The 72,089-nt window shown below is 37.8% G+C and overlaps 1 protein-coding gene across 1 annotated transcript; it reads right to left on the reverse strand.

Moving 5' to 3' along the window:
• Positions 1–475: 475 nt before the first annotated feature.
• On the reverse strand, positions 476–39,987 carry LOC149770127 (uncharacterized). The gene is made up of 8 exons (XM_089949353.1): positions 39,877–39,987; positions 38,103–38,214; positions 34,594–34,818; positions 16,568–16,659; positions 8,148–10,042; positions 7,384–7,482; positions 5,882–5,936; positions 476–673 (listed from the first exon to the last, which is right to left on the reverse strand). Exons 3-8 carry the CDS (start codon positions 34,754–34,756, stop codon positions 476–478), a joined length of 2,502 nt encoding a protein of 833 aa, XP_089805479.1. The 5' UTR covers positions 34,757–34,818; positions 38,103–38,214; positions 39,877–39,987.
• Between the last annotated feature and the right edge of the window lie 32,102 nt (positions 39,988–72,089).

The raw sequence follows: 72,089 nt of genomic DNA on the forward strand, positions 1-72,089 counted from the left end.
CGCATTTAAAAAGAGCTTCCAATACTCTGGTACAGTTATGTGGAACAAGCTTCCACTACATACAAAATCTTCTGAAAATATTAGAGCATTTAAGAAGAGATATCATGAGCATGTATGTGTTTCTAATAGATAATGGAATTTAGTATTTTATAACTAAACATGCTAAAATAAACAGTAATTATTGGTATCTTCATGTAATGTGCATTGTTATATTCTCCTTAAGAGGGCCTCAAGGGAGAATAGTCCTTGACTAATGAGTCACCCTCTATAAATAAAGCATTATTATTATCATTATTATTATTATATAAATGGAGGACCAAATAAACTTGAACCTTTCAAGAAAGACACAAATTTGAGTCATGCAGAAAAAAAAAAGCACTATTTAAAGTACTATACAAAATCTAATATTGATGACATAAATAACAATTAACAAAATTGCACAATCATTAAGAATACTGAATGCTATGCAATCTGCTTACTCCTTAAGTTCTTTAGTATAACTGGCCTTCTCATTTATCTCATTTTCTGTGCCTTTGAATATATTTTGCAGCCTATCCACTTTTATTTGAGCTTTCTGCCTCTCTGCCTGATATGTCTCCATAGGCAACATCAGCTCTCTGGTCTGACCTGCGGAATTTGTGTCCGCTGTATCTTCTGAAGGGACATTCTCAATCTGGAATAAGCAAAATCTAATTATACCTACATGCCCCTAGATTGCACGGACAACACTGCAGCATTATGTTTATTAGTTCCAGTGTAAATTGCACATTACTTGCCTGTTACTAATTAACAGAAAGAAGCGAAACCAACACGTTTTGTAAAATGTTAATTATCTAGTATGTTATACAATGATAATCTAAGAGAAACTTAATGCATTATGAGTTAAATAAAAACTAATCATAAATCCCAAAGCACAGCATTCTGAATGAATTCCTGGTTCTGAATGTGATGATATGATCCTTAAAAACGCTGATTTACCAACAGTCTTTTTATATCACAATGGCATTATCCAAAACTCCATTGAATGAATTCAAAACAGTCCCAGAATAATATTTTAGTCCAAATTCAGTCAGAACTTTGTAACATCAATGACTATTCCAAAACAAATGATTCCTCTCAGATTAAATCCAAACGCAACATCAAATATATCTGCAGACTGATTTTTTTTTAAAAAAACAACATAGGAAAAAGGAATAAATTAATTGCTCTCTTCTTCCATCTTATACACATCCCCATCACTCTACTATGCAATACTTCCTACATGACTTATGTCACAATATAACCCACCTGACTTATGTAATGCAAGACATCCCACCTGACTTGATCATCCAATGGGAAATTACCACAAACTGGTTCATTACATAGAACACAAACTCAAACAAACAACTTATTTATAGCTCACAGCAATCTACAGTCATGGCCCAAAAGTTAGACACAACATAGATACACATAACAAATGTAATAACTAGCCTTGACCTAAATAAAATTGCTGGACTGAATCAAATTAGCCATAAACTATATAAAATTATAACTGAATAAATATTCATTAATACTAATCAATAAATCATTTGAAATCATTATGTTCCCCACATAATGAAAGCTAACTCATGTCATGCCAATTTATAAGGAGACAAAATGTTATCATCCAATCATAAACCAATTTCTGTAATCAGCTGTGTCCCAGGTTTTCCAAAGAATTATAATCAGACATGTATATAACGTTTGTCATGAAAACACTTTGAGATAAAAGAAATATCAATCTGCATTTCTTCCAAGTTGTTCAACAGCTCATGAGCTAAATGAACTTTTTTTATAAAATGTTTTTCTCTTGATTCAAATGAAATCATGTTTAACATTCCTTGTCAGCAAAGAGTTTGATAAGAGTATGAATCATGATATTATTATGAATATTCAGAATGCACATAAACATCTATATTGAACATGACAAACTCTTTTTCCAGGATAGCTTTGGCCAACCAAAATTTTTATTTAAAGCTCAGAATATGTTTCTTAAGTCTGGAAAAATTGCAATAATAAAGATTCTGGCAGATTAGAGAAAAATTACATTGGAAGTTACACCCATTTAATATTGCTTCAGAGAGTTTTTCTATGCAAAACTGCTGGTAAACTCATGCACAAGGAAAGAAGATGAGACCATGCATATTGTCTTTGATTATGAATATTCAAGTACCTAACTAAAGTGACCTTCTTTCACAAAGGAGATATCAGGCACCTCATTATCGTCTACATAACTCCCAAAGCACCCCACCTATCTCAATCAAATGTCAGTTTTTGTGTGGGTTTCTTTTTCAGACATATTTTATCCCATATATGAATCGTCTTTGGGCATCTTTCCCAGAAGATACCTGAAAGTTCTCAATATTTATATCTTTTAAAAACATTTATCTAATTCAACTAATGATTTTATCACCATATTATGACATTATCAAAAGTCACCTTAATATTCTACATACTGAACTTAGTTGACTCCCCACTTTGTATACATGCTGCTATGACAATGAAGCTGCTGACTGCTACTTCTTATGTTTCTCTTCATTTAATATCTTATGATTTTACACTCTAACTCAGTACACCTCTCCCTCAATAACTCGTGCACAACGGGGTCCAGAAACATTGACTGCACTATAAGCGAGGGTATGAGTTATCGAGGGACCTCCATAACAATGTGAAATGATGCCATCCTCGCTGGACATAGAGAAAACCACAAAGGGGATGGGGGTGGAGAGAACTGGTTTGTTTAATGGCTGAATACTCGATTTAAAGCCACATTCGAAATACTTGTCAATAAAGCATTTTTTCTATCAAAGTTATTTGTTTTATGTAAAAATGACCTTTATTTCCAAGATGCCCAACCACTGCTGAGAGATCATTAATAATATTCATGATATTAATAACTATTAATAAAATGAAACAAATTACATTTATAGGAGTCTTTCGCCTTGACCTGCAAACTGAGTTGTCGATTAACGTCTAAACACAACTTGCAATGCCTGTCTGTTTAGCCTTTGGTACAGGTTTTGAATTCCTTTCAGCTCAATAGATCTGTACAATTATCATTCTGCTATGAATCTACATCAGTAAGATTAAATCAAGTGCAGTTAAGGCATACTGTGTATAACTGAATAATGAACCAGGTTCCAGTGCAATAAAGAGATTCAAATTATGGCACTGTTACTAATGAAACTTTCAAACAAATAATTATTTTTGTGACTCCTCTCCAGTAATTTAATACTTCTATGAGCAGAGGGGTTTGATCGTACAAAAAGTTAAAGATGTAATGTTAGATTTAGCAAGATGAATAAAATAAGCAATAAACAGTTGCCAGCTATCAGTTTTCACATCAGCAACAACTGTACAGGAGGAAATTGCAACAACCGGTCTACGAGGCCTGTCCCTTAAGATAATGGTTAGCCAACTGTATTCTGTATGTAAGGGTAGTGGGTGTTGATGTGTTTTTTTAAAATATCACATTTAACCAAAACCAATGAGGTGTAAAATACAGGTCATAGTGACCCAGTTATAAGCTAATAGCATAGGAATCATCAGCTTGCATATGCTTACAATGTTTCATGTTTCCTTGTACAACAGCATCATATATGACATAAAAATCAACAAGATCATGCACTTAACACAATCAATAAGTTAGATCATGCCTTTAAAAAGTGAAATGTAGATCACAATGACCTTCTTCTGTTGCAAGGGTGTGGTACTAACAGAGATGCACACAGTAATCCAGTATGATGAATGCCATGAAGAGCGATTGAGACTGAACCCAATTCATTAAGTCTTCTTCTGTGATAAGGGAGTAGTACTCGTAAAGATGCACTCCATCTCCAAACTTAATGAATCAGAATTTACAGGAATGCATAGTCATCTAGTTCAATTACTGCACCATGAACTGAGCTTTTTAATGTAAAAACAGCATTCATGTATTTTATATTTCTGTTATCTGCAGTTTGTGAATACCTTAGGCGAGTTGAAACCATTACCTTTCAGGCTTGGACTTAAATGATAATTCCATTGGATTCTGAGAGGCAATCAAACAGTTCTGTCAGTTCAGTAAAGAAAGTCTGAAACTAGCATTACCTGTAGGTGGCAAGAGGAAACAATGAGCAAGAGTTATTGCCCTTTGTCTACATATACTATCCACAGAAATGATGAATTTTTGTCTTTGGAAGGGCTAGATTCAGGATCTTGCAGGGCTGATATTCCTAATGTTAATGTGATTGGTGAAAGTATTTGAAACAGAAATTCAAGGCCTTTTCAATGCAAAATTTCAAATTCAAAGATTTTTAAGATGATATTTATATCATGAGTGCTAATAGACAATAAACCACACATTGATGGAGACAGACTAAAGACTATACATTAACTCAAATGGCCTTTTGGTAAGATGAGTCAATAAATGACTTTGTATTAAAACTAGCAAAACAAACATGGCACCCCAATCACTAACATTACATATCAACAACACAAAGAAATAAACCTGAGTAAAACTATCACTAAAATTAAAAATGGTCTTTTTTTAATTACAACTCTTTGGACCACATTACAATGATATATGTAATCTGCTGAGTCTCACTCCTATATTTGTTAGTGTATGTTTATATGCAAACTTAGAAGACTGCATTTGATGATCCATATTGTTCTGAGAATAATTGACCCATTTATACAGGAAATGGACATGACAATTATATCATTTTTTAGATCTAAAATGCACTGTGGATGAATAGTGTAAAGATGTCATGATAACCAACAGGCCAACAAATATCAACACAAATCATATTTGCTGAAACTCAGTAGACCATTTTTTTACAAAATATTTGTAAACACAAGTCCCACATAGTTAATATGTTTGAAAAAGGGAAAAATAATGTCTAGTCACCGACACCTAAACAGGTTTTTTGTTTTTACATATCCAAGTATCTAAATACCAATTGTGGTTTGGGTAAGCTCAATAGTATTTTAGCTCTCTTGTTTGCAAGAAATTGTGATGAATAGAAAGATCTATTCCACTCTGCAAAAGGAAGCAGTACTAAAGCTGTCATATATAAAACAGAAGTTTTAATTTTTTTTAAACATCAAGAGCAACATTAAGAATTTAAATGATACCCCCAAAATGTTGACTCTTCTCCCATGATAAACATCCACAACAATGGGCAATACTAATAAATACACATGTCAATTCTTCAAGTCACATATTTCATCACTTTATCTTCAAGTTAAAGAATTTTGAAAAATGTATTACAATAAAACCTATAGTTAAGATATATATCAAAATAGATAACCACTAGTCACCCGACCTTCTGCACAATCTAGTCGGTGTGGTGGAGGAGCTATACACAGCAGATTATGGTACCTGCTAAAAATAGTGATGGCAAAATCAAACTCCTTTATTACTTGACATGTGTAGTTCATTACATGCTAAGCGTATCTACAAAGGAAACATTGCACATAATAGGACAAACTCTGAATACAAGAAGCATAAGCCTCTAAAATGAGTTAGACATCCTTGAACCTCCTTGTGCATAATGGTCTGCCCAAAAGCATCTTAATGTATGAATAAAGTACACATGTAAACATTTTCATCAGCCTGAGAATGACCCACGGTCAACTAAGAGATGACTGTAACAGTAAGTTAAATAGAAACCATTTAATAATTTATCATGAATACTAATTTCAAGCTGTGATAATTATAAAATATTTCTCTGACTTGTAACTTCATAGCTTTTGTGATACACAGTGCAATTAATAGTGCAACAACCAATTTCAACATGGGTAATAGGGTATCTCCAATGGCCTGCTGCATGCTGATAATCTGCTCTCACAGCATCTTTACAAAGAGTGTCGTGGTTCTTACCTCTAAATGTTTCTCTTCCGCATCATATTGTCTAATTTCATGCCCAAGTAGAAAACTGTACAAAGTTAAATTTACCTCAAAATGACAAAATTGGAAATAAAAGTATACAGTCAAGACAATGCTCAAAAAGTGACAAGTTTTCATGTTCACTGTAAACTGAAAAGCTTTTTAGGTTCCAAGTCAGTACAATAAAAGCAAATACATCATAATGAAGTATCAATATAAGAGAAAAGATGCTATGAGATATAGTCAATTACCATCAGGGCATTGGGTCTTCTTATATTGCTGCCTACAGAACTAAGTACCTAATCAAGGACAAGTACAGGATTTTGTAACATTTTTATATAATTGTACACGTGTCCTAATCCTTGCAATTCTTCTGTAAAAGTAGTGATAAGACAGTGATGTGATGACAAAGGCCCAAGCAGGCCTGAGATGGATCACTTGGCTGTATTTTATCTAATATCCAAATATTATGTAATCAGATATTATGTTATTATCTAAACTTTAATTTATCATTTTCTCTATTAATTTATCTTTATTATAACTAGAAGATGTTTATAATTAGCTGAATTATCAACTTTTTGTAAGTATCAGAAAGTATGCAAATTGCTCGTGACAGAGGAATCGATGTTGATAAAGCAGTGTCACTCTCCCAACCTGCATGGACCTCTTTAGAGCATGCTTGCTGGGGCCATAACAGTAAACCATGCTAATTTAATTGAAACCACATCCATTCCACAGTGGTGATTATCTGAGCCAACTCTGGAAGAAAGCATGGTGTGCACAGCTATTTTCTGTGAGCCACAGTGGTAACTCCAGCAAGACACAATGAGAGATGGTAAATGCTTTCTTCTTGATCCTCTCCACTCTCTCTCTCTGCAATGCCACTGAGATATGTGGGGTTTTGAAAACTCACACCAGCTTTATTTTACTTGAATTGGTATATAAATGCATGGCAATATGCTTTAAAAGAAAGCAACATGAAGCTTAGTATTCTACATGACTCTGCATCTTGATTTACTTGCTAAAACATTATTTTACAAAATTAAACAAACAAACAACATGAAGTGAAAAAAATTAATTCACATCAACTTAAATCACTGCTACATCCTTAACTGACGTTTTGTTATTTTCTCCCCACCCAAACACAAATACATCACTTTTGTACTGATTGAAAGTGTGGTTATTCTTGTATATAATGTGCATATAATGTGTTTGGCAATTTTTAATAGCATTTCATTCAAAACTAACCAACCATTAATACATACAAGTCCTGATCCAAGTATTTATTGCTATTGCAATACTGCTGTTCAGTACACAACATGATCAACAGTTTGGTCTTGCGTTTTGTTTAATTTTCTCCATCTTACTCACAGACACACATCTATTCACTGAAATTTCAATAATTTCTGCTGTAGCATGGTTCAGTGTATAGCAAGCTCAGTAGTTATGGATCCCAACAACCACATTATAATTAACAAGCAGAACTGTATGTGCACTTTTCTAAGGGACATGAAGAGAGTGTTGTTCTTACCTTGAGTTGTACTATGTGCTTTGTTGCTCTACATGCTTCAAACTCCTTGTCTTGCTTCTCCTTTCTGTTGAGATGAAAATTTAAATTATTTAACTTTCCTTCATGGCAATGGAAAAAAAGAAACAGCTATCTCATATCCTTTGTATTACAGGTATCTTTACTAAAGAATCTAATTTAAACACTGCAGAATTCCTTTTGTTTTCATTGGTGTTTTATGGCACAGCAGTATAAATTATTTAAAGTTTCTTGACCATGGTAACTGATCTGATCCAATGGCAGATATAAACCTGCACTCTTGTGACCAGTTACAAGTCTGTTATGCTAACATCTGATGGAACTTAACTTCATTCATCACCTCTTATGAAATAATGGAAATGCTGGAGGCTGTATCAGGGATGCAGAATTATGTTTGTAACTTTAGAACATAAATAAAACTGCCAGACACTATAAACCTTGGGATAGCATTAGCTTCAAATTAGGAATTATTTCTATTTTAAAAATGTGTTATACATGTACCTGAAAATGTATGACAAGTAGTAGTGGAAATAATTTCAAGATATACAAATAAATGGGCAAACCAATTTGTTGGATTCAAGAATATATAAAAAACTGCACATGCAAAGCAAGACAGCTATTTTAAAGTACCATTCAAAAACTAATATGGACGTTAGAAATAACACTTTACAAAACTGCACCTTAAGAATACTGAGTGTTGTGCAATCTGCTTACCTCCAAAGTTCCCTGATATAAATGTGCTTCTCATTTTTCTCATTTTCTGTGTCTTTTGCTCTCTCCAGCATCCTGACAACTTCTATCTGAACTTTCTGCCTCTCTGCCTGGTGCTCCTCTTTTTGCAACATCAACTCTCTGATCTGATCTGGAGTTTTTGTGTCTGCAATCTGGCTTGTAATTTCTGTGTCTACGATCTGACCTGCAGGTTTTGTATCTGCTATCTGACCTTCAGTTTTTGTGCCTTTGATCTGGCTTGCACTTTTACTGTCTGCAATCTGACCTGCAGGTTTTGTGCCTGTAATCTGACCTGCAGTTTTTGTGCCTGCGATCTGGCTTGCACTTCTTGTGTTTGCGATCTGACCTGTAGTTTTGGTGTCTGCAATCTGACCTGCAGGCTTTGTGTCTCTGATCTGACCTCCAGTTTTTGTGCCTGCAATCTGGCTTGCACTTTTTGTGTTTGCGATCTGACCTGCAGGTTTTGTATCTGCTATCTGACCTTCAGTTTTTGTGCCTTTGATCTGGCTTGCACTTTTACTGTCTACAATCTGACCTGCAGGTTTTGTGTCTGTGATCTGAACTGCAGTTTTTGTGCCTGCTATCTGGCTTGCACTTCTTGTGTTTGCGATCTGACCTGTAGTTTTGGTGTCTGCAATCTGACCTGCAGGCTTTGTGTCTCTGATCTGACCTCCAGTTTTTGTGCCTGCGATCTGGCTTGCACTTTCTGTGTCTACGATCTGACCTGCAGATTTTGTGTCTGGAATCTGACCTTCAGTTTTTGTGCCTTTGATCTGGCTTGCACTTTTGCTGTCTGCAATCTGACCTGCAGGTTTTGTGTCTGTAATCTGACCTGCAGTTTCTGTGCCTGCAATCTGGCTTGCACTTTCTGTGTTTGTGATCTGACTTGTAGTTTTGGTGTCTGCAATCTGACCTGCAGGCTTTGTGTCTCTGATCTGACCTCTAGTTTTTGTGCCTGAGATCTGGCTTGCACTTTTTGTGTTTGCGATCTGACCTGCTGGTTTTTTGTCTGCTATCTGACCTTCAGTTTTTGTGCCTTTGATCTGGCTTGCACTTTTACTGTCTGTGATCTGACCTGCAGGTTTTGTGTCTGTGATCTGACCTGCAGTTTTTGTGCCTGCGATCTGGCTTGCACTTCTTGTGTTTGCGATCTGACTTGTAGTTTTGGTGTCTGCAATCTGACCTGCAGGCTTTGTGCCTCTGATCTGACCTCCAGTTTTTGTGCCTGCGATCTGGCTTGCACTTTTTGTGTTTGCGATCTGACCTGCAGGTTTTGTATCTGCTATCTGACCTTCAGTTTTTGTGCCTTTGATCTGGCTTGCACTTTTACTATCTACAATCTGACCTGCAGGTTTTGTGTCTGTAATCTGACATGCAGTTTTAGTGCCTGCAATCTGGCTTGCACTTTCTGTGTTTGCGATCTGACCTGTAGTTTTGGTGTCTGCAATCTGACCTGCAGGCTTTGTGTCTCTGATCTGACCTCTAGTTTTTGTGCCTGCAATCTGGCTTGCACTTTTTGTGTTTGCGATCTGACCTGCTGGTTTTTTGTCTGCTATCTGACCTTCAGTTTTTGTGCCTTTGATCTGGCTTGCACTTTTACTGTCTGTGATCTGACCTGCAGGTTTTGTGTCTGTGATCTGACCTGCAGTTTTTGTGCCTGCGATCTGGCTTGCACTTTCTGTGTTTGCGATCTGACCTGTAGTTTTGGTGTCTGCAATCTGACCTGCAGGCTTTGTGTCTCTGATCTGACCTTCAGTTTTTGTGCCTGCGATCTGGCTTGCACTTTTTACGTCTGTGATCTGAACTGTAGTTTTGGTGACTGCAATCTGACCTGCACTTTTTGTGTCAGTTTTACCTTCAGACAGGACTTTCTTAATCTGGAATGAGCAAAATCTAATTATTTCTACATGCACCTTGATTGTATAGTCAACATTGAAGCATTACTTCCCTAAAAGTTCTAATGGAATTCACTTGCTTATTACTACATGGTACAATGAAAGTTAATTAAAGGAGCACTACTGCACATTTTCAAAATTTTACTTTGCTTTATAGAAATTAAGCTTGTGTTCCATAAAAAAGACTAAAATTGTGTTTAAAGATGGTCATCTAAAAATACAGGTTGTTGACACATAATATGGTCATGTGACAAATCAAAATGATGATCTAACATACAAACAGTGTAAGTGGATGTTTATGCTATCATATTAATGTGATAATAAAATACTATCTAATGATATCCCACATGAATTGAAAGAGTTTTGATACAAAGTAATGTATCCTCCTTTGAGTAAACCAGTTTTATACACAGTTTTAGAGCTGTGGATAAAGCCAGTAATTTCTTGTGCAATGGGATCTTAGGGGTCATCTCAAAGTGTTACAAACTGAATATTTATGTTAACGCATCTCTCTCTCATGGAATAAAATAATATTTATCTATATCATAAACACACACTACACCCATTAGTTCACCCATAGTGAAAGTTTAGTGTTAATAAGTGAAGCTGTATAGGAGTTTCAGCATGACATAGATGTACAAAGTAAATCCCACATACCACTCTCTTATTAACATGAAAGTACAAGGAAATATTTTGAACAGGTTGCAACTCTTGACTACTTTTCAAGATATAAAGTGAATTTTATTGGGGTTAATGAAAAATACTTTTACAGAAAAAAAGTATGGCATACCAGGCTAACATTAAAATAAAAGTAAAAATTTCACCCCTCTGAATTAAATAACATAGGGTAATAGAAAACATTTCTGGTTTGAAAGAAAATCAAAGGTGCCCCACTCCCCCTCTGCCAAAATAAACGATTGGTCCCTTAGGAGATAGATTACAATTCTCCACAGACACAGGCTTTTGCAGAAAATGAAAAACATTTTTGTAAAGTTCTCTCACATTATCAGAAAGGACATATGAAAATTAATAATGTATGATAATGTACATGTCGTGTCTCACTATCCTCATATTCTTGGCCTATTTCACAAATGTGTTTATGTGAAAGAGTTCTTTGGAACCAAAATATGTCATTTTGAACTGTTGGATACTCATTTTCAAAAAGAAATCTTCTGAAAAGTATCATATCTGCATGTATGTTCTCTTTAATACATTATTAACCCAATGCCACTTTAGCTGTATGCACAGAACATTGATGAATATTATACTACAATGATGGCTAAGATGCACATACTCAAGCACCCAAAAATTTCACATGTGTAACACATGGGTGGATGGTAATAGCATGCAAAATAACCCTCTTAAAATCTACAATTTTAATTTTTGAAGTTTAAACAAAACCGCCTAAGAAGAGTTCCATGAATTACATTGTACACTCATCTCATGCCCTTTTCCGTACCAACTACTTGACCATAGTGTTATGTATATTTGATTTGATTATATCTGATTTAATATATATTTATTCTGATTTAATTGTTTGTCAGTTTGTTTTTAAAATTATTTTTCATTATATGATATTGTAATGTAAATTTATTCACTAGAGATGATACTTTTTTCATAAAATAGTTTGACCATGACTGTTCATTTTATAAACACCAGGTGTTGATCTAAATCCTGACCTTGATTCAAAATTTGTAGCAACCACATAAACAAGTATTATTTTAATTTTAAAATAATTGGCTGTTCTCGAGGTTATGATGGGACTATGTGTTTAAGATGTAAACAATTTTGTAATTTTGTATTTCTTAGAGTTAAATGATTGGTTTTTGTCAGGGACAAACTGGGTGGACGTGATCTTTAACAAGTACCTAATTTCTATAAGCTTCTAGAACATGATTATGTGACCCCTTGTTTACGTTTTCGGAGATGATATAACATCTGGTTTGGAGAGTTATTCTCAGCTGCAGTTGGGCATTCTCTTGCACTGGAAGTTGTATGTTTTCCTGTTTGGAGTTATTTCAAATTACTTGGATTCAAAAGGATTAATTTTGTTATCTTTCTGGTAAATACGTGTGCTGATGTGAAATTGTTAAACGAGGACAGTTTTTTATAAATATTTATTCAAATATCCGAAACCGGAGTGATAATTATTGTTTCTACAAGGAACTGTAGACTTCACCTCTACAGACTGTAGCATACGTTATCATCTTCCATAATGGATTCTTCATCGGGATTTGAACTTGAAATCATTAGAACATTTTGTTATTAGGACTTCAAAAATTTTATTCGTGAATTATTCTTGGATTATTTTTGGATTTGATTCTTAAAACCTTAAGTTCATATTTTTTAACTTTTACAGAATTTTCCAGGGAAATAAATTATTATTGTATTTTCATAGCTTGTTGTTTTCATTCTTTCTTGTGTTACTGTTTATTCGAGCCTAAACACATGAGATAAGAATAGATCTATAAACCTGTCAGTTGCATAATAAGGAGTGGAGCTACTTAAAAATTTCATCAAAATATATTAAGTGGTAAAAAAGAGGTTAAAGTTTAATTTAGTTGCTTACAAATCATCCTCCAGAAAATGTACAAAATAAAAACAATTACATTTCCCCCTTGCCTTGCTGTGAACTTATCCTAGTGCAGGAGTGCCTTTGTAATGGCATGCGAAGCAATCTCGAGTCAAGATATATGCAGAATTTCATCAAATCTCTCCAACCATCAAAACGTTATCGGTTGAACAAGCAAATATTAACAGAAGGAGGAACTGATATAGTGTTAGCAATCAAAAGTCATGTAATAAATTAATAAGACACTTCTGTTCTTGCTTACGCTTTGAGAAATGACTTTTAAAAAATTCTGTATATATATATATATATATATATATATATATATATATATATATATATACTTCGTAATATTTTCAACAACTTCAGAGCTACTGCCTGGATACAAAAACTGAAAACCTTAACATTCAAATATAACCAACAAAGTGGTATATGAAACACTGGATATGCACATGTTCAATTTCAACTCACTAAATATGGATCTTTAGTTCAAGACTTGGCAAGAAATATATTAATACTGGCATGTGATTGTAACTTTATGGGTATTTAAGACAATGGTTATGACTCCATGGTCTTAAACTATGTAACAGAAAGAAGCAAAACCATGTTTATTAAAATTAACAACTAAATTTATTTCTGAGAGACTAAGTAAAAAACAAAGAGGAACTTGCAGTATGGTGAATTAAATCCAAAATAATCCAGGTCCAAAAATATGGAGTTTTCTGAATAAATTCCAATACTGAAAGTGCTGATGTAATTGAAGATAGCTTGCAGTCCAAAACTGATTTCCATACCAGAAAATCATAATCTGCTTCAGATTAGCATACACTGGTTACATTTAAAGTAATGTATTTACGTATATATGATCATCACATCACCACTAAAATTGATACCAGGGCACAAACATTCTTTTGCAATACTTCCAGCTTCCACTTTCAAAGGAAAATTTACAAAACAGCATTTTACTTTGATTATTAATGCATTGTTTTGAAACAAACATGTGAGGGGGAATGTCTTGAAATGAATGCCATGCAAAATGAAACTTGCTTTCTGGGCCTGTTTAGGCAAAAGAACAGATTCTAAAGCAACTATTTCACATGAAACAGTCCCTGGTGGGCACAGTAAATATTTAGATTCTCCAACATCTGGGATGTTGAAACAGTGACAGGTGAACAGACAGCTCCTTCATTTAGAAAGCAATGGGTATGTACTCCTTCCTTAGTTATAACAAAGTTCTGACTAGCTGTTTTGATAGTTAACAGTACATGTTTATATTGATTGACATGTTATACTTTGAAATATTGAAATGCAACAAACAACCATTTACTAAGATATGCTTGGAGCCAGAAGCTCCATTACTAAATGCTGAAATACTCTTTGGCTATTTTATTTCTGATGAGCCAAATTATGTTTTTGTATGGCATTCTGTTTCGTGTCTTTCATTGCAAATGAAATATAGCTTATAACAGTGTTCAGTACTCTAGTTTATCGACTTGTGTCTGCTTCATAAATTTTCTGCAATGATTCCTATCCTTTGGAACAGAACTTTAATATGATGCGAAACTAACAGTGGTATTTGATCAATATGATCATAGGGCACCTATATTCCAGTAACGCTTGTAATGTAAGTAAGAAATAAATTTATTATAATACAGCTTAAAAATATTTAGGCATGGATAGATGAATCAACAGACAATTTTATGGACTTGTTAGTAAGACAACCTCTACCTTTTGCCAAGGACACATCAAAAGTAAAATCACTACTACTATTTAAAGTATCTTTTCTACAAAACAAGAACACAGCTGTACAACTAATTTTGGTTTTCACCATATACAAACTCATAAAATACATATTTTACCATCTGCTATAAAAGCATATTTGAGCACAAATTACATGTGATAAGGGATAAGAAGCTAGAAACCATAAGACTATGTGTTGCAATTCCCCAGTGTTAGTCAAGAAGATCCCAATTTTTTTAATGGAAAATACTGAATCTCTGCATCAATAGATCCAACCAACAGATTTCAAGAACTGTGAATATATAACCTTTCTGAACAACTTATGTCGACTTGAAAGGCACAAAGCAAACATGAATAGTGTTATGTATATTTAATATGCATTGCTTGTTAGTTTTTTGAGCTTTTTATTTCATTATATGCAGTTAATAATGTGACATTGTATGTTTAACGTGACTGTGTCCCAAATCAAGTTAATTTTCTACCTGACCGGAATTATCGATTTTGGGTTTTAGTGAACATGTTTATCTCAATTTGTGTCTTGGATTATGAAAATTCCCCATGAATTGCTATCTATATTATAAATTTAGAAATAGACTTCTAACTATAACTAAGATATTGTCTTCTAAACACTATGAACCTTATAGATGCTAATTTTCCATTAGGTAACATTGTTTTTAGAAAATGCAAAGAAGAGGACTATAAAATCTTGTCTCTGGAAAAATATTTATTCATGCTGTAAGACATTACCAGAATCAGTAGTATTATTGTTGTGACCAGATATTCATTTGGGCTGAAATTGTATTTATTCAAATTATTTAATTCAAGTGATTCTTCTCTGGAAATGCAAACATATCATTCTTGGATAGAGACTTGAATTTATACTGAAAATTCAAATAAGGATATATTCTTGGACTGTAGTAGTGTGATCCAACAAAAGAATGTTGGTACATCACCACGACATGGGCCACCAAAGGCACATCAATGCTTTTACCTTTGGATTTAATTTGGATTTCCACTTAAGTTTATTCAGTATTTAATCCATTAAATTTACAAGTCCTTGTGTCTGTAATTCAAGGATTATTTGGTATTTAATACGCAGTACCCTAAGTTCCTTTGTTACATTTATATTTTTTTATTCTAGGAAAATAAATTATTCATTGAATTTTACAAACCTGTCGCTTCTCACTCTTTTCTCTTACTTATTTTAAAACTATGGAGTCATAATAATAGTGTCTGACTTCAAAGTCAAACTGTTACTCCTCAGCTGGTGCATGATGTTAACAACTGATGAACAAAGTAACCTGTTTCAAGAAAATCACTTCATTAGTGACAATAATGACCAATGATATACAAACTGCAGAAAGAACTATTACACACATGACATTATGCAACATGTACTTTATCACATGTGTATGCTTTAAATAGCATGTCATTCATTTGCAGCCTCTGTTAGTCATTATTATTAATCTTATAATTTAATTTCATTCTAAACAATTTTGTGTATTTGAAATACCTGATATTTAGTCAAGATGGTAAACTTAAATATGATGTCTTCTTGATACAAACTGATTTCAAATCTTATACAGAGAATGAATGAAAAAGCAATAACTATCTTACGTGAAAATCATATGCATTTATGATAAAATAGGGCTTTCATTTTTTTTTACTTGTTCACTACATTCAATAATTTGTTTCAAATTGAATCTCAGAAATATATAAATGAAAAAGTACCACTTGATATAGAACAGTATGTACATTTATACATGTCTGTTTGCTTCCAAGTAAATGTAGTTGACACTGGGATGTACTTGATTATATTTCCCTTCATCCCTATAAACATATAATGCTAAATATGATATGTAGCGCACCTTCCCATTAGACAAGTATATTACGTCTCAATTATTGATCTCAAGTGGCTTCGGGTGTGTAGATTAGCAATGAAAGTGTTATAGATGAATAGAAAGACCTAATATTGTAGACAACTGGTGCATTCAAGCAACAAATAAGAGTGCTGGGTGTGGTTCAGAAGCTGTAACTCTTGCAAGCAGAATAAGTAAATCCCAATTTATATCGCCAGGAGTGTAAGATTGCACAGCAAAGATAATTCTAAAATTATATCTGTATCTAATCTAGTTGAATTTCTTTGACTTTGGGTAGCCTAATCAGTTTGAATCATGGGTATGAAGGGCATGACTCACAGAATGCTGGTGGTTGAAACTTGAAGTCTGGTTTGTTCTTTCGCTGTCTTCTGTATCATCAATGCTTGATCTTTGTGCAAAATATGGCTGACCTGCAACAAATTCATAATTTACTTATGGTGTAAATTGTATATTATACAGTGTTTGCACTATGATTTGAAACAGAAAGTAAACATTATTGGAATAGGTGACAAACAAAAACCATTTTCAAAAATGTAATAAAGAATCTATGGCAAAAGAAGCCTGCAGACCAGTCATTATGGACTGTGGATTGCTCTGGCAGCCAGCTTTTGTTACAAACACTAATGCTGATACAATTAATTTTTCCACAAAATATATGTGCTTTGATGCATGTAAGGACTGATTTGAAACAAAGTGGACTTGTCTAAATAAAGAACACTCCTCCTAAAGGCTGATCTTTAAATAATAATGATCAAGAGATTTAAATAAGACATAATGACAAATAAGATTTAAATAATAACAAAGTCAAATTTCAATGAACTTAAAGACTGATCAACTGATTGATAAATGTAGTTAAATATCTGATATTTCTTCAAATTGGCACATCAACACATATAAGCTTTTAATTTTACCATCTAATCAGCCTGGATCCTCATTAATATATATCACTCTTCCCCATACTCAAACCTGTCTGATATCTTGATAGTTTTCACTGCAAGTCTTGTCAAAGTCTGCTGAGAAATATGGTCTACAAAGCTCAACCGATCAGATACAAGGTCTCCTCAATATTATTCATGGATGCCACTATAAAACAAACACATCCAAGACCTTGATGATATCAACATATATACAAAATCGGACAAGAAATATGACGACTAGATTGTTTATTATCTCAGACAATCTGATGCATGATCACCACATCAATATATGTCAATTTTGCTCAGAATCTACATCTCAAGAGATAGTGATGATAAAAATTTCTGAACTAGATCTGAACAACATCTGATCAGAAATGTTGTTTCTAGAGTGTCTACAATCTCAGCCATTCCAGTTCACCTCATCAGTATGCATGATGTCACACATAAATGAACGCAACCAAAATGTTTACGATATAAGCTTACAAGTCAAATGTGATCAAAATCTCATCTGAAATATAACCTAGTGAATGTTCACAAGCTCAGCCAATCTGATGCAAAATCAACAAATTAATGTACATGGATCTTGTTCAGTAGTGAACTTGTCTACAATCTTGATCATTGTTACATAACTGTGTGTATTAAAAATACCTTTGAATTATGTATCAACAAAAATGTAGATCGGTGTTTCGGCGATGTAGTGCTACCCACAGAGTATGGCTTTAGTCTTGGTGATTTCAAAATAGTCATTTCAATTCACACACTGCAGTTCACAAAAACAAAGCAGAATGGGTGTGTATGTGTGTGGGCGAGGAGCATTGTAACATACTTGGTTCAAATATGAGTGATCCTGTGGCTTTGGGTTATTTCAGAACAATGGAATGCACTACAGAACCCTCACTCACTAGAGTTGATGACGTCCTTAAAGCAGTGACCATATATATATTTCTCACCCATGCGACAGAGAAAGCTACTTGTTTTGCTAACCCTACTTTTCTTGTCTCAGTCAAGTCATCTCAGTCCAGTCGCCTCAGTCAAGGTGTCCACGTGCTCAGGACTACTTTTAAAAAAAGAAACCCTTCTTGTCTTCTGATGTGCCTTACGTAGTTGTACTAAAATCAAACAACAACAACAACAGCAACAAATATATAACAAAAACATAGTAACTTAAGTTCAATAGATCTTTGAGAACACACCATACAAAACATTTCGAGAGATACAAAGACAAATGCATATGATGTCAAACTTTTTGGTATGATGCTTGTTCGTTCCACACAGCATGGTCAATTTTATCCTATATGCAGGCCTAGCTCAGTACATTTTCAAATCAGCATCATTAAATGTAGTTAAAGCTACCTAACTAGTTTTAATATTTCATGTGAAACAAATTATATACTGTTAGCTACATTTAATGACGCTGACCTGAATATGACTGTGCTACAGATAGGATAAAATTCTCAATGCTGTGTGAAATGAACAATATAACAGAAAACACTGATCCATGCATATAGACTATAGACCTATACACGTCATAGCCTCACAACTCTCTTAACAACTACGGAAAACTTAGTAACAGCCAGAAAACTGTTATATAAAACATGCTTTTTCTTTTTTTGTTAAGCATCTCCACTGTGGCCCGGTTGAATCAAAAACATGCCTACAATATTTAATGACAAATAATACACTTACCAGCCAGAATGAATTATTTATCCATCAGCACATTAATCCATAAGCAAATTTCACTGTAGCACTTGCCATATTTCCAGGACAGAAAAATAAATATTAAAATAATCCATGAACTTGAAAGTTTAGCACATGGTTATCCACTAGAGTCCGTTTCTGGAGGGTCTATTATACAAGGGGGTAAATTTACAATCAATATCAAGGACAGCACAAGTATGTCACACACAGTTTCACCTCTTCCAAAGAAAAGAATAGTTATATAAGATAGTGACACAGATCTCTAATTACCCATGAATAATCTAAAGAAAGATGTTACTCTTCGTTACAGCTTGTACTAAGTATAACTACAGTAGAGCTGAGTAGCCAATATCGTTTTATTATTTACAATATAACTTTCAAAATTGGAACTGATGAAAATAAAACAGTTTCTTGTAATAAATAATTATTATTTATTGTCAATTTCATATAACATCCACATATTAAATGTGATAATACCTCATTATTATGCAACGTTTTATGTTGTTATTTTTCTTTGCTCACTCGTTTAAACTGTGTACTTCGGATGCAACGGTCACACCATAGCCCTCATTAACATATTTATATTCATGCACCGCATGTACACATTGGATGTGAACACTAGCGCAGAATTCTTTTTACTTTAAATAATCTACGTTGGGGTTTGGGCCGAGACAAGGAAATCCCAGTTGCGGGTTTATAATATATGTCTCCCCACTTGGGCAAGCCTTGTGGGGAGACAAATAACATAAACCCTTGACTGGGATTTCCTTGTCTCAGCCCAAACCCCAGCATAGATTATATATGTCTGCATTGAAACAATATACAACTCTTTTTGAAAGGTGATTATTAGACTTTTCCTTACTCAGAGCATAAATATTTCTAAGTAAGGCAAATTTTAATAATCAAAAATATTGTAGAGCAAAGAAGCGATCCTTTTCAGTTGTATCCATTTTAAAGGGTTAAAACTAAACCAACATTACCAGATTACAGAAATGTCATTAATTTATCAAACTGTTAAGCTGATATCTTGGAATGAAAGACAGGAAGAAAATAAATGGACGAGAAGAGTTCTTCATCATATGTGGCAATTCTTTGTTTAGTCTTTAAATTTGTGGTTTGGGGAAATAAAGAAATCCACACAAATTGGTACGTCATGCAAGCTAGTAATACTACAATATTTTGTTTGTTGGACATGATTAATCAAACAGCCAGTTCATGTTCTTTTCATTTCTGACCTCAGTTTATTAATTTGTTAGAGAAAGGATGTTTTTAGCATCCTAAAAATGGTTGCAATGCAACAGTAGTATGTAATGTATTAATGCTACTAAAATATACAAATACCATTTAATGCCGTCTTTCTCTGTGAATTGTATTTGTTGTGTTAGTGTGAACAGGCCTGTGATATACCATATACATTGCCAATGCAAGCCCCAGTCAACATATTGATCACGAACACGATGCATCATTTCACATTGTTAATTTGTCTCACCACAATTCTTTCACAACAAAAAAATACACTTAACTGGTCCTAGGCATTATGAATTATTCTAAATAAAATGTATGGAAGTCAAATGATACCAAAGCTACAGCAGCATGAATGTAACTTGAACTGAATTTAATCACTTATATCAATGTAATGTTGGTGGTAGTTACTTCTGTATGCATCAAAACACAAATTGGGGATAAAACAAAATAAACTTATGAAGGACAAAAAGCCCTTTACACCTAAATGAACTTATGTAAATGTATTATGATCCAATGCAACAAAAAGCCACAATGTAAAATGTATTTTTATATTTCTGTCTCAATGTACAGTTTATTTATTTTAATACATCCTTATTTACTGTTACGTGGCCAATCTGGTATTTGATACAAATGTTCAGTTTGTGTTTTCGTACTGCACACCTATAATTTCAATATCATATATTTAGCCAGGAACTAGTTTACAACTTGAAATATTCCATAATAGACTACTTATAAACTATTTGGAATTATTTATTGATATAATCTGTATACTATTGTGTGCCATTTCAAAAATGTCTACACAGCTTTTAATTTTAAAAAAACAGTCATGTGTGTACAAACTGGAACTGGTGAAAATGGCCAAATTCTCTGCTTGACAGAATGCAGACTAATTGGAGTTAGTTCCGGTTGACAACAATATTTTGTACAGAATGATTCACGATGAGTTCTCAGAAGAAGCTAGCATGCAAAAAAACACCAAACTTGACAGACAGCCCAACTTTTGCTGCTGAAATCTTACTTTAAAAATAAAAATAACAGAAACACAAAGTAAGAAAGACTCAGGAAGTAATGTCAAATTTCAAGGTTACAAATGCCATCTTGTTTGGAGAAAATGGAAATTATCAACATTACTTCTTTTAATAAGATAATAATATATGCAAAGAACATAAACTTCTAAACCATACGCTTACTTATCTCCTTCCAAAATGCATCATTGTAGACACAGAGAGGAGACATTCCACAATGTAAATCATCTAAAATACCATAAAGTCAAAAAACAAAATTGAATTCATACTTTCAAAATATGGTATATAGAATTTATCATTTTCTAAGCATGTGGTGGAACTTTCAATCTGTCCATTTATATTACTGAGGGTTCAAATTTGTTGAATAGATCTGAAAAAAACTTGTGTAGACACTTACAGCACAAAGGTGGAGCAACGTTAGAGAGCAATACAAATTTCCTTACGTCTAGACCACATGTAAGAAACAGACTGAATCTTCCTTTTGGTAAAACAAGTGCTTAAATTGTCACTTTGAAGTTAAATGCATCAGTAATTTATTGTAAAGAAAACCTAAAAAGCACAAGAGTTTGAAAGTACACTGAATTAATGAGCTTTCATTATAACTGAATGTATTAAACTGCTATTTTATTTAAGTTTGTCTTGAAATTAAGTTTGGCTTCATTATGTTGGATGCAATAAAAAGGACATGTTTACTATAAATTATGTTTCTCTGAAAATATTTAATGAAAGTTATTAATGCTAGGAATTAATTCTGCTGTTAATCCTGTTACCTCCAAAATCTCACAGACTTAAAATATCTCTGTCTTATACTTTGTGCAGACAATCGGAATCAAATCTTACAGACTGCCATTACGGATCACTGCCATCTCACCTCTGTCTGCGTGGGTTCGAGTTTCGGGTTCGGCCAATGTGGTTCGTGAAAAAGCTTGCCAGTAGCTTTTTGTGGGTCGGTGGTTCTTTCCAGGGTTTTCCCGGGGTTCTTCCTCCACCATTAATACTGGCTGCCATGTATAGCCTATCGTGTGCAGAAAAAGGGCATTAAACCCAACACCACCAACAACAGATTACCTCCCTTTATGGACTAGGTGTTACTCCTTATACTGCATATAGCCCGATTAAAGTTTTAGCACTCTCAGATATAGGATGTCTGCATTGTAGGGAAGGGTGTGATAAATTTAGAATAATGTGATTGGGTAAGTTTTCTATAATAATATAAGTTAATAAGATAAGTTACTATAAAAATTTCCTTCCTAAGTCAGATACATTGCCCATTCACAATAACATTAGGAGAACAGGTAAGTGGAGGAAAATATGTTTCCAACCTCTACCTCTGTCGGTCATAAGAAACTCTCCTAATCATAGTTAATACAACTGAATATACAAATATATACATGTGTGACTCAATACTCTATGGGTTCCTGCACTTGACAAATAATTACTAACAAACGTTTTCTCAGGTGAATCTAGAAAACTTTGATCATTCTCAACAATGTGGTTGTGCCAGAGGTGGAATGGCATGGTGCAAATAGAAAGTGGACAATGTGGACTGGGCTTGACAGAGAACTTTTTCTTTATGTATTTAACTGAGATATTGCAATGAAAAGCAAGTGGAGATATGTCATGTTTTCCTGGCTTTAGTGACAGGAAAGCCTCTGATGTCCGGCCAGATAGTCGTTGCCTTTTTCAGACAGATTCAAGAGCATACGCCAGGTCCTGTAACATTGCCTCTCTTGAAAGATCACTCAATGAGAGGAGTCTTAAAGTTATTTTCTGCTTTCTGGCCAGTAGACTGAAGCCAGTTCTTAGCAATAAAACTTGTCTGTGTCATTAAAACAAATGAACCATTCGAACAATTGTAGGTAGTCAATAATAACAAAGCTAGCAGGAAGCACATCTTGTATGACAGCTGCTTCACAAGGACAGTGGAGAAAAGGCATGAACTTTGAAGACTTGCACCATGACAAAGAGCATAAAGATTCCACCTGAGGAACAGGGTCATCTAGACAGGTCAGGAAAAATTCAAGTGAGTCAACAAGTCAAACAGAAACTTACTGTGGCCAATGTAAAGCTGTCAATGATGTATAAATGTGTTGAAAAATCATGAAGAAATATCTGTTGTTACTGGTGCTAGCATTTTGCTTTCAAATAAAAAATTAAAGATATTAGCAAGCTGGAGAATGGAGGCTGCCAGTGGCTTGATGTCATTTGCACAATGCCTGTCACAAAAACACACCATTTCCACTCTTAAGCTTTCAGCGTGGGGATTTCTAGTTGTTGATTTCCTCGTGCAACTAAAGATTTAAAGTGTTTTTCTGTGCAAGACATGCCAGATAAAAGCCACTTGAGAAGTTGATTTTCCGGGGATGGTTGAAAGATTGCCAACCACAGCTGCTTAAGAAGTTTGGGGTCACAAGAATTTGTCTTGACACATCTGTTGCTAAGTCTAGCAAATCACTGACCTATGGCTTGTCCAATCCGAGAGGAGCAATATGTACTGTCATGCAATCTGTAATCCTGATTTTCTGCATTAACATCAGAATCAAAACTGATAAAGTGTTCTCTTTTGGTGCCCATCTGCACCCACAACCTCACAAACTTGCATCTGAGCAGACTGTAAAAACTGTTTCTGGGGCTTATACACAGAATTCCATATGCTAGCCAATCTAAATTCTGCCAATGAAATACAAGTTTTCTCTGAGATCCGTATCTGCTTATCCATTGGGAAAGAAATCTGTTTCTACACATTTGACACAAAAACAAACAAGATTTATAAAGACGAGGAACTCCAATACAATTCTGGGAGAGGACTAGAGCTTGTTTGTCCATATTTACTATCCACCCTAAACTTCAAATGTGCCAAATATGTGCATCATGTGAAGCAAAATGGACATTACCGAAGGCTATGTGACCTGTATCAAAAAGAGGAAAAGGTGGTGACAAGCTGACTTCCAAAACAAATCCTTATTATTACTTTGATGGATGATCTTATCTGATACATGATCAGCAATTTATACATTCTTCAAACATTTGTGTACAACTCAGCAGGACAGATGAACATTTATAGTCACAACAACTGAAGCCTTGACTTTACATGCTGTGCTTGTAAGTGTCGCAGAATAAAAACCGAGTGGGTCTTTGGACTAAACGAACAAGACAAACACAATGTGAGAAAGATAGAAATTTATGAATGAATTAATAAAGATAAATATATAAGGTAAAAATACAATGAATCTCTCACGCTCTGAACATACGATTTACTGAAATCACTCTACACAACATTCATACATCAAAAATAAACCAAAAATATTAAATCAAAACGAAGTACAGATCCAAGAAACCTCATGGACTGCACATACACTTCAAACAGTATTTTACACAATAAGAGATTCACATAATCTCGAATATGAATTATATTAAGATTCAAAATAATCTTATGAACATAACGAAGATTCAAAATAATCTTATGTATATAAAAAAATGCAAAGGAACAACAATTGATCCACACGTATGCTTCTAGACCCCTTGTACAGTCGCACGATTCCTTGGGTTGGTCCTTACTCTTATCGACCGCTCGCACTCTTTATGAATCCACCACGAGTACAGTCATACGTTACACGTACAGACAGCATACAGCACTTTTTCTAATTTGCTACGTCTACGTCCGTGGCACAGACATACGTACATACATGCATACGTATCGACAGCACATAGCATTAAATGTTCTGGAAACTCCAGATAGCTCAAAGCAACTTCAGACGGCTTCGGACAGCTTCAGAAAACTCTAGTCATATTCACAGTCACATTGACAATCACAATTCATAGACACAATCACAGCGACAGTCACATTCAGCTACAATAACAGTCAGAATCAGCTACAAACACAGTCAGCTACAAACACAGTCAGAATCAGCTTCAAACACGGTCAGCTTCAAACATAGTCAGCTACAATAAAACCAAATTGGTCATAATAATAGTTTCTGTATAATCTCTAGATATATGATAATACTTTAAGCTCTAACTGACTTGTAATTCAATCCTTTAAATCTGCACTGTAATAAATGCATTATTACACAATAAGACATTACAAACCGAATAAGCTTTGCATATCAAATGAAAATGTAAATTTAACACTTACCCCTATGGCTGGAGAACAATGGAGAGTGTATACTCCTTGACGTGATTCAAAAATGACCAATGTGGTTTTAGAAATTAGTCTTACTTAAATCCATAGAAGAGTGAGTACAAGTCAGGGTAGAATACCCGTGCATATCATGTTAGTCATGTTACCTCGTCACAAGTAATCTCTGTGGCTAGATGCATGTTAATACAGTTACTTACCTGGAAAAACACATTCACCCTAGATAATGTTGTACGCATGTACAATGAGAAATAGTCGAATTGTTTTAAGACAAAACCAAGTTATTTCTTAGCCTAATTCTGTGACAATACCTCCCCCCTAAGAGAAAATAAATGTACACATTTTTTTTAAACCCTCACAGAATGAAAGAATTATAACTACTAACAATATGTTAAACTATTTACACCGGTAATACTGCAATCTGGATTTTCTATACTGGGTAAAAATTTATCCAAATTTCCAATCATGCCCTACTCAAGTAGTCTGCCCCTTTATTTTCAACTCCTCTTATTGCCTCTACACGGAAGCGATAGGGTTGTAGTGTCAGCGTCCAAGGCATCAATCGAGCGTTAGCGACCTTGGCCTTGTTTAAATACAATAGGTGTTGGTGATCAGTCTCGAGAACGAAATCCCTCCCAAAGAGATATGCATGATACTTCCCAATTCCCTACACTACGGCCAAACACTGTTTCTCAATAACTGAATAGATTTTTTCCCTGGGTAGCAATTGTCTACTCGAGTAAGCTACGGGTAACTTATTATCTTGCTCTTGCAGTAAAACTGCTCCCAACCCAGTTTCAGAAGCATCTGTTCTTAAAATAAAGGGTTTGCTAACATCTGGCATTTTTAATATAGGTGCACTGATTAGTTTCTCTTTCAGCGCGCAAAAAGCTCTATCCTGTGGCAGTCCCCACTCTACTTTGTTGGGTTGCCCCTTCTTTGTCAGATCAGACAGTGGGCTAGCAATAGCTTCAAAGTTTGGTATAAACTTTTTATAAAACCCTACTAGACCTAGAAACGAACGAACTTGCGTTTTGTTGTCCGGTTTAGGTGCGTTCCTAATCTCTTCCACTTGTTTGGGGTGAGGTTTCAACTGACCCAAACCACTGACCCTATGACCCAAACAATATAAATCTGTATAGCCAATACTGCATTTAGTGGGTCACACTGTGAGGTTCACTCTGCGGAGTCTATCGAAGAGTTCCCCCAAGATGGACACGTGCTCACTCCAAGTATTCGTGTACAAAAATATGTCATCTACAAAGCTATCAACGCTTGCTAAACCTCTTAGCAACTTCCGTATCAAACGACAACAGGTGGCACTGGCACCTACTAACCCGAATGGCATTACCTTGAATTGATATAATCCTTTCTGGGTCGCAAATGCTGTCAATGTAAGGGACTCTTGAAAATGGGAACCTGCCAATATCCCTTGGACAGATCTAATTTGGAAATCCATCGGCTGCCTGACAACTTCGCAAATAGACAATCCATATCTGGCATTGGTTCCGCATCGAACAACGTGATTTTATTTAACTGTCGAAAGTCAATACAGAATCGGTTTGTCCCATCTTTTTTTTCTGACTAGCACTACAGGAGAAGAATATGGCAAGTTGGAGGGTTCAATCACCCCCAGATCTAACAATTTACTCACCTCTTGTCCACAGCTTCTCGTGCATTGTATGGTACCGGATAACCTTTGATTCTAATGGGGTCAGATGTATTCAGTTTAATTTTGAGGTCTACTAAGGTTGTACAACCTGGTCTGTCGGTGAATACATCCGAGTATTTAACCAAAAGTGCATTAATTTGTTGACAATGGTCTTTGGTCAACTCTGCACTCACATCGACTTGATCTACCCCTTCTCTTGCAACACCCAAGGGATACTCAAGGAAAACCTTGTGTTCTAATTCTCCCAAGTTGTCGTCGATGACTGCCGTACAAATGACATTCAAGACCCCTTTTTCTACATTGTCGCTCTGTCTCTTGATGTACACTTTAAGCATGTTAGCATGGAATGTCTTTAAATTACCGTCTATGTCAATTTTATAGTCCATGTCATTCTTCACCTCTTTAACTTCGTAGGGACCTTTCCACTGGACTAGTAACTTATTTGTGCTAGTAGGAAGAAGCAATAAAACTTGATCTCCTACAAGAAATTTCCTATTTCGCGCTCTGCGGTTATAATACTTGGTATATCTGCGTCCCGATTTCATTAATTCGTCTCGTACCATCTGGCATGTACTTTCCAGTTTCTCTCGCAGATCTAACACGTACTGGTATGTAGTTTTTATTTCCTCGCTCGCGACGTCACCTGTCCATAGTTCGCATAGTATCCGCATCGGGCCTCGAACTGTTCTTCCGTACAGCAATTTGAAGGGTGAAAACCCTAAACTTTCTTGTGGTACTTCACGGTACGCGAACAGAACTGCATTCAAATAGCGGTCCCAGTCTTGCGGACATTCCGCGCACATCTTTTGTAGCATACTTTTTAGGGTACCATTAAATTTCTCTACCAGTCCATTGCACATCGGATGGTATGGGGTAGTGTTTAGCTGTTTGATTGATAACAGCCTACTTATTTCACCCATGAGGTCGGAGGTGAATTGAGCACCACAATCCGTAAGGATTTCTTCTGGCACCCCTACCCTACTGAAGATGTCAACCAATGCTTCAGCCACCCATTCCGTTTCAATAGTTGGTAATGCTACAGCTTCAGGAGATCTGGTTGCGTAATCCACAAGAGTAAGAATATACAGGTTCTTCCTTTCGGTAACTGGTTGTATTGGGCCTACAATATCCACTGCCACTCTTTCAAACGGTGTATCTATTAATGGCATCTGTCCCAAGGGCACCCTTGTAACCCTTCCCTTACATACGGTTTTCTGGCATACATCACAAGACCTACAGAACCGTGTGACATCGCCATTAACACCAGGCCAGTAGAATTCAGCGACTACTCTACTGGTGGTCTTCGCCTTACCTAGGTGTCCTGCCATGCTAGACTCATGGGCCACCCTAAGTACTTGAGATCTGTATCTCTGGGGTACGACCACTTGCCAATACCTCTTACCCTCCGGAGTGATAAACTCCCTATGAATTAGCCCATTCCTACGAACGAATCTTGAGCTGTCCCCACCCTTGCAGTGTCTAATTGCACTGGACGCGATTTTCTCAATAACAGTTTTGATGGATTCGTTACGTTCTTGTTCTCGTTTGAATCCATCACGCAAAATTCCGGAGATCGACTCAGGGACTATTAATTTCTGAAACGCGTTTTTCTCTCGCCTGGTTTGCGCTCGCGTTTCGACTTCCTGGGCCAAAGGTATCCTGAAGTCTGACATGGTTGGAAGACAGGAACGTTCAACATTACCAATCGTCAGATCGTAAATAGGGTTTTCCATACAAAGGGCATTAAAGTTCCGGTTAGGAAAGGTGTTTCTACCGTGATCCTTGCTAAAGGAATGCGACCGATGGTTTGATCAAGTAACATACATGGGGACTCCCACCCGAGCATTTGGTTATCCTGCACGAGACTACATTTGATCACTACAGCCGTGCAACCAGTGTCACGTAATGCTACGACTTCTCGACCGTTCAGGGAAACTTCTCGCGGTTGGTACTCACACTTCGGGAAAAAGACACGTGCCAAGTGTATGAATACCTGGTTCTACCTGCACCATATTACCAGATATACTTTTACTCTGTATAGCCACGGCTACCTTATGCATAAGTCCCTTTCTTTTAGGACATTTAGCTTGAATATGACCCCATTCCTTACACAAGAAACATTGTATACCCTGATGACCTATATCCCTAACTGACCTACTTGCCTCAGCTGATTTCACAAGCTCCCTAGGCATCGGTCTCGTAGATTTGTTTCCAGACTTAAAATCTTTTGAAACCACGTTCTGGGTTCCCCCATGAGCCTCGGCATAGAAATCGGCTTGTTTAGCCATATCCTGTACATTCGAATAGATTTTCTCTTTCAGAAACTGACTTAGTTCCCGCCCAACTGTGTTCAACAATTGATCTCTGAGCAAGAAATCAGTCAACCCTTCAAATGTTTTCACCGTTTTGCCGCATTCAATCCACTGCTGAAAATAGTTCGCTATTCTAACGATGAACAGATCAAAGGTTTCTCCCTTCTCGGGCTTGCTATACCTGAACTTTTTACGAAAACCCTGTTCAGTCAGCTCTTACCTTTTTAGAAGTGCTTCCTTCAGGACGTCGTATTTGAACACATCGTCTCTAGGAAGTCACGAGTACACATCCAGCGCTTTACCTTTTAATAAAGCACTGAGATGCAGTGCCCAGTCATTTCGATTCCACTTCTGGTTCTCAGCATACCGCTCAAACCGATGAAGATAACTATCCATGTTATCTTTTTCATCGTCAAAGGGGGTTAGTTTGGACCCTTTAATTTACTAGAGGCAGAATCGTGTTCTCCTTTTCTAGCTGTTGCTAACTCTACCTTACCTTCATTATCTCGTTGCCTTAATCTTTCTTCTACCTCCAAAGCTTCTAACCTTGCTTGTTTTTCTAACTCTATCTTCTCCCTCTCAGCTCCCCTTTCCCACTCTATCCTTTCCCTTTTGGCCTGTTTTTCTAACTCTATCTTTTCCTTCTCAAATTCTGCCCGCCTTTCCTCTGTTTCCCTTTTTTCCCTTTCAAGTTGTTTGGTCATTTCCATCTCCTTTACCCTTTCATCCCTCTCCTGGGCTTGTTCTTCTCTTTCTAATTCCCTCGCCCTTACCATTTCATCCCTCTCCCTTACCCTTTCATCCCTCTCCCGGGCTTGTTCTTCCTTAATAAATTCCCTTAAACTTTCTCTCTCATACCCAAAATCTTTGCCTAAGGTGACCAAGTCCTTAAGTGATGACCAAGTCTTTTAGGAATGACATGATTAATAGTAACAAAACAAATTTAATTTTACAAAAGAAACTATTCCTATTGAAGGCAACCAAAACAAAAATGAATATGTATTTATACTAGATCCACAGACGTAGAACTACTAAACAAAATAAACATCTATTTGATGATTATCTTGTCAAGAAGGTCACACTTGAATATAAACAATAAGTGTTTACTTTCACAAACAATATGATGACGATTCACTCAATCCAAAGATCCCACTTCTGACACCACTGTCGCAGAATTGCAACCGAGTGGGTCTTTGGACTAAATGAATAAGACAAACACAATGTGAGAAAGATGGAAATTTATGAATGAATTAATAAAGATAAATATATAATGTAAAAATACAATGAATCTCTCATGCTCTGAACATACGATTTACTCAAATCACTCTACACAACATTCATACATCGAAAATAAACCAAAAATATTAAATCAAAATGAAGTACAGATCCAAGAAACCACATGGACTGCACATACACTTCAAACAGTATTTTATACAATAAGAGATTCACATAATCTCGAATATGAATTCTATTAAGATTCAAAATAATCTTAAGAACACAACTAAGATTCAAAATAATCTTATGAACATAACAAAGATTCAAAATAATCTTATGGATAAAAAAGATGCAATGGAACAACAACTGATCCAAATGTATGCTTCTAGACCCCTTGTACAGTCGCACGATTCCTTGGGTTGGTCCTTACTCTTATCGACCGCTCGCACTCTTTATGAATCCACCACGAGTACAGTCATACGTTACACGTACAGACAGCATACAGCACTTTTTCTAATTTGCTACGTCTACGTCCGTGGCACATACATACATACATACATACATACATACATACGTATCGACAGCACATAGCATTAAATGTTCTGGAAACTCCAGATAGCTCTAAGCAACTTTAGACAGCTACGGACAGCTTCAGACCGCTCTAGTCATATTCACAGTCACATTGACAATCACACTTCATAGACACAATCACAGCGACAGTCACATTTAGCTACAACAACAGTCAGAATCAGCTACAAACACAGTCAGCTACAAACACAGTCGGAATCAGCTTCAAACACAGTCAGCTACAAACACAGTCAGCTACAATAAAACCAAATTGGTCATAATAATAGTTTCTGTATAATCTCTAGATATATGATAACACTTTAAACTCTAACTGACTTATAACTCAATCCTTTAATAAATGCATTATTATGCGATAAGACACTACAAACCGAATAAGCTTCGCATATCAAATGAAAATGTAAATTTAACACTTATCCCTATGGCTGGAGAACAATGGAGAGTGTATATTCCTTGACGTGATCCAAAAATGACCAGTGTGGTTTTAGAAATTGGTCTTACTTAAATCCATAGAAGAGTGAGTACAAGTCAGGGTAGAATACCCATACATATCATGTTAGTCATGTTACCTCGTCACAAGTAATCTCTGTGGCTAGGTACATGTTAATACAGTCACTTACCTGGAAAAAACACATTCACCCTAGATAACGTTGTAACGCAAGTACAACGAGAAATAGTCGAATTGTTTTAAGACAAAACCAAGTTATTTCTTTGCCTAATTCTGTGACAGTAAGTTGCAGTGAGGAACATTCCATGCATGTACTGTAGAATTCCAAATATTTTCTATAGGGCAGCCTTAGAACTCAATTCAGTAATTTCCATGCTAGGATCAGAATTATCTAAAGGCTCTAAGTCAGGATTCTCTGTGAGCTGAGTTTTATCATTCTCCTGTGCATATGTCCCACCATATGTCATATCATAATGCGAAGACAAAATCTTAATGTCGGATTTGTAAGGGTGCAGAAGGCAGTTTTGAGACATGATGGATAGATTGTGTACTAAATTGCTATTCTGGCATGGACAAATGCATTGGTCGAGATGACATAGACCACTGGGTTGGAACAGACGGTCAGCTTGGCTGGAAAGACTGCTGAACTTGTGAGTGTTGCACAAGAATTACAGTTATAACTGAGTTAGTATGATGGCCCAAACTTATTCTGAATTGCTGGCCAGTTGAATAACTGCATGCGACATCATCACTGATGGTACAGATAAACGATGTTTCAAAACTGAAACTATACTATGTGTAATGTGTTCAGACAGCAAGAGAAGTGTAACAACAGCTGGGCTACAAATATGTTACTGTGATAAACCTGTTGTCCAGCAGTTGGATTGGTGGGTCAACTGCCAGGGTGCCAATATATCACTACAAAAAAAAAAACCCACATGGGCAGGGTCCACTGGCAAAATTGTAAAAGACTAACATAAATCTGGCTTTGTCATCTATATCATTCATTGACGGGAAGTTGGGCATGTACTCAGTGGCTTGCCTAGACCTATAAGATGAGATTTCACCATACTCGTTTGTCAGCATTCCTGTCTACAAAGTTTTGTGAATAATATTGATCATTCTAGACTCAATATCACTGCCCTCCGCTCACAGACAGCACAACTTGTAGGTGTAGAATGGCATATGAAAAGAGAATGTTTTCCACAACCTTAAATCTTCTCCACTCCTTGTATTTAATAACCATGTTCTTGCAGACATTCAGTAAATAAAAGAACAAAACACACCAGGTGTAATTATAAGGTAAGCTAATGTCTATAGAATATCCAAATTATGTGAATGCACATTTCCATTGACGTCCTAAATCAACAATAGTCGCTAAGTCAAAGCATAAAATGACTGATCAAATCTACTAGGACAGAATTGAAACAGTAATGAAAAATATACCTATAATAAGATACATGTATGATACGTATAATATATTTTGCTTTGAACAGACTAACCCAATATACCTACAAATGATTAGTGCACTACAATATAAAACAGCTGTGAATGGAGTTACAGACTGATTACACATAAAATAACAAGAGTAGTAAATTTGGCAAAATATTTGAAAATTCACCGAATTACACAAAGATGTTGTATGCACTACATAGATTCATTGTTTGACTAATTATACTAACAAACATAAATGTCTGATGACTAACATGAAAATAAAATGCAGTGGGTTCATGGCAGCCTGATTACGGCTATAGTATAATTTCAAACTGCCACCTAGCATGGCACGGGGATGGTAATCGGTAATAATTGCTTCTCCTTGTCTATACAAAGTAAAGACAGGGAGACATTTACATTTTTGGGGAGGGAAACTGGATTCTGGAGAAAGCCAAATCAATTCCTAACATTAATATGATTGTGTAGTGTATTTGATTGAGATATCCACTCGTCTGTGACTGCAGTTTGAATCCATCCATGTTACATATATTTTAAAATTCAAAGATAAGGAGTAAGTCACTAAATTGTATTTATTTCTGACTAACCTTGGTTCTATACGTCTCATGGTTTTTTTCAACTGGTACATTATCTTCAATCACATCCAAAGGCCTGAATTCATTTTTTAAAAGATATATTAAAAGGTTTCCAAAGCCTGTTTGAATAAATGGGATAAATACAAAGTCACAAAAGCATTCCAAGTTGTTTAATACAGAGTAAAAATATATGTATTGGCATGATGATCTCGTCATATTCCTATTCTGTATTGAAAACTTTCTTCTGCTGACTTGGAATAAGACACCTTTATAGTTCGTCTATGTATGTTCAAAACATCACGGCTGTTTCACAGTTAATTTTTATCTACCGGTATTATCAATTTATTGCCACTCTAGCCACCTGTCCACTACAGCAAAAAACTGACCAATCGTATGTTGGCCATATTTCTGATAAAATCCAATTAACAGCGCAAGCCTTACACATGTCGACAACTGTGCATATTTTAGTTGAAAGAGAGTGACTCTGAACCCCAAATACCTCAATAAAATTAAGATCAATTTTATGAAATTGTCAGTTTCAACTCACTTTAAGTAGCAGTATGGTACTTGAAAATGTCAGTAAAAATTTAACATAATTATATAACAAAAGAATAAGCTAAGGAAGTAGATAGAGTTTGAGGTTGTCTGGGGCAAGGAAAGTTATGATATACCGGTGTTAAGTAAGTGAGGAACTAGGGGCAAAGACCCCAACAACATGCTAATATATGGTAGAGAAAACTTCACTTACATTAAAATCTGGAATCCAAATATATTAGGCAACTGCCAGTGACAATATACATACGTTTCATCCATTTGTCTTAAACAACCTTTAACAGATAGACCAAAAGGGAAAGTGTCAATAAAAACTTGAAACGTGAAACAATTGACTCTGATTTGAAAATAAGACCCCCAAAAAAGTATTATATAAAAAAAAAACAGTGGACCATACCAAAACGCTTGAATCATTATTGCTATATATAATTTTACATGTAATTTGGTACAACATGTATTTTCTACTTCGATATAACCTATTTACTTCATTGGTTCGTTCTCTGAGATTACCTGTTCTCTCATGTGGATTGGAAGCTGCAACATTTGTTCTGTTGTGTGAAGATTGATCTGCGATTATTAGTGGATCAGAAGGTGGTACTGGTGGCTGGTTATATATGGGAAATATCGGATTCACCTGATACGTATCTGCTTCTGACTTCACTCTATTGGACATTTTAAATGATCTGACACGTATTGCTGGTTCTTTACGATGTAAACTACATCATCTTCCAGTACCTGTTGATAGCAAATTATACTGAGAAAAATTAGCCAGAATAAATAATGGTTCAGTAAAAGTCTTATATGGAAAAAAATCTTTCACTTCTCGTATAACAATATATACTCTCTATCTTATAAAGTAACTACAACTCCTCAGCAACTGAAAAATTAAAAGTATGGAGAACAGTATAATGTTTATTCAGTGTATTTTGCAGGTGACTGTTTTTATGGATTTCTTTGGTTGCTACAAACAAACTTTAATGACCAAACAAACTAATTTTTGTGTGTTAAAACAACAGATAGGTTTCTCCACCAATCCATGAAATTGAGTGCAAGCACAATAATCATATTTCATACAATTTTAAACCAATCAATCGCAGTGACTTTGAATTATACTGTTTACAAGCAATAAACTCATAATTTGACAGAAAGGAGAAGCCAACCTAAGATGGATCAGACGATTAGCAAAAGTTGGTCAGGAGTTTTGACTTCAAAAAGGGGATTTACATCAACCCAAGTGTTAGCATGTAAATAGAGGAAAATGAATTCTACTTATTCACTTTACTTTTATTTTTTTCTATATTAAAATATGTGCATCACCTCACCTCATAAGTTCTTTTATTGTAACTTGTCTTTTATGCTGTCCCATTACGTCCCACAAACATTTTTAGCCTTTCGTAGTAGATCATTGTCTAGATTATATTTGCGGCAGTCCTTACTTACTTTAAACAGGTTTCTCCTGGAGGCAACCTGAATTTTTCTCAGAACAGAAAATGCTTTTCAGTACAATGTCAATACAATTCAAATGAGTCCATCAAGAAGTTTAAAATTGTTTCTGCCTGTGCCTAGATTTAGGATTGCTGACCGCCTGCCACAATTTCTCAAATTGTGTGCTTTCTTGGCAGTAAATGAGAAGCACATTTTAAATTTACATTTGAGGAATGGAAAAATGTAAATTTATGTCCTTGATTCAATCCAATGAAGTTCCTGCTTCCATTAATTATTGAATTTTGTGTGATATTTATGTAATTTAAACCATGGTGTTAAAACATTGGAAGATAAATCACACTTAGATATTAACAAACTTTAAATATCAATACCAAAACTGGCATGTTTTACGTCACCTAATCTCATTAGTAATGATTGATCCATCCATAATCCATTACTAGCTTTAATCCTGCTGGAATCACTTCCGATAGCAAATAGAGGAACAATAACCCATCTATACCAACAATAAATTTAAAGTCTAACACCGAACTCAGAAGTCAAACTGACACTGCCTACAGAATCTAAGTAAAGCTAATTGCTTTAAGCTGCTTGCCTGAGCTCTTCAGTTGTTGTTTTGAGGGTTTAATGCCATTTTCAGTACATGATAAGCTATGCATGGTGGCCAGTATATTTTGTGGAAGATGAACCCCAAAATATCCTTTAAATAACCATGAGAAGCTGCTCAGGCAAGCTTTATCACATACCAATGCTTGCCAAGCCTGAGATTCAAACCCATGCAGAGGTGAGATGTTGGTGATATGTAAAGCAAGTGACATACTCCACTTGGCCAACCAGGGCCTCAAGCTCTTAATAAAACTATCATAATTTGTTAACATCTTTAATGCATTTCTTTTAATTCTTGGCCACACAAATATAATCCATTGCACAATGTCAGGTTACAGCCGGTCAAATTATAATTGAAGTGTCATGCTCAAAGAGTATGCTAGTTCATAGTTACATGATGACTGAAGTCTTAACTAGAAATATGCTAGAAGCAAGGTGGAATAAAATGAAATATTTCTGTTCCAGGCATTTTATGACAATTTTGAATACATGCATGATTTAAGTGAACGTTAAAAGGAACAGATGACAACCTTTAACTTTAAAATAACTCTTGCCTGAGAGGATGACATGTGGGTAAATCCATTAATTTATTAATTTTCTTTTAAAAACATAATGCAGATCATGAATCATATATAACTCAAGTGTCTTTATTTCAATAACTGCAGACCTCAATCTGTATGCTTAACATCAACAGGTGTAGCCCTTTTACTCACAACTGCAAAACAGAGTCAATGTTTGGTGTGTACATTTTAATCAAATTGTGAGTTATGTTTACCTTTAACTTCCACACCTCAAAATCGACTGGATTATTCCTTACTCCAGCTGCAAACCATTTAGAAAGTTTGGTCAAGGTAACATCTTGCTACCTTCCCATAACAGTTTTAATAACTGGTACACAGAGCAAAATATGTTTCCTACCATTTTATTGTGATACTGAATATTTGGAATTGTAGCTCCAAATTCATTACTTGTCTTTCTCATGTGAACTGCTAGCCATGCACAAAGTTTGGTAAGCAAACTCAATCTCAAATTAAATTTGCTATTTGAAAATATTTTGTTCTTTCTATCAGTCACAATTACATTGACCTTTCAGTGGAATACATTTTTGTTGAAGGTGTTTTCTTCCATCCTGCAAGACCAAAATCTAAATGCTACTCGATTACAACAAGTGCAACCAATGCACATATCCTGATTTGATTATGTGGTCTACAACTAATTTCATTCTAAGGAAATCTTCTTTGAGTCATGGCAAGCTAATCCTTTGAATGTTTTTAAAATAAAATTAATAGGCTTCTTTCTTACTAAAAGTGTAATATTATAATAAGGTTGATCAAGGTAATAAGTACCTAGAACTAAAGTCATTGTGGAAACCATCTCTCATGTATTTATTCACATATATTGTGATCTTCAAACCTTTTGTCCTGCCAATAAATAGGTTTCTTCCTACTCAACATGAAAGTCATCCACATGTTGTGGTCATGGTACATAGCTAAAACAAGAGTGATTATGTGGAAACAAAAAATACACAAACAGACAGATATATACCATCAAAGTATTATATGCCCTAACATTGAGACATGTATATAAAATGGATCATATTTTGCTATAAAACGATTTTCTAATAATATAAAGAGATATGAAAAAACCAACATTAAAGCCAAAAATTAAATATTGAACATCTACGGTCATAATAAATATAATCAAATGTTGAGCATCAGGAGTTAGGACATTCAGACCATCAAACACTGAACATCTGTAATAATGATGAATACAATTAAATACTAAACATGATATCCCAAGAATCAATAATATAGTGAACATCTTTGATCATAACAAAGAGAATCAAATATTGTACATTTACGCCATAATAAACAAAACAAATGATGGACATCTGAATTCATAAAAAACAAAAATAACAAATACGTAATAAAATGCCTAACTGAAGTAAGTATACAAGAAATTTAACTTACATGAACACATCAAACAATCTGTCTCTTTCTCCAACAGGATTTGCTATTCTTTGAGCATGCTTTTTCAGTTGACATCATAAGGGTTATTATAAATTGTCAAGAAACAAGGAATCTGGAAAAAAAGAACAGCAATTAATTCATTTGAATGAAGCGTCGTAATTGCAACAATCTTACGTTTATATATATATATATATATATATATATATATATATATATATATATACACAGTATATGATGTTTGATCAGCAAATCAGCAATTACATTTTCATACCAATGGTCATTTTAAAAAGATCATTAAATAGCTCTACAGTACCTTTCTTTTATGAAGACTGCATTGCATATTATAAATACTCGGCTAAGTTTGAACATCAGCCAAATAAAATACATTAGCTTGAGTAGAATATTCCTATTTTCTGAACCATAAACATTTGTACTATACAGGGAAACCTGAAATGTCAAGAAAATAATATGTTTTGATTATTAACCTGCTTGATACAGACATGTTTTTAATTTCAAATGCCCTTGAGTTTGACTGAAGGTAAGAGGGAAGGTCGACATAGATGAATATTAAAGGGTAGAGCTAGTTTTCTGATTTTATGGTGATTGTCCAAGCATGATCTTCTTTCCTTGTATAGCTGCTTATATGTTGAGTCAAACTGCAAACAACACATCGCATGATCTGCCATTGCATAATGTGTCTGCAGATTAGGATCAATGTTGTTTGCTCTACTAAACACTCCTAACAAAGACCTAGACCTGCAGGCCCATAATGTACCTGCACTGTGCAGATCTGGGGGTGTGCAATTTGCATTTAGACTTGACTTCTCGGTGAGAACATATGGAACATATGATACTTTGACAGTGCAGACTGAGATATTTCACAAAATCAAAATATTTAAGAAGATCTGAGTTACCGCAATTTCTGTGAGATCAGAGTTCGTATAAGGCCATCTGTGTAAAAAATATGCAAAAGGAACTAAAATGACCTTAAAGGTGAATTTTGTAGCACATTAAGCTGCAGATTAACGGAATACGCACACACAAATAACTCAAACCTATTAACAATGAGAGAATCTTTGTGTTAATCCTAGAACTGTTATGCTCTTTGGTTGTTCAATATTTGTAATACCTGCATGTAGCCTGGGCCAATGACCTATATTAGTAATAAAAAATATTATCATTATTATTATTATTTATTATTAATTATATTTTCAGGATCATTGGCAATATTGAATAATAACTTATTTTTTAAATGTGATTTTGAATTATTTAGAGAAATATCATTATAGTGAATTATTTATTCAAATATCTGCTAGAAATTTTTAAGGACAGTCTTTAATTTCCACATTAGCCTACGGTAGGTTTCTGTAAATAGCGTGCATAAATGTCTTTTTTCTAACCATAAGACATTGCAAGAACGATTAACTGATCTTATGATCGCTGTGTTTATATTCAACATTTTATTAATGAAAATTGAAGAATATACCAAATAATATACAACCATGTCAGCCAATTCTATGCAGTGATGCGTCATTTCTGTAAACATTGGATCACGTGCTATTTTGGGTCAAAAATCCATTTGTATCAAGAAAAAACAATCGTACTTTAATTAGGAAAAGTGATATTCATAAAGTGTACAAAAATATAAAACATTTCGACTCAAAAGGCATATGAAAATATGATTTCTAAATGTCAACATGAAGACCCACTCCATGACCTTCTTAAACCTGTAACCAAGAAAATCCTATCTACTATGTATCTTTTAGAATCATACCAGTATTTCTCGTGGCTGTGCAGCTACCGTCGGCTTAAGGGTTCTTTTGGTGACATGTTGATTATATTTCCTGAGCAAATCATGTTTGGTGACTTATAAATCCACCTAGAATAGCACAACCATCTGTCCTGTGACCATTTTGAATTTCGCACTTGATATGGCTGTTACCAATTACCGGTACCGCCATGTCGGCCAATTCTGCGCGTCGGGTAATTCTGCGCAACAATGCGTCATTTTTGTAAACATTGGATCACGTGCTATTTTGGGTCAAAAATCCATTTTGTATTCAGAAAGAACAATCGTATATTAATTAAGAAAAGTGATAGTCATAAAGTGTACAAAAATATCCCACATTTAGACTCGAAATGCACATAAAAATGTGATTTCTAAATGGCAACGTGAAGACCCACTCCATGACTTTCTTGAAACTGTAACCCAGAAAATTCGATTTACTATGCATCTTTTAGAATAATACAAATAAATACATTAAATAAAAAATGGAAATGTGTACTTTAAAACAAAACTGTATTTTAATCCAAGTTTCCAATTTTGCAAGAAGTTGTCCCACACGTACAAAATCGTCTGCTACCCAACGTGTCTACTTGTCGCTAGAACATAAATTATAACAAATTCCTCGGCGTATAGTCTGTTTCTAAATTCTGTAGTAATTTTTCCCTATCAACAAGACGTTGTAATCACATTACATCCTATTTATTGTTGTTTCTCTTCCAAGTAATAGCTTATTTTTCATAAAATGTTGAACTTTACTAACTTTTTTACAAGATCGGTTTAGTTTGCTTAATACATCTTGCCATTCATTGGCATTTTTATGTTGAATTTTGTAAAACAAGCTATAAACCTGACCTAATTACTCGACTGAACTGCTGACAGAAACAGTCCAAAGTAATATATTTCATTTCTGTAGCCCAAATGGATAAACATGACATCTTCTCAAAGCTATGCGCAGAATAGGCCGACATATCGCGAGTCAGGAAAAGAGGGGGGTGGTATCCTCTGTGTCCAAAATTAATATTATTTTGAAGAGAATATCCTGGTGACCATTGCATCTTTCAAATGGTAAGCACTGCTGTATTTTATTTTTGTCAATGGCTCGAATTCCGTATGCGTTATGCTTCAATATTGGAAATGAAAACCTTAGGTGCGCAGAAATGCCCGACAGCAGTGCATGAGTAGTTAAGTGGGGCACATTAGGGACAATGGGACTTAGCATTAAAAAGCCCCCTGGGTCAGATTAGGGACAATGGAAATTTAACATGGAGAGAAATCGTGGGTCACTTTAGGGACAATGGGAATTTAACATAGAGTTTGGGTCTGTCTAGGGACAAGGGAAATTAACATGGGGAATAGAGTTTGGGCTTTTGGGATTTTTTTTTTTTTTTTAAATTTTTTAAATTTAAATTTAAATTTAAATTTTAAAAAAAAGGGTAGGCAATGGAAAGGCTATCTCTTTTCGAGAAATATGGCTGGCCCTGAAAAGGGCCTTTGGGTTTTCTTCTTCTTCTACTGCTTCTAGTTTCTTCTTTTTCTCCACCAAGTTCTTATTTTATCTCCAACACTCTTTCTCTTCTTTTCTTTCTTTTTTTTCTCCTGCTCTTCTTTCTTCTTCTCTTCCTCCTCTTCTTTCTTCCTCTTTTCATTTTCTTCTTCTTTTTCAATTTTTTCATTCCATGCTCTCATCCTTATCCTTTCCTCTTCATCCTCCTTCTCCTCCTTTATTTCTTTCAACAGATCACTGATGATTACCTTCATTTTTCGTAAATTGTTTATCTCCATCTTCACTCGATGGGGACTATAAGAATAGTGATCCTCGTTTAGGTTAACCAACATTTGCTTTATCATTCCTAAATTGTCGAGGACGTTTTGCAATTTTTCCATTTTGTCCATTTGGTTAGAAGCCATCTTCTTTTTTTATTCTTTGCAGAATGGTTTGAACGACGAATACTGTGGGTTCTTATACGAAAAGCGCGGACGTGAAGGAAAACATCCCCCTACTTTTTCATTTCGTATAATAAAACCCAAACTATACTTTCTCATTTCATATAATAAAAACCCAAACTATACTCTCCACATACGCTAAGAAACAATAAACAAAATCCATAATCTACTATCCACACAATCTTACGTGAGCGCTTACAAAACCCAAACTATACTCTTCACATACGCTAAGAACAATAAACAAATCCATAATCTACTATTCACACAATCGTACGTGAGCGGGTACAAACACAAACACAAACACACAAACACAAACACACAAACACATACGCTAAGAAACAATAAACGAATCCATAATCTACTATCCACACAATCGTATGTGAGCGGTTACAAAACCCAAACTATACTCTCCACATACGCTAAGAACAATAAACTAATCCATAATCTACTATCCACACAATCGTACGTGAGCGCTTACAGAACCCTAACTATACTCTTCACCTACGCTAAGAAACAATAAAGAAACCCATAATCTACTATTCCCACAAACATACCTTAGCTCTTACAAGCACCAACACACAAACACATACCCTCACACTATCTTAAAAAAGAGTTAGTGTTTATAATCACACTACTCTACCTACACACATTGGCAAATCGATCGTTATTTCTTTTCTAGAGTATTGGGTAGCCCTGAAAAGGGCTGTTTTTTTGTTTGGAACTTCATGGACACCTGGTTAATGGTGGCACCTTCCAGGCCTGGCGCCGCATACACATCTTGTCCCCCAGTTACTTTTTACCTTTTTGGGGGAGAGAGCAGAGGCAGGATATGTCGCTTCAGAATCCCAATTTTCGCTCTCTGGGATTCTGAAATTTCTTCTTCTTCTCTCCTTTTCCTCCTCCTCCTCTTCTTTGTATCTTCTCTCTTCCTCTTTGTATCTTCTTTCCTCTTCTTCTTTATATCTTCTCTCCTCCTCTTCTTTGTTTCTTCTTTCCTCCTCCTCTCTTATCCTTCCCTCCTCCACAATGGCTTCCGCGGCCAGTTCATTTAATATGCGCCTGACATATTCCAGATGCACATGAAGTTCCAACAGTTTCTCCAGTCTCGTGTTCATTTTTGGTGTTGATCAATCAACAAGGGTAGCTGGACTGCCGAACGAGTTTCAATTTATAGTGAAAGCGCGGACGTGAAGGAAAACATCCCCAAAAAACATAAAATTGATCTTACCTACATCATGACCAAAAAACAACAACGCGTGGACCTAAAAGAAACACTCACTCACTTTTTATGCTACCCATCACTATTTTAAAATTTTTTATAAATCACTTCAATAGACTATCCACATACGCAAAGCAATCCAATCTAACCCCAAATTTACACCTCAAACACCAAAAAAAAAAAAAGACATCATTTTAATCTACTATCCATACCAACTTACTTAACCACTTACAAACACAAACACACAAACACATACCCTCACATTTTTTTTAAAAAAGAGTTAGTGTTTATTTTCACACTACTCTACCTACACACATTGACAAATCTATTGTTATTTCTTTTCTAGAGTATTGGGTAGCCCTGAAAAGGGCTGGTTTTTTTTTGTTTGCTATGGCATTCTTTTTAGTTTCTAAGAATGCGATGTCCTCTGAGGATAGATTTTCTGGCGATAGGTCTGCTTCTTCGGAAAGAGAAGAACTCTTTGGTGTCGATACGACAATCGACAAAGCCTCTGTCAGCTTCAGGTTGCTGCTGCTGCTCTTGTTGTTGTTGTTGCTGCTGTCTCTGAAGTCTGTACTTCTCTGTCCATTCTTCTTTTTCCCTGTTCATTTCTTCTCTGAAGAACTCTTCTATCAGGTCTTCAGTGATTTTTAACATTCTCACATTCTCTATTTCTTCTGGCTTCGGTATCAGACTGTGTCTGACCCTATGCAAATTCACGTAGGCTTCGTTGAGTTTAGCTAGTTTGGAGCACATCTTCTTAGGAGGATGAGTCGACAATGGATGGTTAGACTGGAAACAACCCGGTTCTTAAAGTCAAAGCGCGGACGTGAAGGAAAACATCCCCCACACGGTTTTTGAGTCGCAACGTTTAGTGAGTGTCATGAGAGGGATAGTAAGAAATGAAAGAGCATCAATCCAACATTCTTATAGCTAAACAAAAGACAAAGGCATTTTTTTTTCAAAACACAACATTTTTTATTCAAAAATCACTTAACACTAAACAACAACTCTAACATTTTTAACAATAATCCAACAATATATCATCAAACAATTTTTTCAAAACACAACATTTTTTATTCAAAAATCACTTAACACTAAACAACAACAACTCTAACATTTTTTAACAACAATGCAACACTAAAAGTTTCTCCACTAGGTAAAGAGGGATAACAGTCTTCCATGGTTTCTAGTAATCTAGGATGACTTCTCTCAAACTGTTGATTTCTATGGTATTATCGAATTCTGCATACAGGATGACGTTCACCGTTTCATCAGGGTCTCGGTCTTTAAACTGAATTTCCACACGAATCTGGCCGGATTTTATAGGGTGGAAATGTCCCTCGTCGCTGCCTTGGTCTGGAGTGAAATCGAAAGCCCACAAAGCGTAGCCTCCTGCATAATCCTCGTACGTAATACCGTGACTGGTATTGGTTCCTAACTGTCCGGTGGCTTCGTACAAGGACCAGTACGATCTCAAGTAATTCTTCTTTTTAAAGTCAGGTTCGAAAGGTCGGGTACACAAGGTCTTGCCATCGCGACTGACTTCGATTTTGGACACGCCAAAGTGTTGAAAGTAGAAAGGATTTTTTTCGGCAGCTCCGTTGAAGGCTGTATTCTCGACGATACCAACGATCAAACGTCTGGGTAACTGTCCTTGGAACAGATGATCTTCGATCATGGATCGCTGTCCCTTGGGAATGGTGAAGGTTTTCACTTCCACGCGTCGTATGGGATACTTGGCGGTCGTTCTGCTCAACGTCTGACTGATGTCGTTTCCCACTTTAGGTAACACTTCCACACGGCGTACGTAGAGTCTGGCTTCTAGGATTTTGGTTTTGTAACCGTCACTATCAGCCATTAAATGGAAAGCGGCACTGCTACGATTCAGTCTCAGGCGGACATCCACCCCGTTCAGAAAATACTTTTCTTGCAACCACATGTCCAAATGCAAACGATCCATCAGTTCTAAACTTGTGTCGGCTCCCGTGATTCTCTTTCTTCGTTCTACAAATCCATCATTGTTGTCTTTCTTTTCATCAGTTTCCAATATTTCAAACTTGGTAGGTTCGTCAGCTTCCCATACCACACAGGCATTGAGATGAGTGTTCTTGGCATCTATTCCGTACGTCAAGAGATTTTCCAGGTAGGCACGATAAGGGTAAGTATCCATGCTGCTACTGACCAGTTTGTTATTCAAATACAAGTCCACTCCACTGAACAAGGAATGCATGAAATTGTTGACGGGAGCTACTGCTTCATCGTCTATAGCACCTCCAGTCTTATCTAGAATTTTGACTTTCAGGTACAAGTAACTGCTATTCAGATCGATGTAATCTTCGGGCTGTCCTTTGATTTCAAACTCGATGGGAGCGGAATCGGTCAGTGAGGAGACGGGGTGAAATTCCACCCACTGGGATTCTTGCATGGTCATCATGGTAGGGGGCATGGCAAACAGATCCAGTTCCGTCTTGGAACAAGCGCAAGATTCTCGGTGCATCATTTTTTTGTCTCTTTTCTCAATAATCGAAAACGTCTAAGTCTCGAACGGTTCTTCTTTTCTTGGCCTTTCTCGCTTGAAGTCTGGTGAAAGGGTGTTTTCTTCGTCGTCTCTTTCTGCCTTGTCCTTGCTGAATGCCTGACTCGGTAGCGTGCAGGGCATTTATAGGTGTTTCTCGTTGGCCTAAAATGTCTTTGCCCGTTTGCAGCAAGACATTTTTGCCTGCCCTCATGAAGGCTTCTTTAGGGTTTTGTTTGTCGATGATGACATTTTGGAGAAATTCTTTGCCTTGCGTCAGTGCCGCATCTTTCAAGGCGTGCAATCCGCGTGTCACCATCGGTTTCAACACCGGGGCCACCGAACGAAAGGCCGATTTTAACATATCTCCTAAGCCGTGTCCTCGCTGTCGAGCAACCCCTCGGTACACTGGATACATGACTTAAGATTCGTGAGAGAACCGTTTTCGAAAATGGAGTTTCACCGTGACTTTTCCTTTGGTGAATGGAATATTTTGTCCCAGATCTCCTTTTATAGCAATGTTGACCGTGTCCAAATACAACTTACTGACAGGCAAATAGTGAGGATGGACAAATTCGCGGTGGACGTGGTAAGTGTTTCCACCTTCCTCGTCAGTGTTCGTGGCAGAATCCACTTTGAAAGGAATGACACGCAGTAACGGTACGGAGGTGTGTCCCACCACGTTGTACTCCACCACATCGGAATACACGAACATCAAATTCAGTCCTTGGTTCAGTTCTACCGGGGCACGAAATAACTTGCTAAAAGACTCGTTGTCGTAAACGATGGGTAATTCGTTTTTCTTGATCATGGTCTTTCTCATGTCCATGTCTCCGCCCAACATGTCAAACAATTCAGGACAAAATAAAATGGACAGGATTTTACTACGTTCAAATTTCATCAAGAAGCGACGAGCTGCTTTGTGGTACTCCATGGTGACATTTTTGTTGACATGCTCCAAAGCTTTCAGAAACACGACATTAAACCTGGAGGTTATGGTGCTGACCAAATGTTGACCACTAAAATAATAGCCTGGGGGAATGAACAAGTGATAGGTGGTGTACTTTTGTGTACGGGTTTTCTTGTCATATTTGACATTGCTATCCATCCACTGTTGCATTTGCTCGTCATGAACTTCCACATCAAAAAAATTTTGATTGGGAAGGACATTGAGGACTTGGGTCGGGTGAATCATTTCTACTAAAGCCACTTCCCAATGGGCTTCGTGATCTAACTGGATGGCTTGAGGTAATTTGGCCGTGTAACAGCACAACGTGTTCTTGGGAAACACCTCCATGGAACTGTCACTGGGTAAGGTTAAGTAAAATTGGTTTTGGTGACTCATAATTCCAGAGTTCTGTGGCTGTCCGAGGGGTTACTGGACGTCAGAGGCGTGTCTCCGTCTAAAATCGGGTTCTGGTTGTGATTGAAGTGGTGACTGGCACTGGCACTGGACACAAGGTTCCCGGGGTTCCCGTTCGAGGTGAATTTCAGGGAGGGATTAGGAAGCAGGTAACCGATGCAACTGCTCAATAAAATGGTCCACAATTGTTTGTCTCCTTGTTGCAAACTCAAATTGGCGATGGCTGCCCCGATGACACAATACACCACAAAGATTTGGCAGAAAAAGACGATTTGCGTTTTAGGCACACGTTCTCCACACCACACCCACAAGAGTTGTTTTTGTAAATCTTGCACAGAAGAACTAGGTGAAGGAGGAGTGGTCGACGTAGCTGCGTCTGCTGTGTGAAAGGGCATGATGGTCACTTCTTTTTATAGTCGATGACTTGCGAAGCGTCGATCCAAGAATCAAAACTGGGTGGATATCCTTTCCAACGTACTTTGACTTCTTTGATACGTCGTTTGCCCACTTTACGGGTTCTGCGTTCGAGAATGCTTTCGATGTCGTACACGTCGTCTTCTTTTTTGGTGACACGTTGTAACTCGGGCAAATAAAACGTTCCTTTGAGCACTTCTCCGTTCATGTCTTCCAATTTATAGACGGCAGGATGACGACCATGCACTCGTCCAGTGACGCGAAACAATTCGGTCGTCCAGTTAGGTAAGTAACCTTTGTCGAAAGTGCGTTTGGTTTTGCCAATGCGCACCCAATCTCCTATGGCCAACACTCCACTTTTCTTGGGGACAGCCCTCGTCGGGGACGTACCAAACAGGCGCTCAAACACCAGCACTTCGTTGTCGGGAGTCACGTCTTGCGGGGCACGTCCGATGCTTCGATGGTAAGATTGGTTGTACGCTTGCACCAGGTGCGGTAAGATGTCGATGTACTTCAGAGTGTGGTGATGCGTAAAATATTTCCACATGCGTTCTTTCAAAGTGCGTTGAAAACGTTCCACGATGCTGGCTTTGGTTTCGGGATTCTCGGTGGTAAAAAAATGAATGTCACGTTTCTTTAATTCTTTTCGGAAAGCTTGGTTCAGAAATTCGGTGCCTTTGTCCGTTTGCCATCGAAGAGGGTGACGACCGCTTTGTTTCAACACCCGTTGCAGGGCTCACACTAACTCGCTGCTCGATTTGGAAGTCAAGGGTACGACCCAAGCAAATTTGGAAAAGACGTCGATGACACAAAACAAATATTTGTAGCCACGATTGTAGCTGACCAAATGAGAGACATCGGCTAAATCGGCTTGCCATTGATGATCGATGCCTTCCACTCGGGTGCGACTTCTGGCAAACTTGCGTCGAATGGGTTTGTGTAAAGTGTAGGTAGCTTGTTCTTGTAACCATCGTTGCACTTGAGGTAAACGGAGACTTTTCAGTCGCGTTTTGGCAGCACGATACAATTTTTGAACTCCTGCGTAACCTGCAGGATGGGAGGGATCGTAGTAAATGCTGGCTAAGACTTTTTCCATTTTTTTTTGTGTTGGTTGGTGTGTTAATAAGACACCCACTCTTGGAGGATGCTACTCTTTTTCTCTTGGGGTACTTTCTTGGATTGCAATGCTTTGCGTGTGCGGCCAGCAATAGGTGTCGAAGAGGAGAAGGATGTCTGAGCGGGGGATATCGGTTCTTGTTTCACTTCTGTCTTCACTTCTGTCTTCACTTTCTTTTTCTCTTGTGAGGAAGAAGGGGTGGCCATCATCTTTTTAATCCATCCAATTCTGGAGGTAGGTGGTGTTGTTAACTTGCGTACTTTTTCTGGTGGAGTTTGAAACCCTTCCTCTTCTTCTCCTTTTTCTGTCTTGGTCACGGGTACTGGTGGTACTGGTACTGGTACTGGTGCTGGACTTTTCATCAAGGTCTTAAAATCTTTCAGAGTGGGTAGAGCTGTTTCGTCTAAAGCTTTCTGGTGAAAGAGTTGCAGTCGTTGCAAGAGTTGACCGTACTTTTGTGATTTTTCTGTTTCGGACAAATCTTGGCGATCCATCAAGGACTGCAATTCGTGTTGTAACTGGGACATCTCGCTCAAATGGGGATTGGGAGGTAAATGCGGGGTGTGTTGTTCTTGCCACCGATGGTATTCCATCCATCGTTTGTAAGGCACTAAAGCTAGTTTTCGTCCTTCCATGTGGTTGTCAGGGGTCGATTCTGAGATCTTGGAACTTCCGAGGCCTTTTTATCTTGCTCCCACCAGTCCTCCCAACATGGTTCCCAAGACTCCTTTCAGTATGGGGCCTAACAAGAGAGGTAAAATACCTCCACGTTGCACTAACATCTTCTTTTTTTGACGAATGGGAATTTTCTTTTGAACCATTTGGCGAAGAACGTGACGATGTTTGCCTAAGAATTGTTTCTGGTGTTTGGACAAAGGGATCGTGCCTTTCAAAACGTTCAAACAACATTCGCACACGGTATCGATGACCTCTTTGGAGGCTGTTTGAATGAGTTTTTTTCGTAGGGGTGGAGAAGCTTTGGACAGGACAGATAACATGTCCCCATGTTTGGCTAAACGTGGTGGCAGTCCTTTCCTTTTCTTTCCTTGGGGTTTTCTGGAGGGTGACATCTTTGAGTCTTCAGGAGCACCAAAAAACACTGATACCCGACTTGGTCACAGACCTTTTTTATACTGGAACGCGTCGCCACTGATTGTCTTGACGTCGTATTAGTTTGAGGACAGGCATGACACGTCGTGCAGGGGTACGTAACGGACTAAATCGAGCCAGTTCTTGCTTGGACAAATCCAGTAAACTTTGTAATATGCCCGATCTTTCTTGAACTTTGATTTTGGGAGAAGGTACTTTGTGAGCAGCAGCCACTGCCACTAAATTGGAAGGTCCTGCCACTGGGGAAGTTCTTTTGGGGGTCATCAACGGAGAAGTTCTTGGTGTGATCAACGTCTCCAAGTACTCTTCAGTTCTGGGTGTCATTAACGGAGAAGTGGACAAACGTGAAGCTGCCGGAGACGCAGTCACTGCCGTGGCAGGTCGTGGTTTGCGAGTGTAAGGTTGCGTCCTGGCCGAAGTGCCTCTCTTGCGGCTAGTTTTCTGTGGACTTTTCTTTTTCTGGGGGCATCTTTTCTTTTTCCGGGGTGGTGGTGGTGTCTGGTCAGAGGAGGGTCCTGCCACTGGAGAAGTTCTCCTTGGGGACCTGGTCTTTTTCTTCTTGGGGATTCGTTGGACTTTTGTCTTGGGTATAACTTTGGGGGCATTAGGATCCCATCTTAAGAGTGAGCGAATGATGACCCCTCCTAGAGTACCGCTCCCTCCAGGTTTCAAAATGATTTGTTTTTTGGTTTGAGTGTCGATGCGGGGATCGGCCAGTTGGACCAAAGCGACTTTGTTTCGATCGAAAAAGCGTTTGGTTTGATGAGGAATCTGAATGATTCCTTGGAGTAATTGACGTGCCGTCACCGTGAACCATCGTAAGACTTCTTTGAGACTAGCTTCTAAGACACGAGCTCGTGTTTGTGGATCTTTTTCTCGACTGATGCCATACAAGGCACGAATCAATTTGACGGGAAGATGCGACTGAAGGGACGTCATGTTCGCACTGAGAGTGAGACAGACGAAAAAGGGTCTGAGGTTTTATAGATTTTTTTATGGGGAGTGAAATGAAGTCGAGGACGGAGACGTGTACAGGACAGGCCCTCCGTCTTGGCACCAGTGGTGAAACAAGTGGGTACGAAATCGCAAATCCTCGGGAGTCGTAGGTTTCAAATCGACGAGTAAATAGGCGTGTGGAGTTTGAGTGGCATCGTCGTACGCCTGAGTGAGCCAAGGCGTTCCTAACTGTTTGGCTAAGACTTGCACTTGCGATTTATCTCGAGGGCTTTTAAACAAGACCACGTAATGCGCATTGAGACTGATGGTGCGATGGGCTTTACTTTGTTGAAACAAATTTTGGGTGATGTAAACGACACTGGCATTACGGTGATGCCCTTTGCGCGTGAACCACAGTTTAATTTCTTCTTCGTCTTCTCCTAACATGTCGTCGAAAATGACCAAATGGGTTAGACGGGAGTCAGAGACGATGCCGTCGTCTTCTTTAGGAATGCCTTCCACAAACACGATGGAATCGCCTTGACTTTCTCGCAAGAGGCTGTACGCCGATTGCCACTCTTTGTAACACCACACGATTCGTTGAGGGGGTCGATCGATCAAATGATGTTTATGTTCGATCAAACGTTTGACGAATTCGGTTTTGCCTGAACCGCTAGGTCCAGCAATGAGCATGTTAAAGGGATGGCGAAGATACAAAGCCTCCCAACTGGCACAATCTAAGTGTTCGTCGATGACTTTGACAGTAGAGGAAGAGGGAGCAGAGACAGTAGAGGTAGCCATGGTGTGAGAAATGTCACTTGTGACACGAAAAACAAACAAGACAAGAGTTTATATACTTTTTCAGAACACGTTTATTGAATGTTTCAAACATGAATACGAAAGACAAAAATGCATAAAAGCCAAAGGCTTAAGTACAAGAATAAAAGGCACATGATAACCATGAACGTGGAATAAACACAAGTGTCTGTACAACATGTTTTGGGTAAAGTTCTAACCAGTTCTATAGTAGGGGTAAGGTCACACAAGTGTCCTCCCGAAAGGGTCTTTCAGGCCTGTCCACGACAGTCCTGTCCTGGGTGACGGGTTCTTCTGGCACCGTCACTAACACAGGTTGAAAAGTAACTTTTTTCCTTGAATAACTCTCGTGCATACTGGACCACCTCTTGTGTCCAAGCCTCAAAACCCTGGTCTCGGTGATGTCCAACATTTGACTCCTAACCAATCTGGTTTCTTCTTCGTCAACGACATGGTAAGTTACTTCAATGAACAATGAACTATCGATCTTGCCTAGGGTTCCTTTTCATATACAGACCAATACCGACGTGACCGTACGGTAAGGTGAAGTGATTGGGAAGTCGCACTCGCTTCTGGTATACAATTTGATAGACTTTTTCCAAGGGTCGACTGACGATGTGGTGAGTGGGTAAACGTACAATCTTGTTCGGTTGATAGGTGGTCACTTTAAAGTTTCCATCCTCTCCCGATTGCAAGGCTTCTTTCAATACCCCAAAGTTGACCACTCGACTGGTACGATGATTCAGAGTCAGTCCTTTCACTTTGCACGTCGTGTGCACTTCTCCTTGTTTGTCCCGGTATTCGTAGCCGTAATTTTTGGGACCACCACTGACGAAACTTAGAATCTTGTCGTCGGGATGCTCGTCTGTCCAGGCTCCTAAACGGTCTCCTTCGATGTCAGGGTGCTGTTGAATCGGGTGATGGATGTAAATGCAACTGTCCGTGTCAAAGTACAGGACGCGTTCTTCTAACAGTTCTAAAGCTTCGTACAATTTTAAGCGAGCATGAGCTGTCACGTAAGCCGCAATGATGACATTTCCAAAAGGGTCGTCTTGTACAAAGTCCAGATCTTCTTCGTAATTGACCAAGATCAAATCCTCTCGAACGACGTCCACGTGTTTCATGTATTTGGTTTTGTCGTGAATCATCTGGAAGTAGCGGGAAGGTTCTGTCAAATATTCCGTCTTGGGTAAACACGGTCGTTGTGCCATTTTACCCCACAAGCAATTTAACATCACTTTGGCAAACGATCGCCTGCCTTCGTTTTTTTCGATGTGGTCTAAAGAGATGCCTTCTTGTGCGTAGTATTTCTCTTTGAATTGTATTTGGTCTTCGGGAGTGTGACACCAGGAAGGATAGCCGCTGGCTTCTTGTTTCAGTTTCAAAAAGGCATCCACGTAGTCGGCGAAAATGCCTTTCTGAGTAGGGTCACCCTTGTGGTACTGTTGTGTCTTGGGAAAGTGGCAAATTTCGTACACTTCTAACAGTTGGTATCCCATGTCCAGAGCTTTGAACAATTCCACGCTGCCCCAGGTTCCCGTCAAGGCACGTTCTTCTTGGCTGTGATGGCAAGGTTGGTCCTGGTTGCACGTTTCGGCACAAGTACGGCACAAGGGAAACATCAGTTTGCCTTGACAATGGTGAGGTAAGACGGGATGGTATAGGTTCGTGGGAGGCAAAACTTTACACTTGATCAAGCCTTCGTATTGTCGAATGTTTTTCAGGTCGATGTGTTCCGTGAACAATTGCGGGTGCCCTACAGGAAAGCGACAATATTTGCACACGTAGGGATACAGCGAACACACGTCCAAGTATTTCATTTCTTCTCCTTTCTCTTCGTCGGCTTGGTACAGCAAACAGGTGGCATTGGTCCTTCCTCCGTACAAACTATCCCTCGGGTTCAGCGGGTCCATGAACTGGTAACTTTCCACGAGGTGTTTAAACTCGGGATCGGTTTTCAAACGGTGATCGTACTCGTGTTCCCACATTTCCACCACTTGGTATCCTTGCTGTTCTAACTTTAGGCGTCGCTGACAAGTGTCCTGGTACAAGTCTTCCATGGTTCGTTGCAAAAACTGATTTTTAGTGTCACGGTCAGGGTAACAGACGGGACATCCGTGAAATAAGCAACCGTTAAACTCGTACACGATCTTGGGGTTTTCTAAGTCCCAGCCATCTACCGAATACGTTCCGATGGTCTTTTCGCCTCCTCCGTTGCGGGCATGCTGAATCCATTTGTCTTCCTTGTCGCACAAGTAATGTAACCAACGTAGGGCTTTGACCGAGTATTGACGCTTGACATAGTGGGTCGTTTGAGGACTGATAACAGCCACGGTGTTTTCAGGCATGAATCGTTGGCGGTACACTAAGGAACACGCTTTGGCAATGGTGCAAGCTTCTTTCAAAGGATCGACCCCTCCGTGTTCCATGAACAGTTCTCGAAATTTTCCACAGCAACGTCGTAAAATGTCCACGTCGGAACGACAATACTTTAACATTTCTTCCTGAAAGTCGAAGGGGTCAGAGGCATGAGCCTGGTACCAAGCGTAGAAAGCTTCTCGTTGTTCGGTACGCATGTTGTCGGGGTCGTAATAGTGAGCCTCAGGCAAATGGGGTAGAACGGCGTGTTGATTGGCTTCCGTATTGAAAAAGTGTGGAAAGTACCCTTTAGCCATTTCTGTCATTCCAAACGTTTTAGGCATTTGACTCAAAGGCATGGCCAAGTAACTCATTGAATCTTTAAACTGCACTTGTCCCACTTGCATGAAAATGATTTTGGCTCCGTTCAAAATCACTTTAGGACGTTCGGTGCCATGTTCCGTATAGTACCTCAAAAGAAAGTGTCCATCGTATCCGGAGAAATTGTGAGCCATCACCGTGGCATGACGATGACAATCTCCGTAACGTTCGATGTCCTCTTGGCTCCACGTCTTGTCGATGGGGTTTAAGACCCATTGGGCAAAATCGGCTAACGTGTTCGGTCCCCGAAAGATTTTTTCACGCCCTCCAGGAATCTTGCTGCAGTGAGGGCAATGACTGAAGATATGGTTCTTGAATGCACTTCTCGCACGCTCGATGAGCCACGCAGAAATTAGGAATGTGAATGCCAGTCTCTTGCATGCATTCGAAATCGAAAAAGATGAAATTGCCTTTCTTCTTGTGACCGTCCTCTTTCTCTGGTGGGGGTTGGTATTTTTGCACGTAACATTCGTGTTCCAAGTCCACGATGTGGTGACAAATGTGACATTTTTTCTTTCCTCGACATACGTGTGCCTTGGCATTGTTGGTAAGTATGCCTTGTCCACACGTAGGGCACAATCTCAGGAGTTGACAAGCACATTTCTTCTGTGAACCTTGTGTTTTCAAATGTTGCTGGTAACAGGCAGGGCTGACAAACGTGCGCAGACAAGTCGAACAAGGCACTGGTTCTTCGCTCAGACAGGGTGGAGAGGCCAAACATCCTGGGCATTTCAATCCACAATTCTTGTGTTGCTCTCGATTGTTATAACCATAATCACATTTCTCACAATAATAACTGTATCCCAGGAATCCGGTGATACTGGTAATGGTATCGAAATGGTCATCGTGATAATAAAGGTGAATGTATTTTCCGTCCTTAAAATCCTGACCTCGAAACGACAGTGACCCGCGCATTTCTTGAGGGTGCACTTTCAAGGTGTAGCGTGGAGCTAGGGCATCTTGCAATTTTTGCATCTCAGGAATGCCACAGGGTGTGTCTTTGGACAGGCCAGCTTGTCGCAACAGGAGTTCTGCTTCGTTTCGTTGTTTGGTTCGGTTCGATTTTCGAATGTTCTCCCAGGTTCTTTTCCATTCTACCGTGTCGTTCTTGTTGGCATAGGTTCGTCCCACCACGATGGCACGGGCTAAGCACATCTGGTCTTGAGGGTTGTTAATTCGGACGAGACTCTTTTTGGTGTTGCGAAGGTCGTTCACCAGTAGGACCTTTTTGCGTCCTGTCCCTTGAGGAAGAGAGACGTGAGCCATTTTCAGTGTGGCTTTACCATCGGTGATGTCAAACTGGTCATTAGATTGTTGTACGTGTTGAATCTTGTCCATGACTTTGGAAGGGGTTAGTTCTGCGGGTCTGCTAAACTCGATCCAAACAGGGGATTTCAAACCGTCGTGATCTATGGATAGTGTCAAGCGATCGTCTTCTTTGGGTTGACATTGTCGCTTGAGTGCGGTGAGCAAAGAATCCCACATCTCGGTGATAAACACTTCTGCTTTCTCCAAGGGTACGTCGGCCTTGAAATCTTTAAACTTCACCGTGTAGGTGTAAGCCGTGGTTCTAAATTTTCTAGAGGAGCGCTTTTCCGTCTCTCGAATGGAATAGTACTTTTCAGGGTTGACTAAGGGTGGTGAACTTGGTTTAGAGGGTTCGGATTCTGGTTCACTCATGTCCTCTTCAAAATCACTGGCATGAATTTGTGCCAAGATTTCGGCCCTGGTACGAGGCGATAGATCACGTTTCTGCCTCTTACTTTCTTCTTCTTCTTTCTTCTCGAATGAATGGGATCGTTTCATCTTGAGTGCAAAACGTCAAATGACTCAAGTTCAAACACCATAGACTAATTTATAGTCATGGCAAACCAGCGTATATAAAAAGTTTGTGTCTTGTCCTTTCACTATTCATTTCACTCTCAAACCGAGGAGAACGATGGAAGAGACTACCCAGATGGAACGTTTCGTCAGAGCTTTGCGAGGGGTCATTAGAAAATTCTCTTTAGACCAGCCGACGGACTACTCTCCTTCCTTTCGAGATAAGAGTCAGGATACTTGCTATATCTGTCAGAAGAAAGGGCATTGGTCTTCAGAGTGTCCAGACCGTCAAAAAAGAAAAAAACAGGGGCTAAAAAAGACAAAAGTCAAGATACCTGTTATTATTGTAAAGAAAAAGGACATTGGTCTCCAGATTGCCCAAAAAAGAAACAAGAGGAGTCAGAAGAAAAGAAGGATTCTTCAGAAGAAGAGAGGGATTCTTCGGAAGAAGAGAGGGATTCTTCGAAAGAAGAGAGGGATTCTTCAGAGGAAGAAGAGGAAGAAAGAAGACAATTCTATTTAAAAGAAGCAAAGAAACAGGAGAAGAAAAGAAGAAGGGAAGAAAATGAGGAAAAAACGGTGAAGAAATTCAAAAAACAGAGAGACTAAACAAGGAGAAAGAAGAAGTCAATGAACTTTTAATTAAAGTGTTCTGTGGTGAATTGTGAATTGGATTGTAAAAAATGGATAAAAGAATACATGAATGATATAAGGTAAGTGTCTTTGAGTTTTGATTTTAAAATAAGAAGCTACACTCACGCACTCATACACAGACACGTACTATAAGGGTAAAATGGGTGGGGTTTATTTTTGAGTTATTGGCAAATTGAAATTGTATTTCTTTTCGAGAAATGTGGGTGGCCCTGAAAAGGGCCTTTTTATTTTGGTGTAGGGGTGAGTTTAACCAATCAACTTTAACTGCCTTAAGCCTTTGCCACGGCCAAGGCCTACTTCTGATGATTGGGTTGAAATCACTAAGGGTGGTACGACAGGCTTAGTCACAGGGTTGGCGTGTTTAGCTCGGGAAGGTCGTATTCTCTTCGGTCGTGATAAAGAAGTCTGATACATTTGTTTCAGACTTCTTAACTCCGCTAAAATGTCCAACAGTACCGTAGCCGTTTGATTTTCACCCTCTTGTTTCTTTGCTGCTACTTCTTCTTGCTGTTGTTGCTGTTGTTTTTTTCTTACCTCTTCTTGTTGCTGTTGCTGTTGCTGTAGGAGAAAAGCTTGTTCCGCTTCCTTTTGTCGTTGCATAAATTTCTCCAATTCTTCTTTCTGTCTCTGTCTAAAATTCTCCACTTGCGGTAATGAAGAAGGTAACGAAGGTTCCGGAACAAATTCTTGCGAGGTAAGAAAATCCACAAAATCCCAATGTACCTCTTCTGAAAGTAAGTCCGGGTTCCCTTGGGCAGTCTCCCCTGCTGGTGCACCCCAATGGATCGTTTTCTGAGTTTCCGTCATGTTGAATCACTGTCGCATAGATTGACTGCACACAAGCGCTAGCGAATCTTTATAGACCAACTGACGTCACAGACTACTCTCTTCGGATTGGATGCGGGCTGACTGAATTTTGTAACGCGTGTTTGGATTGGTGAATGAACTCAATCCGTTTCAATCCTGCCTCTACCTATAAATAAGCGCAGTTCAGTGCATTGATTCACTTGTTCTCGTTGCTTTAAGATGTGGACCGATGTGCAATCTTCTACGCTTGTGTCTTCCATGATGTTCCGGACGGACATACCCATGTATGTCCGATCCAAGTGGACCGTTGTCCACAGGACAAACACCAGCCTGTGGATACGTAGGATCTACGTAGAAAGACAAGGATGCCTGAAAAGAGTGCTGATTTACGGACCAACAGTGAGACGTAGCCTAAGGACAAGAAGAAGACCAATGCGGTGCCATTTATGTTAATGAATACATTAACATAAACCCAAAGGCCCTTTTCAGGGCCAGCCATATTTCTCGAAAAGAGATAGCCTTTCCATTGCCTACCCCTTTTTTTAAAATTTAAATTTAAATTTAAATTTAAAAAAATTTAAAAAAAAAAAAAAAAAATCCAAAAGCCCAAACTCTATTCCCCATGTTAATTTCCCTTGTCCCTAGACAGACCCAAACTCTATGTTAAATTCCCATTGTCCCTAATGTGACCCACGATTTCTCTCCATGTTAAATTTCCATTGTCCCTAATCTGACCCAGGGGTCTTTTTAATGTTAAGTCCCATTGTCCCTAATGTGCCCCACTTAACTACTTGCATGTGTCTAATGTATACGCGGGTTTGTTTCGGAATGATTTTTGCACGCAGCAAAATTGCATATTTTAATGAACAGGTGACATCAGACCCAGAATGTCGTCCATCAGTATCAACACAGATTTGTTGATTTATCGACTAAGCTGTGAGCAGAATAGGCCAACATATCGTAAGTCATGAAAACACGGGGGTGGTATCCCGTGCACAGGGGCTCGTCACAAAGAAAATCAAGGGATGGGGGTTCGAATCTTTAATAATATAACACAGGTTAGAATCCCAATCCCTTGATTTTCTTTGTAACGAGCCCCTGTGATCCCGTGTGTCCAAAGTTAATATTATTTGAACAGAATATTCTGGTGATAAGTACCTCTTTTCAAATCACAGACACTTGATTCCGGGGTAAACTAATGCGTACACTCACCAGTGAACACATTACATTATTTCATTTTCGTCAATCGGTCGAATTCGGTAAGCGTTTTGCTTCAGTATTGAAAATTGAAACCTTAGATACACAGAAATGCCCGACAGCATTGTACTGATGCAGTCTTCAAACTGTCGTAAAAATTGGTGAATATTGTCGTGTGCACATTTGCGCGACACAAATAATAAATCACACCACTCCACCACAGGCACTTTATTCCGTGGAAACTAATGTGTACACGGGTGAGTGTACACATTAGTTTATCCCGGAATCAAGTACCTATGCACTCCGGTCCCGCACGTTCACAAATCTAACATAATAATTAGATAGACACATGTTTGTGGTTTTATATCCTGCTTTTGGAGAAGACTTTGCAGCAGGTCCTAATTGAGAAAAGAAACAGTAAGCAAAATAAAGGTAAAGTAAAACGGTTTGCAATATTAAACACATATAACGCTACAGTAATGTTACTAAGAAATTGTTTTAACCTCGCAATATGGCCGAAAGTAGGTCGCTAAGCAAATGACGTCATCCCGACCGAACCTGTTGCTGTACACTGCATCAAAGTCTACTGAAAAATGATATCGAGTTATTTTTTCAGACACTAACTGCAAAATGGTGCATAATAGTTAAATGAAATATCACTATACCCAGAAGTTTTAGCCATTTTTCACAATCAGAGTACCATCCCACACCCACCAGTACCGAATTGTTCACAGGTGCTTGTATCGTTGCTTACAATTTACCTGTCATACATGTACTATCCAATAACTAGTTATTATATACTACATGTGTGACAGGTAAATTGTAAGCAACGATACGAGCCTCTGTGGCAATGTTGAGAAATGTATTGTCTCTAAATAAAACATTTCTATAATGCTAAACTTGCCTTCGTGAAATCATCTTGTGTCTTCAGAATCAAAATATTTGATTAGACCATTCAGCAACTAAAGTGAAAGTTGTCACTTCTCAGGTACCAACTGCGCAAGTCCTGGTGGGTGGCATTTAAGGTCTTGGAACATTGCATTCAGGAATAAATATCAAAACTAGCTGTGTTAAACAACCTTCCCAAAAAGTTTTAATCAGATCAATATTTTCTTTTCTTTAGGTTTAGGTGCAAGTTCTTTTTTCACGTCGGTGATTTCAGTACGAACTTTACCTCAAGTATTTCTTCACCCGGCAGATATAGACCTAGTCTGGTTCCCTGCTTTGTATGCTCCCTGCGTTAGGAGCATACTAAGCAGGGAACCAGGCTACTGTAGACCATTCTAAAAATATATTCAAGTATACATGTGACCCTGGGTCAACGAATCCAAAACGAGGCTAACCTAGGCACCAGCTTCATTTTACCTCGCAACCACGGCTGCTACAATTGAAACTGGCAAGGGAAAAAAATAGTGACGAATATTTTTATGTTCCGTTGTGCAATGGCAATGGTAGAATTCACATAGATTTAAGCTTCCACTAAATTCCATCAGCGAAGAAGATGGAACGTCGTAGAAAATGGACTAAAGGAATACGTCGTGATGAGGGGCCGAATGTTAAGATAATAAACTGGATGAATGTTGTTGTGTTTTATTTTTCTTCTTCTTCTGAATGATGTAATAAAGTGAAATCAAAGCACAAAATACGTTATATCGTTGAAGCAAATGAGTGTATGTATGTGTGTTATATAATGGTAGGTTTCTAAAAATGTTACCCCTAGTCCCATTCCACAAAACAGGGTCATCGAAATCTCTGCGTACCTCCACACAGCGCATTCATCTCAGCGATTATGAATTGATATACGAGAAGTAATTACAGAAAAAGTGATTTTTATTATCTAGTTGAAAAAATAAATAGAAAAAGTAGAATGAAAATGACTACGATAGAGAAGAGATATAGCACCAGTAAAATGAAAACGACGAGAGGACAAGTTGAATAAAATTAAGAGAGAGAGAGAGAGAGAGAGAGAGAAATAACGCGACTGGATACAAATTAATGAAACTGTTGATAAAACCTATTGATATGTGTGAACGTAAGGAAAAGTGCACACTTATATCACAGGCTATTTAAATTCTATCATTGTAGTAAGTTAATGTCAGAGAAATCCCCCAAAAGGGAAGCATATATATATATATATATATATATATATATATATATATATATATATATATATATATATATATATATATATATGATTTTTCCACCCTTTTTCTCTTGCATACTTTGGCTTTTTTTTACTACAGTGATATAATTTTAATGGCCTGTGCTGAAAAAATGGTTTGATTTTTTTGACAACTAACTATTGCAATTAACTCATAGTTGATTTTTTTTTTGGTTGGAGACACCCGTGATGAAATTCTCAACGAATGCAAAATAAATATTTGGCAAACAGCTTGGATCGTTACTCGATGTACAGTAGGATGCCATATTTTTATCGATCTGCCTAGCTTAGCCTCGTTTTCGTGATATATTAATATTCATGAGATCTTATTAAGAATGGTCCATATCAGTTGGAAATCTTCGTAAATTCTTTTTCGTTTGTTTAGTTCTTCTCGATATCTTTTCAGCTTGTTCAGCAGTTTTATTTAACGTCGGAAGAAGACCTTCAGTAGTTTGTACAACCTTTTCAGTAACTTTTGTAACAGGCTTAAATTCTCGTTCTGTACCTTCCGCAAATTCAACTTGAGCTTCTTGACGTTGGTGTAGTTTTTGTCGCACAGAATCACGAACAGGAAGAAATTTCTTTATTGCTTCTCTCTCTCTCTCTCTCTCTCTCTCTCTCTCTCTCTCTCTCTCTCATCTAGCTGTGTAAGATTCCTTAGCTGGTGGCATTATTGATATGATAATAATTTAATTATAGCAGCAGGGAGGGTGCGACCACAAGTTGGTTCAATTTTGTAATATATTTGCGCTTATCTCTGATTTGTTCGAGAAAAAAAATAAAATAAAATAAAATAGCTCAATTAGAGAAGCCTCAGTGTGGTTAGAATACCTCGATTTTAAAGTTATTCACGCCATTTAATCTTTTTTTTTACGAAGGTTTATTTCGGCATTTGGACCCTTCAAAAAAGTGGTCTGTTCACCCTCCCTGCTGCTCCCAGATCAACGTGCCATGGGGGAACAAATCGATATTATCAAAAAGTTCAAAACACAGCTCATACTTAGAGTACCACGATCAGAGCACACCTCCCCGCTACTCTGTACCCTACATTGGCTATCCATTCGATCCAGAATCAAACACAAGAATTGTTCTCTGTGCTACGTTTCACTGTCGGACTCTAGTCGAACATACCTATCCGACCTCACCCGTGTGTACACACCAGCAAGATACTTACGCTCCTCTTCTGACAATCGTATACTCATTATTCCAAGTATGAAAACAAAGTCATATGGACAGCGTTCTTTTGCATACCAGGGCCCAACAACGTGGAATGAATTGTCCACTGAACTTAGACACAAAGACAAAGTGATCACATTCAAGAGTGCTCTCAAAGCTCACTTATTTTGACTGCAAAAACAAACTTAAAGACCTAATAATGTTTCTTACCTTAAATATTCTCAGCATGTTTCTTTTTTAATGTTTTCTAATTTCATGGTGTTTGTTTTTGTAATCATATCATTATATGTTTTTATCTTATAGGTGTTGTCTAATGTTGTAAAGCGCTTATAGCTTCTAAAGAATAGGCGATATACAAAGTCCTCATTATTATTAGTATTATTTGCCTAGCTTAGGTATGGTAGCACACGTGTATTATAATAAACATAAATTAAAACTTTCTTATGAGAAGGAATGTACACGGTTGTACTGGCAGAATATTTTCAAAATAAACAAGTTGATCCAATGATCAAATCGAACACACAAATGTAATAAAAGTGGAAATCCATGAATAACAACATTACAAATTAAAACCAATTATTATTTAACTTTATATGAATTTTAAATGTAATGTGGCAAAGAAATATACATTTATAAGATATCATTACTATTATTATTATTATTATTATTGAAATATTACTGATTTCATTAAAGTTTAACTGTTTATATATTTTTATTTGCGTACGAGAAGTTTGATCATAAGCAATATTTTGCAATTGTCTTCCATATTGGTTACCATGGAATGCAATTGCAACCTTGACCTTGAAAGGATACGTATGTCACCATAAGTATATGACCTATAGTCATCAAACGTCAGAAGTAGTGAAGTGGGACGATAGGGGTACAATGGGACTTATCATTAAAAACACCCCTGGGATGATATAGGGACTATGTAAATTTAACATGGGGAAAAGTAGACTTGCCTTATAGGGACAATGGGAATTAACATTAGGGAATAGTTCGTGGGACTGTCTAGGGACAATGGGAATTTAACATGGGGGAATAGATCGTGGGACTGTCTAGGGACAATGGGAAATTTAACGTGGGGAATAGATCGTGGGACTGTCTAGGGACAATGGGAAATTTAACATTACGGAAACCCCTGGGGGATATAGCCTCAAGGGAATTTAACATGGGAAAAAGTCTTGGGCAACTCTAGCCTCAAGGGGAATTTGACATATGGAAATTGAACATTGTGGGTCTGTATAGCGTGAAGGGGAATTGAACATGGTGGGACTGTCTAGGGACAATGATGGTAGAGGGGCAAACACAACAGAGACAGAGACATACATACACTAGTACAAGCGTGAGATTTATATATAAAGCATTACCAAGACCGGAAATCTTGCTGGGGTGTTAAAAAATTTGCATAATTGTAATGATGCTATAAATAGCTATAATCAAGGAAATGCTCAACGACAAAATGGATGTGACTAAAAGTAACGCTAAAATGACGAAATTGTCCCAGAATTTAAAGGAAAATAAACATATCCCCGAAAATTAACGCATACTAACCCCAAATATACTATCCATACAAACGTACGCGAACGCATAAAACCCTAAATATACTATCCACACAAACGTACGCGAACGCATACAAACCCCAAATATACTATCCACACAACGTCGCTAACGCGTACAAACCCCAAATATACTATCCACATAAACGTACGCGAACGCATACAAACCCCAAATATACTATCCACACAAACGTCCGCGAACGCATACAAACCCCAAATATACTATCCACACAAACGTACGCAAACGCGTACAAACCCCAAATATACTATCCACACAAACGTACGCGAACGCATACAAACCCCAAATATACTATCCATACAAACTTATGCGAACGCATACAAACCCCAAATATACTATCCACACAACGTCGCTAACGCATACAAACCCAAAATATACTATCCACACGGAAGGGAGGGAAAAGAAACCCAAAATATACTATCCACACGGAAGGGAGGGAAAACAAAACCAAATATACTATCCATACAAGCGTACGCGAACGCATATAAACCCCAACTATACTATCCACACAATGTCGCTAACGCGTACAAACCCCAAATATACTATCCACACAACGTCGGTAACGCATAAAATCCCCAAATATACTATCCACACAAACGTAGACGAACGCATACAAAACCCCAAATATACTATCCACACTTGGGAGGAAGAAGAAAACAAAAACCAAATATGCGATCTACACAACACACGCGAACACACACACACACACACACACACACACACACACACACACACACACACACGCACACACCACAGAGGGAAGAAGAAAACCATTATACACTATCCACACGGAGCGAAGAAATAACCCTTTATATATACTATTAACAGAGAGTGAAGAAAATAACCCATTATATTCCATCAACACAGAGTGAAGAAGAAAAAGTTTTTTGAAAGCACCTAAGCCCTCACCTGCAATGACCAACTCTGCCAAACACCTACACCCCACACCCCACCCCCAACACTACAAAACCCATTTTTATGGCATCAGTGTGTGATTTAGGAAACATCAAGACACAAAATGATGGATGAATAGACTGACTATTGTTTACCGACTTGCATGCCTAAAGAGCTTGCGTGAAGGAAAACATCCTTCTATTTTAATTCTAACTAAAACATGATCCAGAGGGATAGAGAGAGGTGAAAGACAATTTCATAAAGTGTGAGTAAAAACAAAACACGCCATCTTTATTATACAATGTCAAGACCAAGAGACACTTACGTTTTCTTTCTGGTCTATTCTCTTTTAGAAGGTAGTATGAAATTTCACATCAGGGCCAACGCATCGGCTCACATTGTCAATTTTTCCATTTCCATGTCTTCACTGGCACAAGTTCTTCCTCGTCTTCAATTTCTTCTTCTTCTGAATCCCTCTTCTCTTTTTTCGTCTTGTTTCTGTTTCTTCTCTTTTCTCTTAGGGCACTCTGAATGCCAGTGTCCTTTCTCCTGACAACGATATTAGGTATCTTGACTTTTGTCTCTCTTTCTTAGACGAAGCAGGTATTCTGGAGACAAATACCCATTTACCTTTGCAGATATAGCAAACTTCATCAGCACTTATACACTTTCGTGTGACTCTCATCAAATCAACGACCATAAGAGTAAGTTTTGTTGCCACTTTCGCCTGTGAATTATGCTTTCGTATGACTTTTAGCATATATTTGACCAGCAGGTCGATCTGTGCTGACTCTTCCATCTTCTTGATCATTTGAGAGTGGAATGAATACTCTGACGCTAAGACACTCTCCCTATATATAAAGGGACCTGCTGCGTATGAAACCTAGTCAAATGTAATTTTGCAATAAGATGAAACGATTTCATTGAAAAAGTAAAAGGCAATGACGTGCCATGTCGCCTCACACAAGATCTGAAGTGTTAGCTCAAATCCGTGTCAGCGATTTCGAAGACGACATAACTGATCTTTAATCAATGCTCTCCATTTATGCCACAAAACCACGAGTCCTGATTCACGCCAAAAGAAATTTCGTTCGGTCCATAAAAAATAGTGTCACATCTGAGAAACGCAAAAACGAACTTCCAGAGAACTGAGAAGGACGGCTTACACCTACAACGTGAAATGTATGAGTTCAAGTAGTGCGTGAAACTTAGTCAAATTAAATTTTTATAGTCAAGACGAAACGATCTCTTTTCGAAGAAGAAAGCAGACACCAAGCGACAATGGCGATCCGTGTCACACAACACTTTTCAAAATGTGTATTATTAGAGGTTTGTTCTAGCGATCTGCACGGTTAAATTAAATGTTGATGTATTTTGCAATAAGACGGACACAATTTCCATGGGATCGCCCATGGTACCATTGTTCGTGCATTAGTTTAACTTTTTTAAATATTTTTTTTATATAAATCGCCTATAGGATAGACCCAGTAAAGCATGGCCATTCTCGTCACTGTGTGAATAGCTACTCAAGTCAATTCGAAGTGAACGCGGTAAGAAAATAAGTATAGCCAATGAAATGGCTTAATACGGGTGATGCATTGTTTGGTTCTAGGACTGTGTGGCATAATAATCCCTACGCTCATGCGTTGTTACCATTACAGTGCAGACAGACTGGAATGTGAACTTACAGGCCCTCTTTGTGTATTGGACTATTTCTTCTTGCAACATCAAAATACTGAGCGTCACAGTATTGGTTCTCGTTTTCAAGCTGACCATTTTTTTTATATCTTACTTAAACATTTTAACATAAACACTCACACTCACATCGGTAAAGTCAGAACAGACGTGTTACAGTATTGAGGGGCATGTTATCTTTTTTTTTTCTTCAAAGTAATAAATTTGGGGTTTGTATGAAGTAAAGAACCGAAAGTAAAGTGAACCTCAAGGATGATGACCCAATCTGTCTGTCTATTGATGCGTGTATTTACTTAAGAAGAAATATGACCTCTAAAACACAAAGAGATACGGCAAGCATGATTAGAATGAACACAACGATGTTTTCCTTCACGCCCGTGTAATTTAGAGTTTCAATCCTCTTTCAAGACAAACTTGGTCTCCTTTTGTAGGGCTTGAAATAAAAAAAAACTGAAAAATCTTAAGTACTTTGCTATAGATAATATCATCAACAGATTAAACAACATAAATACCGTTACAAATCCAGAAAGCCTTAAATCTTCTATCAAAAAGAAATGCATCAAAAAATTAAAGATTAACGATAACTAACCAATGAAACCGAATTTAACAAAGGCAATGACATGTGAAGAAATGTCTCTCACTTTGGAAAGGTAGGCGAATGTAATCTGTCATGCACCAACAACTAAAAAAAATATAAACAGAGAGAAATCTGAATTCAAAATTCATTTCTTTTAAATAAATTGCTTCGTTTCTTTTTTGGGAACAAATCTAAGCACTAATATAGAGTGGAAAAGGGAAAATGCACATAAAAGCTTTGATATTTCTGAAAAAATGAGGGGATATTCCTAACGTTCATAATCATCTATATATGCTTGGACTTGTCTGTGACTTATCCACAAAACAAGATGTACATATTTCTGGTCAAGCTGCAAGTGTATGCGTGTTTTGGAAAATGGTAAAAATTGGATATACAATTTTCTCGTGACACTTATAAAGTGAAGAGTCTGTGCAAGTGTCAAAAGCCAAAGTCATATAAGTTTTGTATTTTGTACGGCTTGTAAAGATTTCCACTTTAGAAAATGTGAAGTATCACAAGTTATTATCACAAACAGAAGTGGAACATAGGGGCTTGCAAGGAAGAAAATAACCCAGACAGTTGGTGTCATCAAGAGTGCTAGAGACGGTACCCAAACTTGCTTGCTTGCTTACTTGAATTAAAGTGATTTTCGCTCCAATGGAGCATATATCACTGGTTTAATCACGCACCGCGTGATGTTTAATTACTCCTGGGGAAGGAAAGAGAGCCTCATCTCCCAGGCTTTTATGTACTCACAGACTACTTTTAAATTTAGCCACTCAGGTGTAGGACTAATTAGTCCTTACCAACCTGACGGAAAGGCTTTAAACATGAGTGGGAATAGTCTCACCACACACTCATTTTTCTTAGTTGGTTTGAAATGCCTCAGGTGTCAAGCCAAGCAGTATGTAAAGCCCGCTACGATTGGTCGGTAGCGATGACGTCACATTAGGACACATGGGCGTGTGGCAGGTGGAAATCGTTCCACATTCTGCCACGTGTACGATGTCCGAGCGTGGTAAAAGAGGAAAAAAAGGTGCTCAGCAAGCCAGCGATGGATGTTAAGTACTCCCCAAAACGCCAGCCCGTACTTATTTCAAACAAAGTCGTGTCACCAAAAAAGAAGACGTGTACGACATCGAAGGCATTCTCGAACGCAGAACCCGTAAAGTGGGTAAACGACATGTCAAAGAAGTCAAAGTACGTTGGAAAGGATATCCACCCAGTTTTGATTCTTGGATCGATGCTTGGCAAGTCATCGACTATAAAAAGAAGTGACCATCATGCCCTTTCACGCAGATTCAGCTACTGCGATCACTCCTTCACCCAGTTCTTCTCTGCAAGATTTGCAAAAACAACTCTTGTGGGTGTGGTGTGGAGAACGTGTGCCTAAAACGCAAATCGTCTTTTTCTGCCAAATCTTCGTGGTGTATTGTGTCATCGGGGCAGCCATTGCCAATCTGAGTTTGCAACAAGGAGACAAACAATTGTGGACCATTTTATTAAGCAGTTGCATCGGTTACCTGCTTCCCAATCCCTTCCTGAAATTCTCCTCGAACGGGAAGAACGGGAATCTTGCGCCCATTGTCAGTCACCACTCCAACAACAACAACAACAACAACAACCCCATTTTGGGCGGAGACTCTCCTCTGACTTCCAGTAACCCCTCGGACAGTCACAGAACTCTGAAATTATGAACAATAACAACCAATTTTACTTAACCTGACCCAGTGACAGTTCTATGGAGGTGTTTCCAAACAACTTTTTGTGCTGTTACACGGTCAAGTTACGTTGTATAGATCGTATATTTGTTTTTTTTTTTCTTCTTCTTCCTCCTAAGTGTGGATAGTATATTTGGGGTTTGTATGCGTTCGCCTACGTTTGTGTGGATAGTATATTTGGGGTTTGTACGCGTTAGCGACGTTGTGTGGATAGTATAGTTGGGGTTTGTATGCGTTCGCTGACGCCTGTATAGTATATTTGGTTTTGTTTTCCCTCCCTTCCGTATGGATAGTATATTTTGGGTTTGTTTTCCCTCCCTTCCGTGTGGATAGTATATTTTGGGTTTGTATGCGTTAGCGACGTTGTGTGGATAGTATATTTGGGGTTTGTACGCGTTAGCGACGTTGTGTGGATAGTATATTTGGGGTTTGTATGCGTTCGCGTAAGTTTGTATGGATAGTATATTTGGGGTTTGTATGCGTTCGCGTACGTTTGTGTGGATAGTATATTTGGGGTTTGTATGCGTTCGCGTACGTTTTTGTAGATAGTATATTTGGGGTTTGTACGCGTTAGCGACGTTGTGTGGATAGTATAGTTGGGGTTTGTATGCGTTCGCGTACGCTTGTGTGGATAGTATATTTGGGGTTTGTACGCGTTAGCGACGTTGTGTGGATAGTATATTTGGGGTTTGTATGCGTTCGCGTACGTTTGTGTGGATAGTATATTTAGGGTTTTATGCGTTCGCGTACGTTTGTATGGATAGTATATTTGGGGTTAGTATGCGTTAATTTTCGGGGATATGTTTATTTTCCTTTAAATTCTGGGACAATTTCGTCATTTTAGCGTTACTTTTAGTCACATCCATTTTGTCGTTGAGCATTTCCTTGATTATAGCTATTTATAGCATCATTACAATTATGCAAATTTTTTAACACTCCAGCAAGATTTCCGGTCTTGGTAATGCTTTATATATAAATCTCACGCTTGTACTAGTGTATGTATGTCTCTGTCTCTGTTGTGTTTGTCCCTCTACCATCATTGTCCCTAGACAGTCCCACCATGTTCAATTCCACTTCACGCTATACAGATCCACCATGTTCAATTTCCCTATGTTAAATTCCCCTTGAGGCTAGAGTTGCCCAAGACTTTTTCCCATGTTAAATTTCCTTGAGGCTATATCCCCCAGGGGTTTCCGTAATGTTAAATTTCCCATTGTCCCTAGACAGTCCCACGATCTATTCCCCATGTTAAATTCCCATTGTCCCTAGACAGTCCCACGATCTATTCCCCATGTTAAATTCCCATTGTCCCTAGACAGTCCCACGATCTATTCCCCATGTTAAATTTCGCATTGTCCCTAGACAGTCCCACGATCTATTCCCCCATGTTAAATTCCCATAGTCCATAGACAGTCCCACGAACTATTCCCTAATGTTAATTCCCTTCGTCCCTATAAGGCAAGTCTACTTTTGCCCATGTTAAATTTACATAGTCCCTATATCGTCCCAGGGGTGTTTTTAATGATAAGTCCCATTGTCCCCCTATCGTCCCACTTCACTACTGTCAGATAATACACTGAATATTTTTCTTAATCAAAACCCATGTGGATATAGAAATTTTGACTTGTGTTTTGTATATGATGATCAACAGAATTGCATGCACTTTACAAAAACGTGAGGTTCAGTCTTTTTAAAATTAAACTTATAAAAAATGTTGACATTTGAGGGCAAATTCGGCTATAAGATATTTGCGTATTTACTGGCTACAGCTTTACATCTGTAAACAACCGATAGACATCGCGTGTCCAAAATTAATCGGAAAATCTTGTTTGCCGCGATAATATAGAGCCCGCGATAATACAGCATCGAAAATACAGCTGTTGTGACTGGATAACTCTTACCCCTATTTAGTTCCAGTAGAGTCATCGCTCTTAGATGCAATGGAGTACCTAGCTTTGTCCCTGTCAAATTGGCAATTTAACATTGTTCTCTATGACAGTGTGACTTGTATACTGACATAGGATAGAGAGTGTATTTATTTGCAGGTCCGGCCTTAGGATGTGCTGGGCCCAAGGCAGCACCAAGGCAGCAAGCGATGAGCGAGCCCCAAGCAAAAAATTTACATTGCGGAGTTGATTTCATGAAAGCGCAGGGCCCAAGGGGGTTGCCTTGTTCGCCTTGCCCTTGGGCTGGGCCTGTTTATTCGACGAAATATCAGCGCTGAGATCTATCAAGAAGGTATAAAGGTACCAATTGAACAACCCCATGTGGGCGGAGTTTAAGGTGTTGGAACATTGTATTCAGAACTAAACAACAACACTAGTTGTGATTGGTGCATTATGTAACAGTTGTGCTTTCTGTCAGGCGTAAAAAAAAAACGCTGTGCCTCTTGGCAACCTGTGAGATTATGTTAATTCATATCATGATCATATTTTGTATATTTTATGATTTTTTAAATGTGGTATACATGGCTGGAACTGTCTGTTGTGACTAATTAACTCTTACCCCTGTCTAGTTCAAACAGAGTTATCTCTCTTAAATGCACTGGAGTCCATGATTTTGTCCATATCAAATTGACAATCTAGCATTGTTCTCTATGACAGTGTGTGACTTGCATGCTGAGGTAGGATAGAAAGTATATTTATTTCACGAAACATTAGCATTGAGGTATATGGAAAAACAACTGGTACCGTGATACCAGATAAAAAGACTGGTGCCCAATAGGCCATGCTCGATTAGTCAGTACAAAAATATAATGGAGTAGTTTCAATATTTTCCCACTTGGAAATGTGTTATTAGATTCAGATTGAACATATTCTGACTTGTTATTTCCTAAAAGAGTGTGCAAAAAGTTAATATGGAATATAGGGTCAAGCACATATATTGGGTACAAAAATGTATTGGGTCAAGGGTAACTCAATATGGTGGGACAGTATAGGGTCAATAGGAATTGAACATGGGTCACGTCAATTTACAGTACACAATTGAAAAACAATATGGCAGCTGGTGCGAGTGGCGGACCTCAATCGAGCAGTAAATTAATTAATAACAGTGTTCGAGTTGACCTCTACACGCACCACAGTAAGTAGGTAGGTAGGTAGGTGTAATGGATTGATAGGGACAAAAGGGGTTATTGTGACAAACAAAACATAGACATACACATTCACATAAACAAACATACATAGACATACACACAAACAATCAAACAAATACATATACAACATAAAGACAAAAATTGGTAACATGTATAGTGACCATGAAAAGTGACGTTGTGTTTCTTCTTTTACTTTTTCTCCTGCATCCTTGTTTTCCACAATTTCCTCCTCAGTGTTTGCACTAAATTCGTTTTTTTTTTCTTCTGGGATCTAGCCTGAATGCCCCAATTTTGTTCTGATTCTCCTTTTATTTTCTCTCCATATCCAACATGACCTTGGTCTTCTCAGTTTCGTCCTTGAGGACATAATATATCAGGTTCTTTGCTCTCTTTAGGGCAGTCACTTAACTAAGACTATACCATCGAGCCTCCACTTGCTCCAGCAGTTGCTGTTCGTCCACTACAGTATCTATTACTTTCTGCAACATTTCATTCGTGCTGAGGTCACTTGTCGCCATTCTTCTCTTATAGCCGATGAATGGCATGACTAACAGAAGTTCCTCTTTATATACCTGAAGCACCAACGTGAAGGAAAACAACCCTGACACAAACTACACATAACATACGAGCAATGGGTATGAAGTGTTTAT

Source organism: Sinohyriopsis cumingii, unplaced genomic scaffold (assembly GCF_028554795.1).
Source record: "Sinohyriopsis cumingii isolate HCF-2022 unplaced genomic scaffold, ASM2855479v2 utg002675l, whole genome shotgun sequence".
NCBI lineage: Eukaryota > Metazoa > Mollusca > Bivalvia > Unionida > Unionidae > Sinohyriopsis > Sinohyriopsis cumingii.

Excerpts from the sequence above, each read along its gene's own strand:
- LOC149770127 (XM_089949353.1), bottom strand. The coding sequence starts at position 34,756 with ATGTCCAATAGAGTGAAGTCAGAAGCAGATACGTATCAGGTGAATCCG. Across the intron at positions 7,483-8,147 it reads TATATCAGGGAACTTTGGAG|AAAGGAGAAGCAAGACAAGG; the intron begins GTAAGCAGATTG and ends TCATCTCAACAG. Across the intron at positions 674-5,881 it reads CGGAAGAGAAACATTTAGAG|ATTGAGAATGTCCCTTCAGA; the intron begins GTAAGAACCACG and ends TGCTTATTCCAG.